Source organism: Ixodes scapularis, unplaced genomic scaffold (genome assembly GCF_016920785.2).
Source record: "Ixodes scapularis isolate PalLabHiFi unplaced genomic scaffold, ASM1692078v2 PGA_scaffold4__175_contigs__length_147842914, whole genome shotgun sequence".
NCBI lineage: Eukaryota > Metazoa > Arthropoda > Arachnida > Ixodida > Ixodidae > Ixodes > Ixodes scapularis.
The window spans coordinates 86,661,565-86,733,653 of NW_024609879.1; the positions used below are offsets into that span (position 1 = coordinate 86,661,565).

The 72,089-nt window shown below is 45.9% G+C and overlaps 1 protein-coding gene and 1 long non-coding RNA gene across 2 annotated transcripts; both read right to left on the bottom strand.

Annotated features, from left to right (window-relative positions):
- Window positions 1-30,604: 30,604 nt before the first annotated feature.
- Window positions 30,605-36,827, bottom strand: LOC120837756. Its single transcript, XR_005714977.1, has 2 exons — window positions 36,741-36,827; window positions 30,605-30,966 (listed from the first exon to the last, which is right to left on the bottom strand). It is a non-coding gene; the product is annotated as an uncharacterized LOC120837756 (long non-coding RNA).
- Window positions 36,828-46,291: 9,464 nt separating this feature from the next.
- LOC120837751 lies at window positions 46,292-52,455 on the bottom strand. Its single transcript, XM_040207319.1, has 4 exons — window positions 52,342-52,455; window positions 46,535-46,701; window positions 46,358-46,452; window positions 46,292-46,308 (listed from the first exon to the last, which is right to left on the bottom strand). Exons 1-4 carry the CDS (start codon window positions 52,444-52,446, stop codon window positions 46,292-46,294), a joined length of 384 nt encoding a protein of 127 aa, XP_040063253.1. The 5' UTR covers window positions 52,447-52,455.
- Between the last annotated feature and the right edge of the window lie 19,634 nt (window positions 52,456-72,089).

Sequence of the window (72,089 nt, forward strand, 5' to 3'; positions counted from 1 at the left end):
GCAACGTCTAATTTCGGTATTTCAGCCTCGCCGAGTTTGGCATTTCTCTGGTCCGCCACAGTTGTGCCAAAGTAAGTGCCAGACTTGAGCCATAACTGCCGCAGTAAATGTTAATTTGTCGATTCGGGGCATGTTGAAGTTTGGCTCTTTTCTGGCTACCCACTGAAGTGCCAAATAAGTGCCAAAAGTGGCAAAGAAAGCCGAGAGGCCAGCCCAAGTTTCGAATATCTCTGGTGTGTCACAGAAGTGCTCTTTAACGCGTCCCAGGAGAGAAATAAAATAAATAAGCGTTGGAAGCACGATAGTAAGATGTCATCACCTCCGTTCCCAAGCAGCACGGCAATACTTAGCAGTATCGTGCCAGTGCCGGCCGACAGTCGGTTACAATATCGCTCAACTGTCCAGTTTTGCACCACCGTTTGATACCCGGCAGGTATTGCCGTACAGCTGTTTCGCCCCGGCCTAGCGTTCGCGTAATATTGTGCGAAAACTCTACGATGCGTCTGCTTCGTATTGGCCGAACGTCGTGCAAGTATGTGTACGTTACATGTCATTTGTTGCATATCCAATTACTTATACGGACAAACAATTTTTTCGATCGCTCCCAGAAGTTTATTAAACAACTATCATTACACACAGTGTATTCTCAACATATTTACAAAGGTCACACTTCTCTGTAAAACGAAAAGCAAATTATAAAATACAATTAACACTGTCCTCATGCCAGACTTGGACGTAGTTCAACTACTCTACTCAAACTACTGTAGTTTAACTACTTTTTCGAGTAACTTGGTAACTTTCAATTACAACTTGATTTGGGTAATTAGTAGTTTAATTTAACTACTTTTTCAGGTAACTTCTACTCAAATTACTAACTATTTTCGAAATTATATAGTGCTAATTTTGCCCATCCCGAAAGTTTGAGCGCAGAAATGAATAAGACGCCGGCAGATGAAGTGGCATTCCCTAACAAGGGGCCCCCTTGCTCAGGAAGGCGTCCTTGGGTCAAGGTGGCGACGAGCAGCCAAAACATAACACCGGCACGCACGAACGCAGGAAGAGATGCTCATCAAGCCTTGGGCGGGTATTGACCTAATCCGGTAATGCACGCAGGCGCCGCGTTTCCAGCTGCAACCGTGAAAGACGGGGACACTCCGAGAGTTGTTGTGTGTCTTTAGTGAGTTCTGACTCAAGCGGTAGGTTCCGCGGGAGGCGCCACTGAAATGACCTCGCAGCTGGGCGCCTGTTCCCATGGTAGCCTTGTCGTCAGCGCATACGCCTTTGCAAAGCCGGACTCCCCCGCGCACAAACCCTGGCACGGATAATCCGTTCATGGGAGCACGTTCCCGCTTCCAGCTACAACTGTATACGAGCGACGATGCTTGTTCACGTAATCCTTCGCGTCCTTCCGACCATCCATGCCTGGGAGACCTCCTCTTTGTTAAAAACGATTTACTTGTCAGGCGTGTCAGGCGCGTCAGAATATTGTAGTCGCCGGCGAGGATTGCGAGTTACTCTTGGGAGATCCCTTTGTTGGACCGGCGTCAGCGGCGAAGTATACTTCGGTTCATCTTCTGTTAAACCAAAACATTTTTTTTTTTCAGTAGCGTAGCACTAGCACTTCAACGAAACGGGCAGTCGTCCGGATGATCTCATCGTCGTGGCGCGAGACTTGAACCCTTGACGGTCTGGTGCACTCTCTCAGCGTACTCTCAGAACGACGTCGGAATAAAGAGGGGCCAGTCATAACAATCTCAACTTGACGAAGAAAAAAGAAAAGAGGAGGAAAGTTTGTTCTAAAAGACCCTCTACCCGAGGCAAACCTCACATGTTTCGTCATGGACACCTAAGGTGCCGACAGTCGCTTACCCGACCCTGCCCTGCACAGCCTGTTCCTCAAATTCAACGCTGCCTTTCCATTCAGTGCCACGGTGGAACGCCTATTTAGTTTGGCTGCGGACGTCTTTAGAAGGAAAAGGGGAATATTCTCCAATCAAGAACTTTGAAAGTCAATTGCTTCAGCGAGCGAATAAACTATTTTGGCGAAAACGCAAGCTATAAATAGACTGTATTTATTTTAGGCTCGCAGGGTTTTTCATTGATCGAAACTGCTGTTCATTTGCTTCCACAAAAATATAAAAAAGTAACTTCGAAAGTAACTTCAAAGTAACTCGCTACTTTTTAGAGTAGTTAGTAGTTTACTCAATTACTATTACAAATGCGTAATTTCTACTCTACTCCAATTACTTTTGGCGTCGATACTCAGTAATTTAACTTAACTACCTTTTTTGAGTAATTTGTACATGTCTGCCTCATGCCAAGCAAAACTCATCACACGTAAAACCGCGGAGAATGAAAGGAAAGCAGGGCGACTATCAGAATCATGCTTGCAGTGCGTTACTAATAAAAGAGCGATATCATGTAATCCTTGATAGATGCATAATCCAACTCAGGCACCCCACAAACACATTCGAGGAAGAAGGTTGCGCACATTCAACTGACGTCTCGTCGTCGGCGAAGAGCAGTTTTTGTCGAAGCGTGTCCAGCAAACACATCACAAGTATTCCACGAACTCCGGTGCAAAAAATGACTGTTACCGAAAAATTGGCATGGACGTATTCCGACCGTTTACGACGAAAAAACACGGCCGCGTCTGCAACGCACGAACGCAACAGAACACTGAAGAGCCCAGTTCGAAAACCGGACCTACGGGGCCTGCTTATTTCTATAACTAGGCAAACGGCGAAAACGACAGCCCCAGAGATCCCATCAGCGTGACAGAAAAAGTCACGTGACAAATTTTCGTCCAAACTTTTTTGTCCTACGCGTCCTATGTAGAGAGGTCACGCTGAGTAACGCGTTTCGCTTCATCCTTTTGATTTGCTTAAAGCGGCTGTCGCGCTCGCTGACAGCCACACGAAGACGCAAAAGCAGGTGGGGAGGATTTGCAAAAGGCGAGGTCGAAGGGGCATCAACAACGCATAAGGAAAGGCCGCTTCTGCCGGTGACCTTGTCGCCTTGCCTAGTCTGTCAGCGTGCGGCTTCCATTAAAGGGGTCATGAAACGCTTTTCCAACTTTTTCCTGTTTCGCTTTCCTCCTGAACTCATAAATCGCGCATTCCACCAAACAGTTGAAGAAGACGAAAAGGGGGAGTCCCCTCTTGCTCGCACTCCCGTTTGTGTAATCCCGGACACATCCATTCTCCCCCTAGAAGATTAGCCCGTCGCTCAAAATTCAGACAAAAGTCGCTTTCCCCACCCCGTTCATTCCGAAGCTGACAGTGCTGTTGAAGCTACGTGCTCGTTGGGCCAGCCACACTTGCCACGTGAGCGTGGCAAATGTGGCTGCAGAGAATGAAGTCAGGTGATGAAAGGGAGGCGGCTGATTGGTCCGGCAAGCGTGTAGCTTCCACCACATTGTCAGCTTAGGGGTGAAGGGAATAAGTGAGGTCCGGTTGCGTGTGACGTCAGTTTGGACCCGATAACGCGCTTTTGGGACCGCGGTTGTATCACAGTGAAAAGGCAGAGAGGTTGCGAAGGGGAGGAGGTACGAAATAGTCCGCTCTGTTTTCAAATTTTCGCACTGAAAGTCAGGCTTTTGACTTTCTACCTTTTTCTTTTGGTCCACTGAACGATGTGCTATTAGTAAAATCCCAATCTAAAATGATTTATCCCAACCCAAAAATCGTTTCATGGGCCCTTTAAGGGCCTAAGAAAGATAATCTCCTTTCTTGAGAGCGAAATGGACGGGGTGGTTATGTTTTCCGGGCTTGTCGCCATCCGATAGGCCTCAATTATTTCTCTCCCCATTTGCTCGCAGTGGCCTCCCATGGCTGTCGTGCCGGTGAAATTAGGAGAGCAAAAATACTCCACAAGCCGGGCGAAGACGTGATAAATGTAATAACAAAAACGGCTTGACATCACAAAAATAACAATTTAATTAAACGTTTCGCCTCCCATGCGGGAGGCATCTTCAGTAGAGCGCAGAGCGAGTGAGAGTCGCACAAAAAAGTTCGGTTATTTAGGCATAAAGTTTGTGTACGCGTCCGGCATGGGGCCACGGTTCTTGTTTACCAGCGATGAATCACTTCCGCGTTTGTCGTTCTGGATGAACCAAGATTCCACCAGCTTCCTCGGTTCCCACCTTTTATCCCCCTCCAAGGTGGATGCCTTGTCAATGTCAAATTGGTGTCCTGACGTCCATGCGTGGTCGACGAGTTCGGACATGAAGCGGGTGGCTGTCCCGTGTGTGTTCTTTTAGTCTTGTTTTTCTTTTTCGTCTCGTCGCTCCAATGTAGGAAGCGTCACATTCCTTGCACTGTACCTGGTAAATCACGACCCTTTCTGCCTCTGGCAGGGTCGGATCTTTGGGCTTGGAGATAACATTGGCGATTGTTCTGTAGGGTTTGTATACAGTTCGTACCCCCAACGGCCCAAGGCCGCGTCCCAATGCCTCCGAAACCCTTAACGTAACGTGTTCGTTCGGCTCGATCCAGGCGCCGATGGGACATTTGTTTGTTGGTCAACAAGAACGCATTGGTCTTAATGAGTTGAAGTCAGACAGCTCCATAATTATTTTAAAGGCCGACAAATGAAAAAGAACCGTTGTGCTTGATAGGGATGACTACATGAAGAAGATGTATGAAGTTATAAACGACAGTCACTATTTCGTTAGGCTATCAAGAGATCCCGCTGCTAAGTCCGAAAGAGAGTCAGTTGACCACCTTCGAGAGCTGAAAAAGAAAGGACGCATCAGTGACGACCTATACCGTCGTCTCTTCTCCTTTGACGCCGCGAAACCCAAGATGTATGAACTCCCCAAAATTCACAAACCGGGTTGCCCCCTACGCCCGATGGTATCTTTTATTAGTTCATCCACTTACAGCCTTTCCAAATATCTGGTTATGATACTGAGCCCTCTTACAAGAAAAAATGAGTTTAGCCTCCGGAATTCCCATGACTTTGTTGAACATATACGCGCTCAGACCCTGCTACCGCACGAGGCTATGGTATCCTTTGATGTGATTTCATTATTTACGAATGTCCCCAACGCCCTGGCGGTTGATGTCGCCCGTGACCGGTTGTTGGCAGACCAGTCGTTGTCCACTCGCACAACCCTCCTTGTTGAAGACGTTATACTCCTTTTGCGTTTTTGTCTCAACTAGTGTAATCTTAGTTTTAATGGGGACATATATCATCAGGTCAGCGGATGCCCTATGGGGAGTTCAGTTTCCGTCACCGTCTCGAATCTCGTCATGGAATATGTTGGGGAAAGGTAATGTCTGGCATTGATTTCCCCGTGAAGTTCTACCGTCGTTATGTCGATGACACTTTTGTAATGGTTAACAGAGATAACGTAACTGATTTTCACCGCAATTTGAATAGTGTCCACCCCTCAATTCAGTTCACCTGCGAACATGAAACCTATAGTACCTTGCCGTGTTTAGATGTACGTGTCCATAGAACTATACTCCGTTTCAAACATAGCGTGCAACGTAGTCAAAGCTAGCGCGCCGGTTTGCACAGCCGACCGCGACTACGTTCGCTCCACAAAATAGTGCGGCCCCTGAAAAAAAAAAAAAAAAGTCGAAAAGTGTACATCTTTGTAGCTAGTAACTAATAGTGGCGTTATGATTTCGAGGGAACACCGATTCTTTTTCAATAAAAAGGAAAAGATAATGTAAACCACTCCAAATTATTTTCCGTTTTCGTTCGTGCGGCACTCGCACTCGCTTCGGGTTTTCGGGTTGTGCGGCTGCCCCTGCCTCGCCGGTTTCGTGAAGATGGCGTCTTACGCGGGAAGCTTTCTTTTCCTGCTCTGATATTTTCGAAGATTCGTTGTGTGAAGATCTCGAAAAAGTGCAAGCAGGTGATCGCCAACGTGTACGCGAGTTCAAGAACGTGTTTCCCGGAGACGTCGGTCCGTGAGGTCCTGGAGACGGTCAGTAACGACACCGGAGTGTCTGGCAAGGTGGCGTCCCCGAAGCGAAGACCTCGCAACGTGAAAGTTCCGAGCACGCGGACAGTATTGTGAACTGCCACCTGTTGTTTCTGGTGTTGAAATCGGCCTTATGGCTTCAAAGTGAAACAAGCGTCAAGAAGGAACTGTGTCGGTGATGAATCGTGCCTACGGCTCCGTCTGCTTGGGGGACCTTACAGCAGGCGGTGCCCGTGATTGCATTCCGAAGCATCTGGGTTCTTCTGCCTGCGGGACCGTAACCATGGTCGGCTCCGTCTGCCTGAGGCACCTTAACCTTGGTCGGCTAAGTAAACGACGCTCATGCCCGTGTCTGTGTTCAGAGGCCCCTGCTTTCCTCGAAAAGGAAACAACACTCGATCCTCATCTCGAGTGCCGTGTGTTGTGTACGCGTCTATTGTGAATCGCTCCCGGTTCATGGGGGCGCCGGCACCAGAGCACCGAGATACTGCCGTCTGGATGACTTCTTCCATACACCGGCGAGTATTCTGACTCTGAAGGAAACTTCCATGAAGTCACATCACGTGAGGGAATGCCAAGCCGTCTGAACAATGGCAGTGCGGTCCCCTAATCACAATATTCGTTATATAAAGGACCGTCCACCACACTCTCAAGGTACTCTCTGATTTTCACGCTACCATGTAAATAAACGGCTTTAAATAGAGACGCCCTGGATCTCGACCGTTCTTCCGTTTTGACGAGGCCGGCGCAAGTTCGAGCGGAACACCAGCCCCTAGTCTACCTTCTTATAAATAAAATCAACAAGAAAAGAGGAATTGAAATATGCACTTCCGCAATACGCACAATCTTGCACAAAAAATCGGTCGAGAAAAAAAAAAAAAAATCTTTGCGCCCTAAGGGGATTCGAACCACCGCCACCGAGATGTCGGCATCGCAAGAGCAGCGCCTTGTACCACTCGTCCACGAAATCTCGCGGAGTAACACAATTTTTGTGTTTTTTCATGCGCACTACTTCAGTAGCTTTCCCAGCGTTGCACGCGATGTTTGAAACGGAGTATAGTGAACCTTTTTTAAGATGGAGACATCCGTATATCGTAAACCATGTGACAGACAAAACTTTCTTGACTACCACTCTCATCACCCTACTCAACACAAAAGCTCAGTTGTAAGATCGTTACTTCATCGTTCAGAAACTGTCCCATCTAAGTCAACACTTAGCATTCAAGAACTTAGCCATGTGCGGGAGGCTTTGAAAAAACGTAACTACCCCGACTGGTTTGTCAATCGCGTTAAGAAACAAATGTCCCATCGGCGCCCGGACCGAGCCGAACGAACACGTGACGTCGTGTGCATCCCGGAGGCATTGGGACGCGCCCTTAGGCCGTTGGGGGTACGAAAGAACAATTGTCAATGTTATCTCCATGCCAAAAGACCCGACCCCGCCAGAGGCAGAAAGGGGCGTGATCTACCAGGTGCACTGCAAGGAATGTGACGCTTCCTACATTGGAGAGACGGGACGAAAAAGAATAACAAGACTAAAAGAACACGCACGGGATGTCGCCAATTCCACGAACGCCACCCCCTTCAAGTCCGAACTCGTCGACCACGCATGGACGTGAGGACACCAATTTGACTTTGTCAAGGCATCGACCTTGGCGAGAGATATAAGGTGGGGACCGAGGAAGCTGCTGGAATCTTGGTTCATCCAGAATGACAAATGCGGAAGTGATTCATCGCTGGTAAACAAGAACCGTGGCCCCCTGCCGGACGTGTACACAAACTTTATGCCTAAATAGCCGAACTTTTTTCTGCGACTCTCACTCGCTCTGTGCTCTACTGAAGATGCCTCCCGCATTGGAGGCGCAACGTTTAATTAAATTGTTATTTTTGTTATGTCAAGCCGTTTTTGTTATTACATAAATTAGGAGCGCAACCGGGACATTTTCTCCCGTGAATGACTATCGGGTGCTTTGACTCCGAAGCAGCTCTTTCGGCGTCCATTTGATGTTCTCGGAGTCGGTCGTTGACGCATCGCCCCGTTTGCCCGATGTACCTGGTCCCGCAGGACAGGGGGATCGCGTACACTTCCTTCGGTTCCTCTCCTTCCGCCAAGATTTCTCTTTCCGGTACTCCCACGGAGCGGGCGGGTTTTGAGGTTGAAGCCGAAAATAAAGTTCGCTCTTTCCACTTTTTTTTGCGTTTCCTCCTCTCCTGCCCTCCTTTCCTCACTTCACCGCCCTCCCCCGAGGGGCCAACACGGAGAATGGATTAGGAGACGCCTCCGTTAATCCGGCATAACCCGCCGTACAGGGGGCGTGCTGCTTGACTAAAAATTATCTCGCTGCACAAAAAAGAAAAAAGAAAAAAAAAAGGAAAAAGAAAAAATGTCGCGGGCAGCGATTTAATGCGCTTTGCCGGATGCGTAATTCTTCGTCCGCCTTGAACAAGCTGGTATGCATTGGACTAACATTTTTCGAAGCGCGGCAGGTTTAGTGTAGGTGCTATCATAATGGTCCTGAAAGACTTCCCTGTCCGCCACAAGCTAGCCAATAATTCAAGGACATAACGACGGCAGCGTATTCAAACAGTGTAAAATAAAATGTATATAATATTTATAAGAACACCATCGTCTTCACTGCTTGGCTTTCAAATTTTTAGCGCCGCAAATAATCGTAATCAAAATATTTTTATAATTGAAGACCCCTCGTCGTGCATCGAACCCAAAATTACGCTTACGTGAAACATGATTCGGCGCGGGAGCAACTCGAGTCACCGTAATTTTTTTTTTCTTTTAACGTGGATTTTGTTTTTTAATCTTACTGAGGTACCACTGGCAGAACACGAATCGCATACTTGGAAGGATCTGAAAACTCATATAGCTGGTTGAGTGAATGCAATACTATCGCATTCGTTGAAGCTCGATTTGTTGATTCGAACTTCAACAAATCACACGCACCCATTCTCCCTATTTCTGTTTACCCAGTCATAGTCGTTCCCTCACGATGCAATACGAGTACAAGTAACGGCAGTTTACGCAATGTTGACGATACACAGCCGTGATCGCACGGTTTTTAGAAGCGCTATAGAACGAGCACAAGCATCGAATTTCGGTACTCTGATTGATTTCTGTCTTCCCGCCGTGACACCACACGAGAAAAGCGATTTCGTTCTGTCTGTGAAACTAGGAACAAAGAAATCAAGATATAATCCCGTAATAAAACAACGCGAAATGGATCTCTGCAGCCAATACCCAACCGTTCGCGAGGTGACTGGGCAAAAGCATATATTACCTCCGTGCCTTTACCCTCTGCGCACCGCCAGAGAGAGTCATACAAACTCCTTTGCGCTATTATCAACACGATTGCGTTTGCAAGCCGGTAGTTTGACTCGGCTGGGATTCGTCCCTTCTGACTTTCATAGCTCTCTATGAAACCAGAAAGGTAGATACTTTTCTCCATTGGGTTGGTTTGCCCGGGGCCTCCAGTTATTTACGGCCAAAATCACACTAGAGGCGCTTCAGCAATGTTTACTCTGGTCGACACACGTGCTCCTTAAAGATGCCTGTCGTCAACTCTTTCCCAAAAGATACTTGAAGAGCCAATCTTAGAGGCCGACGGATAACGAGGCCTTAGACCTCAAAGAAATTATAACAGAAATTTGGCGTCGTCATTCCCAAACTGGTTGCCGGACGAAATCCAGGGTTGGTAATAGTAACATAAGATACGTACGGCAGAATTCCCTGCCATAAATAAAATGATTTGGCTAACGCCAATGTAACGCGAAATAGGTGCAAAGAGTTTTGCTATAGGAAGCGTAAACCGAAAAAAAGGAAAAAAAAAAGAAAGAAAGAAAGAAAGAAAGAAAGAAAGAAAGACTGAAGAAAAGGAGAAATTAGAAAAAAAATCTCTGGTGACTTGGCCAAAAAAAATTCTGTTCATGTGATTTTTTTTGCCACGTGACCAAACAAACAAAAAAAAAAAACGAAAAAAAAATAACACGAGAAAAAAAACCATCCCCTGCCCGGTTTCGAAGCTATACTCCGTTTCACCTTCAGTCCGAGCGCAGTGGACGCCACGAGCCATCCCAGCCGATCCAGCGCCGGGAGAAAGTCGCGTGACCTCCCGGTGGGGCGGGGCGACACAGGGAGCTCAAGTTCGCATGACACTCCCTCAACCCCGCATTGGCTGGGATGGCTCCTAGCGTCCGCTGTGCTCGGACGGAAGGTGAAACGGAGTATAGGCCCTCTTGATCGTGAAACTAGCGCGCTATCCGTTGCGCCAACATAACTTTTTTTTTATTTCTTTATTGCAGCCAACATAACTTTTTTTTTCTTTCTTTATTGCAAGTTGCGCCAACATAACTTTGCCAGTAATGCTCACGCATTCCCACATCATAGGCGAAAGCTTAGGTGCCTTCGCAGTTTTTCATGCATGTGTTATTTTTATTTGTGGCAAGGGTTCACGTCCAGAATGCTTTTAGAGTTTTCGACCAAAACGAGTTTTCTTCATCCGAGTCACCTTCTAGAACCAGTAGACCGCACTGGGTCGTCCGGCTAATCAAGCAGCTATTTTCAAATTCTCTGACGTGCCCGTCCTCGGATCCGAGGTCGCCGTTTGACAAGCTTAACTTTCTTCCACCTGGTAGCCGGAACCACCACGGCCAGCTTTGTTCCGTCCCCACTCCCTCTCGAGAGGATGGCCTCGCCCCGAGGCTAATCCCATTCTCTAAACCTCCTTCCATCCAACGCTTGACCTTTCCCTCCCCGTCCCCCAGCTTCGGGAGAGAAGGTTCTTCTCTGCAGAACGTCCCGTTTGTACAGCGGCTTTAAAGTTCAGAGATTGCCCTGTCTTTAGCGTCCCTTTTGTGTCTCCACTTTTTAATGTTTAAAAAGTATCAACACGCTAAAATAGGACAATTTCCAGGATTTCATTTTCATCCCCCAAGTGTGATGCGGGAACCGCGCCATAGAGCCACGGTCGTTTCCGCACTTTGTTATCGCTAGGATTTGACAGTGCTCAATCACAATGCAAGACACGCACAGAGCCACGCTCGCTTTTGCAATGCGCCGCATAAAGGAATGTCCAAACAGGACACGACTCCGACAAATCGTGAAAATTGAAGCGGGCTTGAAGCGGGCGCGTCCGCTTCAATTTTCACGATTTGTAGGAGTCGTGCGTTTTGTAGTGTCCAGTTTGGACACCCCTTAATAATGATATATCTTGTTGAGACGTGCGCACATCCGTCTTGCGCAGTGTTAGCTCAATGGCAGCACTTTCTGTAAAGGCGGATTCACACCGGGGATAGCAGTCGCGCGATCCAGCTAAATCGCATCGCAAAAAAAAAAAAGAAAAAAAAAGTAATTAGTTGGTCAATTTGGCGTGCGCGATGAGCGAGTCCAATGCCTTCGTTGGCGAGTCGCGTCTCAAGAACTCTCGCTCCGAACGCCGTTGGTTGGCTCGGCCTCTCCGCGACTAGAGTGCATCGCAAAACGTCGGGTCAGCAAGCGACTGCTCAAAACCCGTCACTTTTTGCCCGCGATGGTCGCTTTTGCGATGAAAGTTATGGCGCGACTAGATCGCATCGCCGGTGTGAACGCGCCATAAAGTCGAACCAGTCTCACGGCGCGTCCCGATATTGGCTTGTGTACCTACGTGCGAGTAAAACATCTGGCACAATTTGCGTTTGCAAAGCCTGCTCCAGCCGCGTCAAAACATTCAGCCAACCTTTGGACTGCAGAAATCAAGAGACAAACAAAATAAGATAAAGTTGCCAGCCGAATAAAACTTGATTTCTATTTAATTAAGATGAAGACCACCCGCGTACATCAAATACCTCATCAGCCGAACTCCAAGGCAGTAAGCCTAGTTCTGGCACTTGTTTGGCACCTTTGGCCCGTCGCTGCCAGATCACAGCCAAACTATCGGGAAGCGAAGCCTAACTTGGGCACTCGCTTGGCGACTTGGGCCCAAAGATGCCAGATCTCCACCGAACTACAAGGTAGTAAGCCTAACTCTGGCACATTTGTGGCGATTTTGGCCCGACTGTGCTAGGTGACAGCCGAACTGTCAAAAAGTGAAGCCTAACTTTGGCATTAGTTTGGCGATTTTGGCCCGAAAATGCCAAAGCTCTGCCGAACTACAAGGTAGTAAGCCTAACTCTGGCACATCTGTGGCGATTTTGGCCCGAATGTGCCTGGTGACAGCCGAACTGTCAAAAAGTGAAGCCTAACTTTGGCATTAGTTTGGCGATTTTGGCCCATAAATGCCAAAGCTCTGCCGAACTACAAGGTAGTAAGCCTAACTCTGGCACATCTGTGGCGATTTTGGCCCGAATTTGCCAGGTGATAGCCGAACTATCAAAAAGTGAAGCCTAACTTTGGCATTAGTTTGGCGATTTTGGCCCAAAAATGCCAAAGATCTGCCGAACTAACGGGCAGTAACCCTAAATTTGGCATTTGTTAGGCGATTTAGGCCCGAAGATGCCAGATAATAACCGAACTACCCGGGAGCGAAGCCTAAGTTTGGCACTTGTTTGGCGAATTAGGGCCAAGATACCCAGACTGTTGCCAAGGGAGGTCAGGTTTGGCACTACTTTGGCTTCTTCGGGCTTTTTAATGCCCTAAACTGCCAGATGCAAGCCAAGTTTTGGCCCAGAACTCGGTGCTGCCTGGGTAGTTGGTCTAATGTTTCTAAGGATGTCTCTAAGTAATCTATAATACTTGTATCGTCTGCGCGAGTAAAGTCTTTAACAATTAGGGGCCTAGCAACCCTGCGATGACCCTGTCGGGGTAGTGGAATCGTAAACTAAATCATTTTATGGTCTGAAATTCCTTCTACAATTGAAATCTCGTAATCCGATATGTTTTCTGTAATAAAGACAAGGTCTAATGTTGACTGAGACTGTTCGGTGATTCTAGTGTATTCCTTGACTATTTGGGTAAGGTTGTGATTAAACGTTATGTCAATTATTTTTTCTCCGTTAAGGATATCAATGCCACCAGCTGTCAAAAGAGCCCAATTTACATGGGGCAAATTAAAATCTCCAGTCATGATTACCTTGGTTGTATCATTTACATATTTGCACAAAAACTCATTCAAGCCCTCCAAAAATTCTACTGGTGCGTTTGGCGTTCTATAAACCACTCCGAAAAGGAACGTTCGACTGTAATAAGAAATTCGGCAGCAAACAGTTTCATCACAGTCGCATTCAAGCACCACACAATCAATGTCATTCCTCAAACAAATAGCTACACCCCCGCCTCTGGTAGTTCTATCACACCTAACTAATTTATAATTGGGGGGAACAATTGCTGTTTGTTGCGAGCTACGTGTTCGAAAGACCGATGTTTTAAACGAGCATTGACATATCAAGGCGCTTTCTTAATGTTTGCATACAATGTAAACAGTTTGTGCCAATAGCGCTCCGCTTAGTAAAATCAGTGCTTTTTTAGGCATTTCGCATTTTATTGCAATTGTCTATGCGTTTAATAATGTCAGCTTTACGGTACTTATGCCGGCAACACAATGTAGCTGTCAAGTGACAATTTTTACGTTTAGAAATTAGAGGAATGGAATGGAACGATTCAGCCATGCCAGGAGTGGGAATGGGACCAGTGCCCCCATTCTTAGGAGTTGAAAATAATGGAATTATCGCAAACTCTAATTCCCCGGAATGGAATTGGAATGGAAGGGGGGTTTCCATTCCGCAACACTGCTTTGCACCTACTCCACTTCTTTTGAAGGACCCCCGCAACATCCCCTGGTTGACCTCCTCGGACCAGATTGTTTATACCAATGTTCAATATTTACATGCGGGGGACTCTTTGTGCTTGATGATTCGGTTATAGTGTGATTCGGTGGCGCTGGCACCCCGGAATGGAGCATCAGAGCCACCTGGCAAGTTCTTGTTATGTATTTAGACTTTATATACATCATGTACACGGCAAGCGTAGCGGTCCATAGCCGACCTGGCTGGGCTGGATCCACGGGAGTCTGTTCGAGAGCCCGAGCGCGTGCGCGTGTTCGTGTCCCGCTTCGTGGCAGTCTTCATAGTTGCCAGCACATAACATCCCTCCCCCCTAGATCACGTAGTCCTTAAGGTAGTTAGGGAGTTGGCGTTGTCGCTGGGGACGACTCGACCGTTCTTGCACGGGCGCTGAAGTTGGCAATACTGCTTGGTGCCTTGGTTCTGAAGCAGGCGGAAGTACTCGAGAAGGTGTTAATTGCCACTGCTGTTTCCTCCGGAGTGGTTGGCTGCGCGTAAAAGTCCGCCTTACTCGTTGAGAGCTGACGCACTTCCATTGGCTCATCCAAAAGTCGTGGCTCGCAAGCTGCTTTTGTGATTGCTCTGTCGCAGGCTGCTCTTCTAGATACCTGCTCCGCTTTCGACTCCGGATTCGGTCTACGTGTCGCTTCCAAAAACGCCCGTCTATGGTGCGAACCTTGTAGGACACCTAGCCAGTGATCTCTGTGACGACATCGGGTAGCCACTTGGGGCCGGCTAGATAATTGCGGATGAAGACGGTGTCTTGCAGTTCAAGTTAGCGTACAGCTTGTCTTCCCCGAAGCGCTTGTTTTTCTTGTTTTTTTTATTTATTTGTAAATACTGTGCGCCCTTCTGGGCGCTTTACAGGAGTGGAACGTTAGTTTTAATTCATGCAATGTTATATACATTTCTTAACACATCTTATATTTCATATGATTTGCAAAACCGCACTGGTACACATCACGCTGCACAAGCTATCAATGAATCTAACCAAGAAAAGAACACTTCTTTTACACATTCATAAACAGAAATGGAGAGCCTAATATAATTCAAGTAAACACTTCTCGAATAATGCTAATGAGTCACAATTCACAACACATTCGGGAAGCTTGTTCCACCTTTCAACTGTTCTAACAAAAAATGAATACTTGTATGTGTCATTATTAATTCGCGGAACTTGCATAGCCCTATTCTGTACCCCCCTTACTGGTCTAGTAATACGTGGTTGTAAAAAATCAGCTGTGTCCATATTTAGTAAGTCCTTTGAAAACATATAAATAACCTTTAGCCTTGCTATCTCTCGGCGGGTGTGAAGAGGTTGGAGACTGAGCTGTTCGAGCATGTTAGTAACGGAGTCCATTCAGCGGTATCTCGAGAGGATGAAGCGAGCAGCCTGTCTTTGTATTTTTTCCAATTTTTCGATTTGATTGTGTCGGTACGGATCCCACACCGCGCAGGCATATTCTAAGGTGGGCCGTATAAATGTTGTGTATGCAGTCAATTTCACCTGACTTGTGGTTTTGCCTAGGTTTCGCTTCAAAAATCCCAACTTCTTGCGAGCCGTACTGCACACATTGTCGATGTGGCGATTCCATGTGAGGTCGGTTGATATCGTAACTCCTAAGTACTTAAAGTGATCAACTAGAGCTATGGGATCGTTTCCAGCCCGATATGTGTAGGGTAGGATGTTCGCTTTTTTGCTAGTGATGCTGGCGGATACAGTTTTATCTGGATTAATTTTCATACCCCATTCTTCACATCATTTCTTAACAGGGTTGATAGTCGTGTTTAAGTTTTCTTGATCCATGGGGTTGCGTATTCTAGCATGAGCAAGAGGTCGTCTGCAAACATCCTAGCTGTAACGTTGGGGCTGAGATCATTCACGATGTCGTTTATGTAACATAAAAACAAGACTGGACCCAGCACCGATCCCTGTGGGACCCCCAATGTAACCCTGCGGGTGGTCGACACTGCTCCGCTGACAGTCACAAACTGTGTTCTGTTAGACAAGTAAGCCTGTATCCACGCAATTACCGACTTATTAACGCCGTATTTTAATAGTTTTTGTATCAGTCCATTATGTGAAACTCGGTCGAAAGCCTTCGATAAATCCAAACAAACCGCGTCGATTTGGCCTCTCTCGTTCGAAGAGCAGGAAAAGTCACCAAATGCACCTAGTAATTGTGTTACTGTTGACAGACCGCGCCGGAATCCATGTTGGCTCTTGTGAAAAATGTTATTTGATTCGAAAAAAGCATAAAGACTTTTAGAAATTATGTGTTCAAAAAGTTTGCAGCTCGTGCATGTCAATGAAATGGGACGATAATTGGCTACATTTTGTTTGTCACCGGATTTGTGGACTGGAACAACCTTTGCGCAAAGCCAATCCGAAGGAACGCTGTGTTGACTGAGTGACGCTTTGAATATAATTGTTAAGTATTTGGCGACCCATTCCGCATATCGCTTCAAAAATTCATTAGGAATCTTGTCTGGTCCAGCGGTTTTCTTTGTGTTAATATTTAACAAAAGTGAAAGGACACCGGCCTCTGAAATATCAATGTCTGGCATAGACCCAAGTACGCCTTCGTCGTCCTCCAGATCCACAGGACAATTGCATGAATCGATAAAAACAGAACTGAAGTATTCATTGTACCTCTGGGCCATTCCGATATGATCCGAGATGACAACGCCGTTCTCTACAATGCAATCTATGTTCTGTTTTGATGGCGCAAGATATTTCCAAAATTTTTGTGGCGCTGTCTTCATAAACTCCGGCAAGGTGACGCCGAAATATTTTTCCCGAGATTCCTTAATTTTTTTTTTTAATTCATTTGAGAGGCCGGCAACGTCACTTTTGCTGACAGGTTTTGTCTTCCGTCGCCGCTTTATTTTGCGTTTTAAATGAATAATGTCACGTGTTATCCATGGATTTTGTCTATTTATGCGCTTTATTTTCTGGGGAATGTACATCTGCAAGCAATGATTTACAGTCGTTTTAAAGTAAAAGTTGTTTGTCTACCATCTCTGTTTGTAGATCTGGGTGAAGCCGGTCTAGCGCTGTATGAAGTCTTCGACCCATTAATAATTCTGCAGGACTCTTTCCTGTCGTAGAGTGCGGCAGAGTATGTTGGCTCAAAAGGAGACGTGCCAGCTTGATGGCCATGTCACCTCTTTCCATGCACCTGATGACCTATTTAGTCTCTTGGACCATCTACTTGAACGTTAGATGATGGATGGTACTGCGCCACCTTGACGTGCCGGATTTGGTTCCTCAGCGTGAATTCTTCAAATTCTTGCGAGACGAACGCCGTTCTATTGTCGGAGACTATAGTGTCCGGAACACCGTGTGTTGCAAACAACGCTCGCAGCTTTTGACAAACTGTTGCTGAAGTCCTGGATGCCATCTGGATGACTTCCAGCCATTTCAAGTTTGCGTCCACCACCAAAAGCAAAACTGTATCTTGGAATGACCCTGCAAAATCTATATGGATACGGCAACAAGGGTTTCTGGCAAAGCCCCATGGATGCAGCCAGACATGTACAAATTACTCAAAAAAGGTAGTTAAGTTACTGAGTATCGACGCCAAAAGTAATTAGAGTAGACTAGAAATTACGCATTTGTAATAGTAATTGAGTAAACTACTAACTACTCTTAAAAGTAGCGAGTTACTTTCAAGTTACTTTCGAAGTTACTTTTTTATATTTTTGTGGTGGCGAAATGAACACTAGTTTTGATCAATGAAAAACCCTGCGAGCCTAGAATAAATGCACTCTATTTATAGCTTGCGTTTTCGCCAAAATATTTTATTCGCTCGCAGAACTTTCAAAGTTCTGCAGCGCAGTTTGAGAGGATACATAGACTCGGCAAAAAAATGGAAAACAAAACTAGGCCGGTCATTTTTAAGCTATTCGACTTCAGAGACAAGGCAAAAATACTCAAAAACTGCTACAAGTTGAAAGGGACGATCTATGCAATCAGCGAAGACTTTTCCCGCCCCGTACAGGAAATTAGAAAAAAGCTGTGGAATAGCGCCAAGGAAAATAAAGATAGAAGAGAAAAAGTGCAACTAGTCTTCGACAAAATCAAAATCAATGGCAGTCTATTTGTTTGGGACGATATTAAGAACGATAAGATTCCTCTTCAAAAAAACGACCAAGCCAGCGCAAGCAAAGTCTCCCACGGAACCAACCTGCGAAACTAAAACTGATCAATCTAAACGCAAGAAGCTTGTTGAATAAAACTGTCCCTTTTGAATGCGTACTTCTTGATCACGAGCCTGACATTGTCACTGTCACAGAAACTTGGCTATCACCGTTTGTGCTTGATCATGAAGTTGTACCACCGAACTATGTTATCATAAGGAAAGACAGGCAGTCACGTGGAGGTGGCGTAGCCATAATCATTAAAAAAGGAATCGTTTTTACACGTTTGCCTGACGTACCTGACGTTGAGGCCGTTTTTTGCAAAGTCATGTTCGAAAAGAATGCGATATTTGTTGGTGCAGTTTATAGGAAACCTGGCACTGAGCTTGACAGCTTGACCGCGTTGCATGATTACATGTCTAGTCATCTTAAAGATTGCAAACTTATTTTGTCTGGCGATTTTAACCTGCCTGATATCAATTGGTCCACTCTTCAGTATGACACAACCTGTTCTGACGCACTTTTTGACATTGTGTTAAGTTTCAACCTCACGCAAATGGTTCACCAGCCTACACGTGTCGACGGAACAACTAGTAACGTTCTTGATCTGGTATTTTTTAGCGACCATCTTCCAGAAAGTGAAGTACAAATTGATGTTATAGACGGCATATCTGACCATAAAATTGTTGTCTGTTCTTTCCCAATTCGCGACACCATCCGCTTTTCTTCTCCATCATCTGTGCTTAACTTCAATAACGCCGACGACGCGAGCATACTATCTCATCTTTCCCATGAATTTTCTTTTTTTACGGAGTATGCCTCTAGCGATAACATCAGCATTAACGATTTATGGAAAAAGTTCAGAGATATAGTTCATTACAGTGTTGCCAGATACATACCTACAAGAAAAAAGTTAACAAAAAAACACAATCCATGGATCAACCGCGATATCATCCATGCTAAGCGAAAGATTAAAAGAAAACGAAAGTCACTGAAAACAAAAGCATGCCCAGAGGGTAGACTTGCCCTTGCTGAATTGGTAAAAGTGCTAAAAAATAAAACAAAAGAAGCAAAAAAAAAGTATTACAACGTGACTCTTCATGAATTCTTAAAGAACTCTCCAACTAAATTCTGGAACCATGTTAATCCCAAAAAAACGAACACTACCAGTCTAAACCCTGAGGAGAGCCGAAATAAGGCAAATGAGTATAATAGTTACTTTCAGTCCGTTTTTACAGAAGATAATGGTACTATCCGTAATCTCGAACCTAACGCTATTGCTCTGGAGCCTCTGGTAATAACTGAACCCGGAATCTTAAACCTCTTACTTAACCTAGATACAAAAAAGGCAGCGGTCCTGATAATATTCCTAACGCCTTCTTAAAACGATACGCTGAATGGATGAGCAAATACTTGTACATAATCTTTAATAAGTCTCTTAGCACGTGTCAGCTACCCGTTGAATGGAAAAAATGTAAAGTCATACCTATACACAAGTCAGGTGACATCAACAACCCCTCGACCTTTAGACCGATTTCTCTCACCTGTACTTGTTGTAAACTACTTGAACACATCATTCTAAAGCACATTACAACATTTCTTGATGCACACCAAATTCTTTCTCCTGAACAACATGGATTTAGAAGTGGTCTTTCAACAGTCACCCAACTCCTTGAAACTTTGCATGACGTGAGCCTAAGCATTAACAACAGAAAGCAAGTAGACATACTACTGCTCGATTTCTCGAAAGCATTTGATAGAGTTTCACACCCCAAGTTAATCATCAAGCTAAAACATGCTATTGGCGAAGGACCTATAGTCAGTTGGATTGATAACTACTTATCAAACCGTTCCCAGTTTGTGCAATATGGACAAGAGGCTTCAGAAACTGTCAGAGTTACCTCCGGCGTTCCGCAAGGTTCTGTCCTTGCGCCAGTTCTCTTCCTACTTTTCATTAATGATATTACAACTAACATTGATGCTAAAATTAGATTATTTGCAGATGATTGTATCATATACCGGGAAATCAACACATCGGATGATCACCTTGTACTAAATAGCTCTCTCCAGTTAATCAATAAATGGTGCGCTGATTGGCAGATGTCCCTCAACGTGAGCAAAACTGTTTGCATGTCTGTAATAAGAAAGAAATCTATCTCTGAATTTCAGTACGGCTTTGATGATGTAACGATTTCACGGATGACTCAGTGTAAATATTTAGGCTTATTTATTACTTCAGATTTAAGGTGGGATCTACACGTAAATCACGTAACGTCAGAGGCATTAAAAAAACTTATGTACATAAAAAGAACACTCAAGCTAGCCGCTACACCCACGAAACTCTTAGCATACACTAGCCTTGTTAGACCAACACTAGAATATGCAAACATCGTTTGGTTTCCTTACACGAAGAATAATATAGCTAAGCTTGAAAATATACAGCGCAAAGCAGTAAGATTTATTTTTAACAAATACAGGCGCACCGACTCACCCACTGAACTCCTTAAAAAGTGTGGTCTTCTTACACTAGCTAACAGGGCAAAGCGACTTAGGCTTAAGTTCTTGTACTCTTTGCTGCATGATGCTTTCAAAATTGACAAATCCAAGTACGTCTCTTTTTCAAACACTAGACAGACCAGGCACAAACACGGTAAAACCTTGACTGAATACAGCTTTAAAAATGACTGCTTCCGCTACTCTTTTTTTCCTTTAGCTACCAGAGAATGGAATCAACTAGATCCTGTCATTACTAACAGCACCTCCATCACATCATTTCTATCTCAATTGGATGTTTTATTGCACAGTGATGTGTAATTATGAATAACTTTAATTGCATTTTTTTTTACGTGTGGTTGTTGAACAGTGGTTGTTTAATTTGGCTTTGGAAATGTATGTTAACCCATGTGTATTAATCTTAAAGGTATTTCTACTCCAATTTATATCCCAGTGTTTATTGTACAATTTACTTGCATTTTTTTGTTGTAGATTTCATGAAATATGAACGAGTGTGTACTTACTTTTGTGTGCTCCTTCCTGCGAAAATCCCTAAGGGATTGGCAGTATTTTCAAATAAATAAATAAATAAAGTTCTTGATAGGAGAGTTTTCCCCTTTTCCTTTTAAAGACGTCCCCAGCCAAGCTAAATGGACGTTCCACCGTGGCACTGAATGGAACGGCAGCGTTGAATTTGAGAAACAGGCTGTGCAGGGTCAAATAAGCGGGTGTCGGCATCTTAGGTGTCCATGACGAAACATGTGAGGTTCGCCTCGGGTAGAGGGTCTTTTATAACAAACTATCCTCCTTTTTTCTTTTTTCTTCGTCAAGTTGAAATTGTTATGACTGGCCCCTCCTAATTCCGACGTCGTTCTGAGAGTACGCTGAGCGAGTGCACCAGACCGTCAAGGGTACAAGTCTCGCGCCACGACGATGAGATCATCCGGACGACTGCGCGTCCCGTTGTAGTGCTAGTGCTACGCTACTGAAAAAAGAAATGTTTTGGTCTAACAGAAGATGAACCGAAGTATACTTCGCCGCTGACGCCGGGTCCAACAAGAGGATCTCCCAAGGGTAACTCGCAATCCTCGCCGGCGACTACAATATTCTGACGCGTCTGACACGCCTGACAAGTAAATCGTTTTTAACAAAGAGGAGGTCTCCCAGGCATGGATGCTCGGAAGGACACGAAGGATTACGTCAACAAGCATCGTCGCTCGTATACAGTTCCAGCTGGAAGCGCGAACGTGCTTCCATGAACGGATTATCCGTGCCAGGGTTTGTGCGCGGGGGAGTCCGGCTTTGCCAAGGCGTATGCGCTGACGAGAAGGCGACCATGGGAACAGGCGCCCAGCTGCGAGGTCACTCCAGTGGCGCCTCCCGTGGAACCTACCGCTTGAGTCAGAACTCATTCAAGACAGACAACAACTCTCGGAGTGTCCCCGTCTTTCACGGTTGCAGCTGGAAACGCGGCGCCTGCGTGCATTACCGGATTAGGTCAATACCAGACCAAGGCTTGTTAAGCATCTCTTCCTGCATTCGTGCCTGGGGTGTTATGTTTTGGCTGCTCGTCGCCACCTTGACCCAAGGACGCCTTCCCGAACAAGGGGGCCCCTTGTTGGGGAATGTCACTTCATCTGCCGGCGTCTCATTCATTTCTGCGCTCAAACTGTCGTGATGGGCAAAATTAGCACTATATAATTTCGAAAGTAGTTAGTAATTTGAGTAGAAGTTACCTGAAAAAAGTAGTTAAATGAAACTACTAATTACCTAAATGAAATTGTAATTGAAAGTTACCAAGTCACTCAAAAATGTAGTTAAACTACAGTAGTTTGAGTAGAGTAGTTGAACTACGTCCAAGTCTGGATGCAGCCTTGCGCGTGCAGGTTCCGGCCTAGTCTCTTGGCAGGGTAAGCAGGTTCGGACCTTCCTTTCGATATCTTGATCGATGCCTAGCCACCCAACTGTGCTTCTTACAAGCGCCTTCATGCGGACGATCCTGGGTTGCACGGTATGCAACAATTCCAAGAACTGGTCTCTGGCTTGCCCCGCAACGATAACTCTACTCCCCCAGAGTAGGCAACCCCGATACTCTAACAACTCATGCTGCCGTCGAACGAAGGGCTTGAACTGGTCCGGCAGTTTCTTTTGAGACAATCCGACCACAGCCCAATGTAGAACCCTGGCCAAGATTGGGTCGTTGCGGGTGCATCTTGCAATCTTTTCGGCAACCCAAATAATCTGTGGTGCAGTCTCCAGCATCCGGAGTTCAAAACGTTTCTGGTCAGGTGGGCTGTCCTTCTCAGTCAGAGGGAGTCGACTCAGTGCATCTACGTTCCTGAGCTGATGAGCAGGCCTGTACTCCAGCTCGTAGTCGTAAGCAGATAGCATTAACGACCAACGCAACATCCTTGGTGACAGGACCTGAGGCATTGGTTTTGTGTGATGTAAGAGTCCCAGTAGAGGTTTGTGATCAGTCACAATCCGAAAATGCCGGCCATAAACGAACTTATAGAATTTACGTATTCCGAAACCTATTGCTATGGCTTCACGGTCTGTCTGTGCGTAGTTCCGTTCGGCAGGTGTCATATTTCGAGATCCATACGCGACCGGAACCTCCCGGCCTTCACTGTCGACGTGGCTTAGCACCACCTCAAGTCCATATGGAGAGGCATCACAGTCCATAACCAGTGGCTTGTGGACACTGTAGTGGCCAAGGACGTCCAAAGACTGCAGTAACTTTCTGGCCCGCTGGAAAGCTTCTGCTTCCCGCATTATCCATTTTCACTTATGGCTGTCATCCAGCAGCCTGTGTAAAGGCTCCAAAGTGTGTGACACTTCCCGCAGGAACCTATTGTTAAAGTTAAGCGCACCTAGGAAAGTTTGCAACTCCTTCTTACACTTCGGCTCGGGTGCTTGGATAGCCTTGGCTTTGTCATCTGTCGTCTGTATTTCTGCCTTGCTGACTTTATAACCCCAGAATACGAATTCATCCGCTCCAAAAGTACACTTATCCCGTTTCAGCCGGACACCGTCGTCTTTTATTCGTTGAAGCACTGCTTGCAGACGGGTGTATGTGCTCGGCGTCATCTTTACCGCCTACAAGGATGTCATCTAGAAAAACTTGCACCCCTTCCAGTTCTTGCAGCAGCTGTTCCATGTATCTTTGCAAAATAGCAATGGACACAGCTACTCCGAACGGCAGGCGCGTGATCCGGAAACGTCCACGGTGTGTGGCGATGGTGAGAAGGTCAGCTGTCTCACTATCGACGGTTACTTGGCACAAATCAAGTTTAGAAAGCTTGGCACAGCCCGCCAGTTTCACAAAAAGTTCCTCCGTTGTGGGCAGAGGGTAGCTTTCCCAACGAACGACAGGGTTTACGGTACTCTTGCAGTCGCCACAAATTCGCACTCTGCCATCCTTCTTGATCACAGGTACTATAGGAGGTATTCACTGGACGCCATATTGTCACGCGTGGTGACCAAAAAACAATAAATAAACAGAAAGAAATAAACGTTTAATGTGGCGAACTTGTGCCAAAAATAAAAGGGGTACAAAGGATAATAACAGAGCGTCGCGGGCGTCGAAGTCGGCAAAACCGCAGGATCGAGCGCTGGGGCGAGACTGAATGCAGATCGCCACGCGGAGCCCCTTATGTACACGTGTGGGCTTCTGCAATGATCGGCGTAGAAGGTTCGGCATGTAGAACATTCTGACCTCGAACAAGCCTCAACATGGTTCTCTAATTTACCAGAACATTACTTTACAGAGTCAACAAAAATGCGCCTCCGCGGCCAGGAATCGAACGCTGGCTTTCAGCGTGGAAAGCACGCGCGATAACCGTTAGACCACGAGCGCGCTGCCTTCTTAGTCAGCTGCAATATTTGAGGGCGATGTGTATAGCGTATGAGCGAGTGAGAAAACGTATTTATTAAAGGAATGGGATACATCACGATTTCTTGGTATGCTCGGAACGAGCTCCCATTAATAGCCTGCTAAGACCGACAACCTTGATGGTGCTAAATGCACGCTCCAAAAGAACTGCGGAAGCTCGCCGTCAGCACGCGCTCAGCAGCAGCGCACACGGATATGGCCACCAGTTAATACTCCCTATAGGAGTCGCCCAACGGGAATGTCGTACGGGTTCCAAAATACCTTGATTGATGAGCGTTTCGAAGGCTTCATCCACTCTTGGTAGTAAAGCAAAGGGAACTTGGACGTGGTTTGAAGAATTTGGGCTGAGCGGTCGGCTCCACTTCGACTCGGACTAATGGTCTTTAGCTTTTACCCAGACCCGGTTGGAAGACCTCGGCGTAAATTTGCAGCACAGCTGCTGCGGACGGACTCTGGCTCTTCGATTCTCCTTGCAATTGATTGACTTTTAACTCAATCCCGAGAGCTATAAAAGAGTTTCGGCCCAGCAAGCCTACGCCTGCTCTCTTGATCATGATAAGACGCAGTCGTTCTTGCCACTCTTCGTAGGTGACCTGGACCATCACAAAGCCTAGCACCTTCAATTCCTGCTGATTGTACGTGCGAAGACGCAGTTCACATGGGCGTAGCTTGTGCTTGGACAACCGCAGCTGGCGCATAGTTCTCTCGTTGATCACGGAACGCACGGCTTCCGAGTCGACTTCCATCTCAAGAGGGTTTCCGTTAACCTCGACGACGACCCGGACAGCAGGCTCCTCGGAAGTCACTTGGAAAATGCCCAACATGTCGGCCGTATCACTGTCGCACCGTTGACCGCCTTTGCCTGGGCGTTTGTCACTGGTCGGCTAGGTGCCGGTGAAGACTGCTTCGCTTTCCGTCGACAAACCTTCACGACGTGTCCCCGCTGCTTGCAGAAATGACACTGAGCGTGTCGAAACCGACACTCGTCAGCGGTGTGTGTCCCTCCACAGCGAAAACACTTGCTGTCCTTTAGTTGTGACTTCGGCGCAGCTGCTTCTCTTGACGCTGAGGAGTTCACCTTAGTGCTCGAAGTCGTGTGCTTACCGACCCAGCACACATCGCTGCTCTCGGCGGGCACCGCTCCCCGAATCTTCTCCGTCTGACGGTGGGCGTACTCTGCTACAATCGCCTTCTCCTTGGCTACCGAGAAGGTTAATTCGGGCTAGGACAGAAGCCGTCACTGAAGGGACTCTTGCCGGAGGCCGCAGACAAACCTGTCTCGGAGCATGTCATCCAACGTCGGCCCGAAATCGCGGTGTTCCGACAACCGACGAAGCTCGGCAGTGTAGTCGGCGATACTCGCTCCTTGACGCTGGTCGCGCTTTTTAAACTTGAATCGCTGGACGATGACAGCAGACGGCCTCGGGTTGAGGTGGGCCACCAGTCCCGAGACGATGTCGTCGTAGCTCGTCTCAGAGGATGACAGTAAGCTGTGCCGGCTGACCGCGGCGCTAGGTTCTGGCCCTGGACATGAATGCATCGGGGGTGGCCGCCGTCTACCTCGACTTGTTACCGCGCCTGTTTTTGTTTCTGCGACTGTCGCCGCCTGCGGAACGCGCGCCGCTTTTGCGTCGAAAAGACCGTTTGCTAAAGGCGCCTGCTATCGGCGCCGTATGCTCGTTTGTTGGCGTATGTTGGCGTAAAGCCCCGTTGGCGGCGTTCGTTGCGCCATCTCTTGTCCCCGTGCGAAACGGTGCCGCGTGTTGTTTGAAGACCGGTGGCGTCGCTGCGTTTCCATATGAGCTAAGCCTTTTTCTTTCATTACTTTTTCCTCAGGTAAGTTCGCTCTTTGCAAATTTTGCACACAAAAAAAAATTCACCATCTGTGGGCAACCCTGCACAAAGTCGTAGCGCGATAGGTTAAGAAACCGAATTTTGCGGTCGATTTAAAGAGCCTGGCCTCTCCTTGAATCACCCTGTACATTATGTACACGGCAAGTATCAATCAATCAATCGTTTTATTTATGGCCTTTAAGCCAACGAAGACCCTAGACAAAAAGCTGCCAGTGGCAGCTTGACGAGGTCTGGGGCCCGTCTAAAATTTGTCAGCAGGACATCCATTCAGAACACAAAAGGATATTTTGTGTTCTGCTCTTTTTTTCCTAAAACAATACGGGATTGGAACGGTTTGCCAGCCTCGGTGGTCAACATTGTTCCTAACGATATCTTTTATTCAACACTAACCTCGTAGTGTCTAGTTAGTAGTTGAGTAACGTTCGTAGTGTTTAGTAGACCGCATTTTTATTTTTTATGTAGCCTGCACTTTGTTGTGATACTGAAATATTTATGGCTTGTGAATATTGCTCTTTTAATTTTTGTATAACTATTCGTGTTCTTCATTTCCAACTTCACCCCCCCCCCCCCCCCACCCCCCTTACTGCGGTGCCCCATGGCGCTGTAGGTATCTGAATAAATAAATAAATAAATAAATTACATGCAAAGATACGCTGAGTAATCACTTCATGCATTCAACTTCTAACAGCATTATACAAAAGAAAAAAAAATAAGTTATTCGCAGAACTTGTGACAGATTGAAAACATATACAGCTACATATAGAAGAAAATTACGCAAAACAACACAAGGCGCACAAACGCATAACTTCTAACAGCACTGTACAAAATGCAAACTTTATACGAAGGTATGGGTGTGCTCAAGAAATTTCACGGAACAATTCACAAGAAATGCATAAGTAATGATTTCCTTCCCATTTGACATATATCAGTATTATTATTAAGAAGATGATTAAGTAATAAAGGTAGAGGATATGTAATTGACTGGTAAGTATAGTTAGTACGAGCTCGTGGTACTATCCATTTTTCGAAAAGACGGGTGTTGAAACTACGAGGATGTTCGGAGAGCTCTGATATCTTGCATAAAAGCGAAGCATGCTCAGGGTATAGCGGTCCATAGCCGACCTGGTTGGGGCTAGATCCACGAGAGTCTGTTCGAGAGCCCGAGCGCGTGCGCGTGCTCGTGTCCCGCTCCGTGGCAATTTTCATAGTTGCCAGCACATAGCAGTTCTGCACGAACCGCCTCACGCCAATTGCTCACGCAGAGGCCGCCGCTTTTTCCACTACCCCTATCCGAGTTCACTGTACCACCGTTGACTGGTTCATGGCCTCCGAGATTTTTGGTGCGCAGGGAGAGCCGTTCCATTCGCCGAGAAAGACTAAAAAAATAGATGACAGGCCTAAATCGCTGGATATCCTGAGTTATCCAACTACCGCCATCGTTTGATCGTGCGCGGGCGCTCCTATTGGATGCCGTTGACGCGTTGCCATTCTTAACACCATGGCGCAGACCACATCCAGACGCGCACGCTCCTATTGGTCTGCAGCACGTGGCCAAAGTTTTTTTTATTACTTCAGCTGTAAAAAACCCGTGCGAGAGTCTAGCCCCCCTCACTCACTTCAGTTCACCTCCCGCTGAGCCGTTTATACTGTGAGAGTTTGGCCAATGTGTGGAGCTTGTTGCCTGTTAGACCCAGCGGATTTCGCGATAACACAAAATTGCGTTACTTCGTTGTCTTGCTTATTCCTGAGAAATCGCATCGATGTAGCATCGAGTTAATATTCGCGACTACAATTCACTATAAGTATCGCCACTCGTTCTCCAAAATCGCCGGTTTAGTGAGGGTCGGAGATGCGTGCCGCTGCTGAGCCTGTCTAGTTTGCGGGCTTCACTGAGCGACACAAATTATTTCTGGTAATACTAGGGTGTTATAAGCGCCAGACACCTCTTTATCCTGAAAACAAAAACGGTATTCAGTGTACTATTTCGGCCAGGAGGTACGTTTTAATTCCGGAGCAAAACCGAAACTTACCTTTATTTTGGATTTAATTTCAGATTCTTTCATAACTTCAGTCTTAATTTCAGATTTTTTCATATTTCAAAATGTGTCTCACACCGTAGTTGTTTAGTTAAAGAAGTTGTTCGCGGAAACCTTCGTCCCTTAATGACAGGGTCTTTCATACACCTTAGAGGTAACATAGAACGTTGTAGTTGTTGAAATATTCAGTGCTGATATTTGTTTGTTCTTGCTGCCTTTTCTCGCTCGCATAATTGTCATATGAAACAATGAAGTGCGGCCTTTGAATGGCTTTCTGGGTATTTAGAAGATTAATTGTTTTAATATCTTTCCCAGAACAAGAATAAGCGAATAAATCCAATTTATACGTTATATTCACAAAACGTATGAATCAAGAAACGCTGTTCTGACAACAAAAATTCCAAATTCAATCCGAGTGAGGCAGCTGAAGTGTGCGTGTTTTTAAAGCAACGCGTGACGCATATGAGTTTATATTGCATGCAGTGTTTAACTGTTTTTCTATTTTTATAACAAGGACAGAGCTTTTCCTATGATAAAAAGAAAACAAAATGATACCTTTCAGAAAAAAAACGATTATGGTTAAATTGCGTATTTCTCTGATCGTAGCATTAATTGGGGGCATACATTGCCGCGATTTGTATTAATAATAATATAAATATTAATATTAAAATATATTAATTTTCAATTTTCAAGCTCTAATATAATTAAATCTAATTTCAAACGGGCGAACAAGTCTGACAACCTAAAAACGAATTGACGTGATATTGAACGACGGTGTGCCGGTATTGGCGTAGCTTCCGTCTCGCAGTGCAGGACAGAACCACGGAATCTGTGACAAAGTCAAGGATGCTTTCTTGAACCCTCTCGTCGAGTTCTAAATATAGAACTATAGAACTAAAGAACGATATAGAACTAAAGAACGATATAGAACTAAAGAACGATATAGAACTAAAGAACGATATAGAACTACTATAGAGCACATGTGCATGAAGCGAGTCTTCAAACCTTTCAGGAATATTCAAACGTTCGCAGAGACTTCATAACGTCGCCGTCTTTATTGCTTTAGACTCTACCACTCCACGCGGGCGTAATTAATTTATCTTCGAAATAATTTCGGCTTCTACCACCCATATTCAAGAAAAGCCGGGTTCGTTACAACCGTGCGGTCGGGAGGAGGTCGTGTGGCTCGTCGATAGTTTCGGGCCGTGTTCCAAAATTTACTTAGCGTTTGTAAACCTACCCGCGTCCAGCGTTCCTCTATTTTTGTCGTCACGTGACATAATCCGCCATGGGGTAACTCGGATCCATTCGGGTATATTTGGAACGCAGCCTCGGTGTGTCACGCTCCTGTACGCCGTGCGTCATTTAGTTGCTGCGCTCGGAGTATGGAACTCGGAGCGTCGGAGTAGGAGTAAAGGAGCGCGGACTTAATGCGCCCATTAGAACCTGCGATGTGAGGAACCGAAAAACCATAGACTTCCGATCTAACGAGCCACGTTCTTTTGTTCTTAGACAACCATATTGAACCGTGCAATAGTCCGTGTCATATGAAGTCCGTTCGCAGTTGACGCTACAATCCGACGGGGGGTCAATCAAGTGGCGCCGAAAGTGCATCGTCATTGCGCTCGTTCCTTTTGTGGGTTGTCAATCACCGCCTAAACCAATCGCGCGCAGATAAAAAAGCGCAAGATGGCATCGCATTCACAGCGCATGATTGGTTTAGTTGGTGGCAGCTACGCAAAAAGACAATGGGCGCCGTGGCGATGCCCCTCTAGGCGCGGCTCGATTGGCTCAGTGCGAGGAGCAAGTCGTCTGCTTCTTGCTAAGGAGTTGCGGTGACGACAGAACGACTCCGAGCTCTGATTGGCTTTGATTGAAAGGATAGTGGGTAGACCTCAATACTAAATGCCTTGAGGTCTGCCCACCATTTTTGTCAATAAGCCAATAAGAGCTCGGCGTTCCGACCTCATCGCAAGCCATGTGCAAGGAGCAGACGAAAGGGCGCTCCACGTAGGATCATTGCGTTGGCTACAGTGAAGTCGGTATGGTAGTGGCAAGCATTAAAGAAAAGACAGATGTCGAAGCTTCAGCAGGACGAACGTTATATATATATATATATATATATATATATATATATATATATATATATATATATATATATATATATATATATATATATATATATATTAAATAAAAGCGTGGCTTTATCTGCTACTGCTTTTATCTGTCACGAAATGGTTAATTAGAGCTTCTCTAATCTGAAATTTTAATGCATTTTATTTTTAAATACCAGCTAAAACAAACGTCATAAATTCGTATGCAAATTCTAAGTTAAGCAGAAAATCCACTTTAGCAAATGTTATTCTGAAAAAAAGACAGACAAACAAACGAACAAACATTGTTTTGGATATTGTGTGAGAACAAACAATTGTAAATATTTGTTCTTGGAACAGCTTTCTAATTTTACTAAAGAATCACTACTCTGCTTTGACAATTTATTTGTACAAACAACCATCCCATAACCACTTAAAACTAAACAATGATTAATTGAGCGCATTCCAGAGTGCTCTAAACTAATTGCCGGCAATGTTGTGTCTCTTGATTAGTCATTTCTGATCACGCTCTAAACCCCTCAAGGGTGTCACTCTCATGGGGTCATTTCATTGCTGAACTGCATAGATCTCTGTCGTAGATTTGGTATTTCACTTTGCATAGATTGTCGTATTCTTCTTTGCATTTGGTTATGCTATTCTTGATATCATCACTGCCATTGTCCGTTGATTCGACTTTCATGTTGCCTTCAATGTGTTGTTGTTTGCCATCCTTGATCCATAGTTCACATCCTGGAAAAAATAAATTGGAATATCCTAAGTTTTTGTTGACTTCTTTTTTATTGCCCAATTTTTCTTATGCGACAAATTATAGCGCATTAATATTTCCGTGTATTTCCTCATTATTGTTATCCTCCACGCAAGACTTTTTATTCGAAGACAACTCCGCTACTTTCACAAGCAACAATTAAAAAATCGAAATTGATACTAAAATATAGTTTCGATAATAACATTTCACTTGCCCCACGTAAAAATTTGCAAGGAAATGAACATATGAGACGGCAACGTGCTAGGTTATACCGCCCGAGAAAGTGATGTTTTACATTCACGTTAGAATAATAGAAACATTACAATATAAATTGACGCACGCAATATCACTTGAATACCAAGAAATAATAACGGACCAACAAGTTACAACCTGGTATAAATAAATTCATCATAGTGTCTGCAACCTGTAGCAGCAATGAGGCTATCCTGGCTGTAATGTATTTCAATACCTGCGTCTTTTCTTAAATACGAACCTGATTGCAAGTGCGAAAAGAAAATATCCGAAGCACAAAATAAGAAACCTTTTTGGCCATTAAAATATGTCTTCCCGCGGAATGAATAGGCCCTATGAGTACTTAACATTTAAACTTTTTCTCACTAGCTTCATTTTTTTTTTTTATAAGAATAAAGTTAGAGCGTGATTTGTAAACGAGTTGGTCATCCCTAAAAGCATACATAACTAGTATGGAATTGTATTTTATGTAAACAGAACGAAAATTATATTAAACTATTCGTTCTCCTTTATACCGTAAAAACAGCTTGAAAAGCGCGCCTTAATCTGGTAACGAGTTTCACCACGGTGATGCAAAGGAGAGTTTGTGGATGATTGCTATTTTGCATGCACGTGCTATTCAAGTTAACTGAAGTCTAAATTCCTAACGTAAAACTGCGTGCGACGTACTTTGATATTGTCTTACATCAATTTATTTTTTTCTATTTTTTTATATTGCCTAGCCTGTATTCAAACGAATCTGAAGCATGTTGCGTCAGAAGCTGCGGAACAAAATGACTGGGTCACGTAAAGTTCCAGCCTCACCAGCTCATTCTGATCAATTCATTTCGTAATAGATTAAGTATTTAAATGTTAAGTTATTAATTAATTTATTCATTCATTCATTCATAATGTATTAATTCTAATAAAGAAATTATTTATTTATTTATTTATTATTTCAAACTCTTCGAAGCCTCTTCAATGGACCACTTAATGGAATAAGCATCAGAAATGTTCAGCATACATCGGAGCAGAGAAAAATATCTAATGACGTAATGAATTCAACGAAACAATATCAACAAAACTTCAAAATCTACGCACGTAATCGAGAATCCTGACAGTATGTAGTGTTCACACCCCAATATGTTCAATATCCTTCTTTGTTATACGCGTTTTTTGCTGCGCTGCATTATATAATTAATTTATTACAACTTATCGGTTCGAGTACAGATCGAAGAAAAAGAGCGGCCTGTTTTCTTATTTTCGGTTTTGTTTCGGTTTGATACCGTCGATAACCCATCCACAAGGCATCCTGTCTCGTCGGCGCAATTATGCAGAAATAAGACACCCTGCATGACGACCTTCTCCGCTTCACTTGAATTGCAGCCGACGGACGCTACGGTCCGAGGGAACCAATCAAGCAGAACCGAAAGTGCGCGGCCATGGAGATATATATTTTTTTTTTTGTGCGTTTGCTACCACTGTTGATACCAATCACGCACAGTGAAGGTGCCTTGTCTGTGCTTTATTTTATCGTGATTAATCTAGCCGGTGACAGCAAAGCTATAAAAAATTACACGCATGTTCATTCGACCAAACTCGATGAAATAGTAGCTCTAGTCTATAGGAACATCGTCGGTGAAAGCAATGAGGAAAGCAAATGGTACGGTGATGAAATAATAATAATAATGCCTTTATTGTTTTCATTACATAATGAAGGGTAGGTCGCGGAAAAAAGCTGTGAAAACAGCTTGACGGGTCCCCGACCTCCTACAGTGGCAGAAACATAACGGCTCAAACAAACAAACAAAATAAAAAATACAGCTGTTCCAAAAAACAGCCCTGGCAGGACAGATTGCCACAAAAACCATTACACTGTGCGGTTATTGTACATAGTAGTTTCGGAGCTCATTGATGGAGGGCGAGTCCAGTTGAAAGTCACGACTAATAAAGCTGTTAAGTGAATGTGGTAAAGTATATTTTAACATTTGCAGGTCATAGTTAGTTCCATGAGGTACCATCCTCCAGTATTCAGCGTGCCGTGTAGGATAGGTTACAACGTTTCTAGTTAACATCGCGAGAGTCGTCAGGAGTTGTGAGTTTCGTTTTTTATCTCTATGAAACGAGTGGTCAACCTGTAGCTGTACAAGTTATGTATGGTTATAACATCGTATTTTTTGAACAAACCAGCAGTATGAAAATCATGTGGGGCGTTGCAGATAATTCTAACAATTTTATTTTGGAGCAGGAATATCTTTTCTAAGTTTACAGCTGTGGTCGTGCCCCAGATAAGGTGGCAATAGCTGAGATAAAAGTAAAAAGGAGAGTTGTAAATAATCAGGATGGCGGAAGGTGGTAGGATAGAGCGGTTGCGGTTTGCTAATCCGACAACGCCAGATAATTTAGATATTACATATTGTACATGGTTATATCATGACATGCTCTCAGAAAAGATGACACCAAGTGTCTTAAAGCTGCAAAGGTTTTCAATGGGCGTTCTGTTTAAGATATGAGGCTATTAGTGCATAATATAGTCTTATTTTCCGGACGAAAAAGAATGACTTTCGTTTTTTTGTGTTTATTTTAATGAATTTGCCTGTACCCAAGACTATAGTTTTGATAACGTTATATTTGCATGGGCTATCACTAAATTTGGCTGGTCAGCGGGAAAAAATGTGCCAGTATATTCCGCATAAATGACTAGTTTAACCGTTTGATCTATGTTCACTATATCGTTTAAATATATATTAAATAGAAAGGGACCTAGTATGGCTTCCTTGAGGGACACCCGACGTGATAGTTCTAGTTACAGATGAATAGCCGTTTATGTATACGTACTGTTGTCGATGTTTAAGGTAAGAGTTCAGAAGCATCAACGAGCCGCCTCGGAAACCATAATGATCGAGTTTTTGTAAGAGTATGTTATGATTTAGGCTATCCAAAGCTTTAATGAAATCGACGAAAACACCAAGTACTAGTTTTTTTATTTTCAAAATGCTCTAGAATATAATCTTTTTGTGCTAGAAGGGCCGCTTCAGTTGAAAGATTTTTTCTAAAGCCAAATTGAGCCGAGTTTAATAAACCACACTTGTCAGAAAATTGGCTAAACCGGTGATGTAGCACTTTCTCGAGAACCTTTGAAAAGACTGGAAGTATCGAAATAGGGCGGTAGTCTCCTACGCCATCTTTCGCACCTTTCTTATGCTGCACTAACATTTTGGTCAATTCCATCCCTTTTGGAAAAACACTCGTAGCAATAGCAACATTAAAATATGCGTTAGCAAGGGAGCCAATAAGATCTATAACATACTTCACACGGCGAATCTGAATATTGTCGCCGTCAGTTGAACCACAATTGTTTAATAGCATTGTTATAGAGATTACTTCCATTGGAACAACTCGGTCTAAAAATATAGAGTTAGCATTGCTTTGATCGATGTGTCTGTATGCATTAAGATTGGTTGGAGTGTTGCCAAATTTAATAAAGAATTCATTAAACACATCTGCCAAGAGGCCTCCCGCTAACTTTTCTCCATTTAGAGTCAACTCGTCAACAGAACCTGAGGAGCGATTACGATGTAGCAACATGTTTAGGTTTTTCCCACAGGATATACGAACGCTGCTCAGATGACTTAGACAATGCATTGTAATAGCGCGTCCTCGCACGACGTAACTCTTTTGACAAATTGCTGCGGTACGCTTTAAATATCCGGAGCTTTTCCGGCTCTCTTGTTATTAAAAACCGCTTATATAATAAATCCTCATGGTTACTTTGACATTAAGGATCTTTTGTTACCCACGGTTTCCGCGCATTTTTTGATGCCTTCAAAAGTTTAGACGGGAAGTGAGAATTATATATATGTTCGAATTCATTCATGAACGAGTCATAAGCATCATCAGCATCATTTTAAGGTACTATACACCGCACTCCAATCGGCATTCGAAATGCACTGAAGGAAAGCATCTAGCTTGTCTAAAGTTATAGGCTGAAAATATACTTCGCAATTGTTTTTAGCATCTTTTGGTAAAGTTGTTTCTACACACAAAAATATAGGAAGATGGTCGCTCAAATCACAGCTTAATACACCAGATTTTAGTTGTTTATCAAAATTAGTTATAAACAGATCGATGAGGGCCTGATCGTCCCCGAGTTGGAGCAGATGCAGTGTTCACGCAGCAGTTTTCATTCGTAATAGTGATCATATCCCTTTTCGTAGCTCCGTCAACGAGCATGTTTATATAAAAGTCACCGCAGCAGATAATATTGTAATTGGACTCGTTTACAAAACTTAGAAAAGTATGAAAAAACTAAAAAAAATGTCGTGACGTTAACGTCGTGTGGTCGATAACAAACAGCAAACACATTCTGGTTATTACGCAAGCATAGTACCTCATAATTTTTGGCGACAACACTGTAGTCGCTAAGTATTTCACAACACATATTCTTTTTAGTTAGAAGGGAAACTCCACCTCAACGCCTGGAGTATGGTTTAAAAAGTTGGTGTTATAGGGTGTAAGCAAAGTACGCTATCTTCGTCCGAATACCAAGTCTCGGTAAGCATGATTATATCGAACACAAAACCGAACTGCTCCAATAGTAGCTCAATATCGGAACTTTTGTTTCTAGCCGATTGAGCATTTAGATGAAAGCATTTCAATGAGTTGTCATTACCAACGTTGCGTTTTAAATCCTGCGGAGCTATAAAACACCTTTCGGCCATTGCAGTGTACCAAGACTAACTGTGAAATCAAGAAATTCGGAAACTTATGCAATTTTTGGACAGGTCGTCTCGACACCGATCAATATGCGCTCGCTCCCGTCAGTTGAATAAGCAATAGTTGAACAAGCCGCGCAAACATCGATGATGACTTCAAGGACGACGTCTAAAACGACGTCGAGGACGACGTGCTAGAGGACGACATCAAGAACGACATCTAGGGTGACTTCTAGGACGACATCGAGGATGACGTGAAGTACGTTGTCTTGGACGACGTCGAGGACGACCTCTAGGACGGCGTCTAACACGGCGTCCTAGATGACGACGTCGAGAACGACGTCTAGGACAACCTCTAGGACGACCTCAAAGACAACCTCATGGACAACCTCATGGACGTCCTATAAGGACGACACGTTTACGCGACCGGCGCTTATACGAACGGAGCTTACGCTTCAGCCACGGGGATTAAGTTCCTTTGATTAAGTGAGCTTGCATTTCAGCCACGGGCGCTACACGACCTTGAGCGTAACTGGAAATATAAAGCTACCGCAAAAAAACAACAACAAAAAAACGGGTGTCGTGATGATGCATTTTTGGCGCTGCCTGATAGGCTCCATTGGATTGTATCATCGGCGGCGGTCGGACTCGCAGAGAAATGGAGTCTTTTAAGATACCACCGAACAAAACAAATATATTTATTTATTTGCGCATTGTAGTGCGATGTGCAACGACACAACTAGTCTAAATAAAAATTTTAAAAATGCGTAACGAGGCCCGAAAGCTGCCCCTGCGAAGGTCGCTCTACTCACTCGGTTCCAGTGTTCCAAAGACAACCATCACGTCGCAGCTTGAGTAGTCCGAATAAACGAGCCGATATTCAGCTGTCGCTCCATCAGTGGCTGTTGAACAAACGTAATACACCCAAGTTAGAAACGGCAACCGCTTTAGACCCCGACAGCTTCACAAACGCAGGGTGTGGCTAATCATGTCCACTCTCCTCGCTTCGTGATTGGTTCTTCGAGGCTCTCATCTGCTAATGCTGCAACTTCATTGGCTCGGCAGCGATAACGAGTTACTTAGGGCTCGCCACGCCTTGCGTTTCTTAAAGCCGTCAGTGACTATAGGAGGTTGCACGGCAGTCTTATGGTACGTTTACACTTGCGGATCAGCCAACGAATCCGCCCAGCATTTGCCGCTGGGTCGAAACGCTGGGCGGAAAACGCAGCGGCGGGCCGCCGAGGTCCAGGACATTTCCGCGCCGAACGAGGCGTTTCGCTGACCGGAAGTGACTTTCTTGCGCAGCGTTACGCTGCCTACGTCACCTTTACTAGATCAACTCAGTTATGGAACTTCCCATGGACGTTGTACATTGGAGGGGGTCCGAAACCGTGTCCGATTTTTTTGCAGCTAGGTGGCGCTGCTTTCGCATTAATCCACGCGTTTTCGTCTGCTACTGCTCCGCGGCTGCTTGCGAGTCCCGACTCCTCTCGAGGTTCAGCATGGTTTTTGGTTAATTTTCGCCCTTTCGCCAGTAAAAATTACAATTTGAGCATGAAAAGCGCTAAGACCGTTTTGGCATACGCTTTGCATTATTGTAAAATGCTGCTGCCTTAGCTGGTGCTGACAGCGCGAAGCGTTTCGAACAATCCAAATTCGTCGGCGCCACAATCCGGTGGCTACAGTCAGGGCAAGTTGGTACGTACTGTAATAGTAGATGTGCCGATGACTACCAACTGCAGCAGAAACAATTTGAAAGTCGTCTGCTACTGTCAGAAAAAGCGCCACGAACATTTGTAAGCTCAGTAGGCCAGATGCAACGGCCATGTACGATCTCTATGGCAACAGCCACAAGCGCGCCGTCAATGATGATGATAGCGAGTATTACTGCGGAGCGCGCGCCCTCTAACAGGCGCCACGCAAAGGAACCCCCCTCCGGAGCGGAGTTCCAGAACTGAGTTGTTCTAATAACGTCGGCCAACGTCACGAGTACGCGTTCTTCCGGGAGCAGCAACGCCCGGAAGAGACAGCCGCATAGAGTTATTATAACGTACGCTAGAGGTTCAACTGGCGCTAGTGTGGTGCTGCAAATTGAAGCAGACAGCAACCAGTCTGAAATTGACTTCCGGTAATGCATTTCTGTGGGAAAAAGCGAGTGCATTTTCTCTCTGCGCTCAATTATAAGAGCAAATATCACGAATAATTCGTACGTACTAAGTAGCTTGGAACATTTCTCAGTCAAGATGGTCAGTTACGGCGTTTTTATTTTAAATTCGTGGAATGAAAAACGGTGCTAAAACTGCTTCGTACGTGTATTTATGTGCATCGTCGGACACTGTTAGCGCGAACACGGCGTCGGCGCTTTCTAGCGTGGGGGATAGACGTGCCCAACGAACGAAGGACATGTGGAGAACTAAGAGAGACTGGAAGAACAACGCTGGATAAGCAACTCCTTGTGCAGGCAGATGATCAAAATAAATTGAGAGCCACGTAATATAGTCTGATTTCCCATAAGTATGTACTGTTTTATTATTTCTGCGCGTGAATATGTGCGAAGACGCTTGTTCTGGGTTCGAATCATCACTCGCACGCTCCAAATCTTTGAAAATAGGGAGAAGCCAGAGAACAGGTACCCGATAAAAACTGTCCGACATAGGAAATAATAAAAAGACGCACCATTTTGTAGCCCACGTACTTTATTTTTTATGTCCGAATGTTTTTTTAACCGATCGTAAAGATGAGCACGACGGGGTCAATTTCATATAATGACAGGCTTATATTAGCAATATATAAGCGCTGCCGGAATGCTAGCTAACCTTGAACACACTCTACATTCCTTTCCATCGTTATTTTGCTTAGAATCGTCGTCCATTTTTACATACCTGCCATGGTACAGAGATTCGGGCCTGAAATACAGCGACGTTTAACATCGTTCAGTGGAAAAGAAAAATGCTGTAACTAAAGCAATTACGCTTTCCTAATATTAATAGAGGTATATACTATCCGGTACAACCTAAATAACAAAAGTTATTCATGTTATTTCCCGGCGAAGAGACAAAATGCAAGCGCGATTTCCCATAGGAATGCACAGGAGCACCGCAAAATTAGACTGGTTGCTGTCTGCTTCAATTTGCCTCCCGGAAGAGGCGTAGACAGTAACGCCAGTTGAACCTCTAGCGTACATTATGATAAGTCTATGGACAGCCGACGAGGGAACTCTCGCGCTTTCTCGTCATATTTGACGGGACGTTACGAGAACAGCTGCCGCAGCCGGCTCCGCCACCGCCGCTCGAAGGAAATAGATGCAAACTTTACGCGCTTGTCGCCGCCGCCGCCGCCACTGGGAGCGAATTCGCTCCCGCGGCAGCGGATTTCTTCTCCACGTATCGGTTTGATCCGACAAGTCTAATAGATTATAAATAAAGTTGTGCCCTCCTCCTCCTCCTTAGGTGTAAACGTACCATTAGGCGGCATGTGGAACCACCACAGATACCGTGCTGTGTTAACGGGATTGTCCGGTCAAATTTCGTATTCGAGAAAACAATTGAATATCATTGTTATTGCCTCGAGACGCATCGTACGTGCAATATCTGAATTTTATATGCCCCTCTGCGTGAATAATTGAATTTATACTGCTCCAATCGCATTCTAGCGTAAACGCTGCTTTCGTTGGTAACATTGAAGCTCTGACGTCGCAAAACACAACGTGAGCATTTCGTTCAATCCCCACCCCTGCCCGTTTCGATCTGGATGAGCATCGTACTGGCGTGCGGTCGTGTATCGCTACTGCGTGGTGCACGTTAAAGACCCCAGGCTAGCGGTTGTACTGCACTGGCTAAATTGCTCATCTACAGCTGGGAGACTCGTCGCTCCTGTGAGGCAGACCAAGTTCTAGGCTGTATTAGCCCCGAGAGCGAACACAAGCGTCGCTGCGGTCGCCGCGCCCGGATTGGGTGAGGTGTACCGTGACGTCAGGGGGAGGACTCCGCTCCGCCATCTCGCATCGGCTCGCTTCCCAGCACCGGTTTCCTGGTTTGGCGTTGTGTGTCGCAAGCTCTTCGAGGAGCTGGACTTCGTTTACTCGGTGTACATGACGTTTAGTTAGGCCGATATTAACGTGCTTCTGTACATTTTATAAGCCTGCTTGTCCCTTTTAACTTTAAAATTGGGTTAAAAATCCCGAAAGCTATCGGTGGAGGCAATTCCGCCGATGAACCTCCCCGTCCGTCCACACGACACAAGGCAATCTTGCGAGGGGTCGGTGAAGCGGTGGCGCGAGTGTTTCAAAAGCTGGAATTCTGTTCCTTGCACGTTCACGATTTAAGACGATATCACATCCCGCTTTCAAGGCATTTGAAGTGGCATTTATATCATGGGCCTTTGGGGTGGTCGGAAAATTAGCTCGCGACTTTGAATCTGCGCTGCCACTCTGCATGCGCTGGTTCGCACATGTTTTAAAGGCCATGCGTCTGATGATCTTGAAAGTGCTCGTGGAACAGGGTTGTTTCAGATAAATGTAGCTTCTTCGTGAATTAATTATATAGTTTACACACGCATGCAGGCATATTTCTTAGAAGCTGCCCAATTACTGGAAATTAGCTTGTATGGTTGCAGGAAAAACGGCCGAATTGCCCCCAGTTGTCTGTAAATGTATCGGCCAAACTATGCACGGCAATAGTGCCGTAATATGGAATGTTTATACTTTTTCCTGTCATTCTTTATTCCAGCCTTGGGTATTCCGAAAATACACCGTTTAGTCTGAATTGTCATTTTCAATTAAAAGGGACACTGCAGAAGGTCTCCAAAAGATTCTTCAGCCTCCAAACTCCCTAGAGCTGGACTCTCTGACATCAGAGAAAAACAGGAGAAAAACAAGCATTCGAACGTCTGCCCAGTGGTAGATGCAGCACTATCAGCAGAAAATGTGGAACCTGTGAAGGGCGACAGTCTGCGGGAGAAAAGCTTCAGGTATTTTAGCTTCAGGACAATTCGATTTAAGTAAAATTTCAATTTTAGGGCTTAAGGGGCTAATAACGAGCTAGACACCTTCGCTAACGTTTGTTGTGCATTACTTGGGGGTTGATATAAACAAGTCCACAGATACCACCCGTGTAGTCTATTGAAATACTATCCGAATCCAGCAAAGGTCAAATGCGAGCAATGTATATAATAAATGTTCCTTGTTTTTTTTGTTTTTTTTTTTACTTTGCCCCTGCACTTGGGCTGTCTTACTTGTAATTCTCTCTTCATGGCCCAGGCTGTATTTAACATGTTGCTCGAACAGCATGCAGCTTTTCTGCTTCGGCGATCTTGTTTAAAAACAGAGATACAAAAAAAAAATAATATACATAACCTGCCAATTCATTCAGACCATCAGCATCATTTATTGTGCGAGATGTAAATCTATAGTGATGCTCCTGCAATCGTGGCCATATTTCTTTATTTTCATATACCAGCTGCGATTCATGCGTTGCCTGCCCTGTCAACCATGCTTAAAATGTTGGTTGAAGTTTCGCCTGTAGCTACAGACCATACCTCAATAAAGGCACATAAAAAAAAATTTTCACTTCAACGAAAAACACGCCAAAAAAATTAAATAGAAACGAGAGCGCCGTCAGCTACCGTCGTCACAGCCTCCACAGGGCGAGCGGGCCGAGTCGGGGAAAAATTCTCTCCTCGCCGTGACGTCACCCCGGTTCGCCGTAAGGGGGCGCCACGCGAACTTCTCGGGGCTAATAAACATATAGCATCTTCGATCAACTCGCACCGGAATCGCCCTGAAACCAGCACAGTGCACAGCGCTCCTCGGTCGTGCAGCGCGATGTCGGTGCAACATCGAGGACAAACTGCGCCGCGCCGGCGGCGCCGGTGCACCGCGGCGAGCTCCACCTTGCGTCACTTCACGTTTTGTTCGTTTTTTCTTGCGCAGGTCAGTGCACGGTGCCCGTCTGCTGTCAATTTCTTCTATTCTTTTACTCGCGGATTTGACGGTCCCACAGAAATAAACATCGTGGACGTGATTGCCGATGGGGTAAAGAAGCGGGTGACAATTCCACATGTATATGTTGGCCATCATTATTGGTTCAAGAAAACGAAACACCAGATAATAGCCGTACCTCGCTGTCATCGAAACTCCTCGCGCCGCTTTCCACGAAGTTCGTGCTTTCCGGGCGCTCCTTGCCACCGCAGCAATCGCCAGTAATCGCGGCGATGGCGAGAAGCTCGTCGTCTCGCCGTCAGAAGACCCGAGGAAATCATCTATAGTGCAGCTGCGAGGCGTGTTCGTTTTTGCAAGATCGCCATCTCGATAGTCTGCGCGTCTGCTACTCCCGCCATCTTCTCGATTCCCGCTCCTGGCCGCAATGCCTGATGGGACTGCCCCCCGGCGCACCACCGATTTTCTTGGTGCGCGTTGGGGCAACGAAAAGCCGCACCGGGAGGGTGCGCTTCGTTGATCGAGGACGTACGGTGCGCACCGGTGCACTTGATCGAAGATGAAGGGGCGCACCTCAGTGCCCCGGTGCGCACCGGTGCGGATGATCGAGGATGCTATTAGACACAACCCAACTTTTTTTTTTTTGTCTTGTCGTTTGCCTACGAGTAAACGCCTCAGCGTGCTTCGTTTTTGCTGTTGTGCTCAACTTGTTTCGTGGTTGGGTGAGATTTTTGTTGGGCGGTTGGGTGCCACCATAGAGTTATTATAATGTACGCTAGAGGTTCAACTGGCGCTAGTGTCTATGCGACTTCCGGGAGGCAAATTGAAGCAGACGGCAACCAGTCAACTTTTGCGGTGCTCCTGTGCATTCCTATGGGAAAACGCGTGTGAAATTTGTCTCTTCGCCGGAAAATAACATAAATAACTTTTATTATTTCGGTTGTACCGGATAGTGTGTACATTTATTAACATTGTAAAAGTGTAATTGCTTTAATTACAGCATTTTTCTTTACCACTGAACGATGTTAAGCTTCGCTATATTTCAGGCCCAAACCTATGTTTCATGGCAGGTATGTAAAAACGAGCTACGATTCTAAGCAAACTAACGATCGAAAATAATGTAGAGTGTGTTCAAGGTTCGCTAGCATTGCAGTGGCGCAATTATATATTGCTAATATGCCCGTCCTGTCACTCTATGAAAATGACTCCTTCGTGCTTCTTTACGACGGTTAAAAAACATTTGAATATAAGAAATAAAGTACGTGGACTACGAAAGGTGTGCCTTTTTATTATTTCCTATGCCTGGCAGTATTTATCGGGCACCTATTCTCTGACTTCTCCCTATTTGCAAAGATTTGGAGCGTGCGCAGGCGTGCGGTTGATGATTGGAACCCAGAACATGCATCTTTGCACATATTCATGAGCAGAAAGAATAAAGCAGTACTTAATTATTGCAAAATTTATTTTGATCACCTGCATGCACAAGGAGTTACTTATCCAGTGTTACTGCATAGTTCTTGCCGCCTCTCTTGGTTTCCCACGTGTCTTTCGTTCGTTTGACGCGTATATCCCCCATGGTGGAAAGCGCCGGCCCCGTGTTCGCGCTAACAGTGTCCGACAGTGCACATAAATACATGTACGAAGCGGTTTTAGCACCGCTTTTCATGCCACGAATTTCAAATAAAAACGCCGTAACCGACCAATTATTTTGTCTGCGTGACTGAGAAATGTTCCAATGTGCCAGTACGTACGAAATATTCGTGATATTTGCTCTTATAACCGAGCGCAGAGAGAAAATGCGCTGCTTTTTCCCATAGAAATGCATTACCGGAAGTCATTTTCGGACTGGTTGCTGTCTGCTTCAATTTGCAGCAGCACACTAGCGCCAGTTGAACCTCTAGCGTGCATTATAATAACTCTATGGGTGCCACAACCACCGGGCAGCACATGCGAGCAGAGACATGACGTTCCACACTTTTCCGCGAGACGTGCAGTGACGAGCAAAGTGGATCGTCGCGGTGCGTAGGGACTGGGTGCCCGTCAAGATCGAGGTCCCGCTCATCTCACAGAAGAGTGCTACGAGCTGAGCTCTAAGCGGACAAAAGGCTTGTAAGCTGAGGTGTGATGCTGTGCCAACGATATTAAACTACGTCCACCCACTCGTCGCCCTAGTCGGATCAGTCAATTGAGGTCTGTTCGATTCGCCTGAACTGGCTGAACTAGTTCGGTGGTGCAGGAACTGGTGGATTCGATTAAACCGGAAGTTGCACGACCGCTGCACTGGCGCGTTCGATTCATCCCAGTTCTGAACGAGTTCAGACCCAGTTCCTCGAAATCTTGCACCGGCTCCGAACTCGGTTCCGCGTTCGTGCAGAAGCAGACGACCAGAGCAGACGGCGATAGCAGAACTCCTCGTTCGTCTCTGCTCGCGGTGCATTTTTAGCAGCGCTTGCTCAAATGTCGTCGATGTTTAACAATAACGCCGATACGGAGGTTGCATTTCCTCTTATTTATGATAATAACGTACCCGCGGAGGACGCGGAATTGAGATCATAACCGCGGGGTAGGAATTTGCTTGATTATGATATTCTAAAGAGTAAAGCGTTTTAGGCACCTGCTCGCGTAGGTTTGGCTCCCTGTGGTGAGTGTTGAAATATTGGCTCACGTAAATTGTTTCTTTTTGATGCTATGTAAGGATCCACAGGGTTGATATTCTTACTTACAGACACGGGAAGGTATTGCCCTCTTGATAGTCCCCGCCTTCAGTTGCTCTTGGATACATATTGACGACTCCGATACATTGCAGAGGTCTGGGATTTAGTGCGTTGGCACTCGCATGTCCCTGTAGCTGAGCATAATACTGCATGCTTTGTCTGCTGGTATCTGTGGACGCCCACTAACGGGCCTGGGAAAACGCCGAGAATCGGCATTTTTTCCGATTCTCGCTTTAACTTGACGTCAAAGTTACGGCCGATAACTGTCTTGGCCAAGACGCTATCGTCAGGCCTTCGTCTTCGAGGTGACCGGTATACCGACCGCGCGCTGCCGCCAGTGACTCCCGACGCAAAATCATCCTGATGCCGCAAACCTATCGTCGAAATGCAAAGATTCCCTTTGAGGGGCATTTGCGCTACCTTCTTGATTTGTTACCGACTATAGTTCAAAAGTTCCTGGCTGAATCGAACAAACCTTGATTATGCAGCGAAACCGAAACCAAGAGCTTGGCCATCTCGAAGTTGTATTTAGCACGCGTGCAGCCCGATATCTGTTTGACCCGCGTGTGAAAATGGAGCGTAGCTACGATTCACCAAGCTCGTGCAAGTCAAGTGACGACATGCATTTGAATGGTTCGCCGTTTGCCTTCGACCCGCGGACGTCGCCTCTGAGGGAATGACCCGCAGCCTCATCACCGATCCAGTGGATCCGCCGAAATGCGTACCCAGATGCCGCTTCGTGTACCTAAGTGCCGCTTCAGCGGCGAAATCTGCATCCTTTGCTTTGCAAGCGCCCCTAGTTCGATCGGCGTCCGTCGTGGTTGTGTTTGCGCGAAACGGCATACGTTTGCTCGAAGCTTGTGGCTGTCTGCGAGTAATATCCTGCTAAAAGGCGCGATTTCTTTTGCACGTGCTTGGGAACAGCATTAAAAGAACCGTATTTCAGTAGGGTACTGCCTAGGAGACTATATCATTCGAAACAAAATACAAGACATCCATCGACCAACGCTTGTTATTCCGACCCTCCGACAAACCTTTGCATTTTGTGACGTCACGCAGTACCTACGGATGTCAGCCATTAACACTGGCGAAATTCAGGGCGCAGTTTCGTGCATAGGATCATGAAAGGTTTAATTAATAACGGGAGGTCATTTATCAAAATAAAAATGACGTTTGTGTATATGATGGCTCCCCCGACGTAACAAACGCAAGAACTTAAGTACTTTCGGTTTCGACCGCACAATGCCTTTAAATATAAAGCGAAGTCCCGAAGCCGCGTGATGACTTTAAAGTGACCGCATAAATCGGCTTGGTGACGTATCGCGCTATGATTTATCAGAAAGGTGACCGAAGGTTCTGGAAGATCCGGAAAAAATTTAAAAAAAAAACAACAATTATTGAAGTAAAAAAAGAAAGGAAGGTAATTGGTTTTCTTTTGGGACTGCATCTATCCGCTCGCTGCGCAACCTCTCACCGGCGCAAGCATCGATAGATGGCGGCAGCGGCCCCGGTGGTTGCTGAGCTGCCGGGTTCGCTGTTAACAAACAAACAAAACAGATTAAAAACGTTTCTCTTAATTTTTTTTTTTTTTGTGTTGCTTAGTTTGTATTTTGAAATTTTAACGCGATCCATGCTTCCACTATTTTGGTCACCCCTGTGGTGGACCGTAGTGCGAAACGTTACCAAACCAATTTTAGCGGTAATTTCAAGACCTTCAACAGGCTTTGGTACCTCTCCGTACAATAAGTTAAAGATATCAGGAAATTAAATTCCGGCTTACATGCTTCGCAGTTATCTGCATTGCCAAGTCGGATGATGTCATCGACTGTGCTGTTCCACGAACGAGCCATCGTGACACGCGCAGTAAATCCTATCCTGGAATATGAATTGTTCGAAAGTTAATTTCATGCAGTCGTGAAAAACAGAGATGGTTAGCCAATGACGATCGCACACTTACAATTGGGTCGTCTGAGCATCCCTGTACATAAGTCTGCTCGTAGCAGTCCTGGTTGTGTCATCTTTGTCGCATAATTTCACGCTGACACATTTCGCGGTGCCTCCGGTGCCACCATCATACTCGTAGGAGCGGTAAATCAGATAAAAGGTTTCATTCTGACTCACTGTCTGCAAAAAAGATATTGAAAAGAATCGCTGTCTTCATTCCACTGCGTGGCAGTGTTACGTTAAAAATATTTCGCTTTTTATTGCAGCTATTGACATCAAAGAAAGTTCTAAAAAAAATTAATAAATCGACTTCTGCGAGCCATACACTTTGTACCTCAACACTTTATCTCAATATGATCTAAACTCTGAGACCACCATGTCATATTTGTTGTAGGTATTCCCCTGCCATATGCAGAGGTAACCCTCAGGCAAACACCAGTTTCTACACCTTCATCATACAAAAGCCTGTCCCAGGGTAGTCACTCCCTCAAGCATGCAAGCATATGACAGGATGTTTTGGCTGGGTTCTTTTCTGCGTCGACACACTGGGGCTCGACAATACTAAGTCTTGTCGTCTGAGCTTGGCCTTCGTGCCATCTGATACCGTAGAAGGAGTTACACTGATCTTGGGTTACGATTCAGCTCCCATTCTTCGAAAAAAGTTACGGAAGAGAAGCAGTAACGCACAAGACGACACAAAATCTCGAACGCAGCCGGATTTATTTGCAAGGGAACAACAAATACTGTAAACGACTTCATTTTCGCGGCCTCAAAATTTCGCGAATGGGTCCAAAGCTGAAAATTTCAAATTATTCGCGGGTTCTAATTTTCGCGAATCGAGTGTAGCTTCCGTAGCGCTCACATATTTCCCGAATTGTTCGCGGGACGTATTTTTCGCGAATTGTAGGCGATTCGCGAAATTAGCGAAAATTAGGTCCTCGCAAAAATTTAGTCGTTTACTGTATATAACCATCCACACGGAGAGGAGAGAAGGAAGGTAAAAGACATGCCGCCAGAAAGATTTCATTGAATTCAGCTAGACAGACTGACCAGCAACCTAGACACCGCACCAAGAGCAGACACCCTCCGCCAAGCAATTCGACATAATAATTCCCGGTAAGGCTATGTGAACCGAGCAAAATACAGCAATATCCCAATCCAGCCTCCGCGGACCATTTGCCCTCTACATCACCAAAACAAAAGAAAAAAGAGGATCGGTGGCCGAGTGGGCTAGCGCACACCAAATCGGAGAACTTGAAGTGAAAGCTCGCGCTGGGGGCAGGGCCCCGGGATTCTGGGTTCAATCAACAACTCTGCACACTTTGATTTGGATGAGCAATGTACCGTCGTGCGGTCGTGTTGGATCAGCACTCTAAAAAAAAGAATAGCAGATTCTTACACGCCTTGTCCTATATAAGACACCCCAAAACTTTAGTAACACGGTCAGCGCGCTGACGTCGATCCGACGGTACCTACTTTGACGAGCTGCTTGATAGCTGAGTGGTACAAGTTATTGAAATAGCCAATGTACGTGTTGCTGACTAAAAAAAAAGTAATCGGGGTTTTCTCGGCACCAGTGCAAAGCCTCGGTACTTTTTTTTTTTTTTTCTTCTGTAGTCTTTGATGCGTACTTACCTGTTTTATGAGGTAAATCTCACCGTTATCAAGCCCCTACTAAACGTTTGGGCCGCTTGTTCGACGTTGGTGCGTTATACGTCGCACCGAAGCTTTGGGGTGCTTTATATGGGAAAAAACAATGTAAGATGACAACCTTTTTTTAGTTAGTGGTGCACGAAACTCCAGGCTAGCGGTTGTACCGCACTGGCTTAATTGCTCGTCTACAGCTGAGACACCCGACGTCCACTGAGGCAGACTAACTTCCGGCTATATCAGCACACGCACGCACGCACGCACGCACACTCACACAAAACAAAACAAAGCAAGAACTCAAAACAACAAAAAAATGCAGTCGTTCCTTCAAAACTATAGATGGCGGGCTTACAAAGTTTCTGTGGTTCCTTTTAAGACTAGTTTAAACGACAAACTTCCTTTACACAAAATTGAAGCTTCTTCCCATAATGGCGGGCACACAGATTCAGCAATATATTTTGCTAGTTCAGATGATGAAAATACATTTTTCACACCTCTGTTGTTTCTGAAGAGGTTGTCATTTACGCACCGACCCACGATCGAATTTAAGTTGGTACAACTTGGTACTTTGCTCGACGTGTTGTTACAAATGCTGACCTGTAACTTAAGGTCAACAGTGGTAGAGTTTAACGGAGTATTTTATTCGAGGGAGAATGTGTATGTCGGCCCTGCGGTAGCTCGGCTGTTGTCGGAGGTGTATCTCAATGCGCTGGACCAGGGAGGTAATATCTTTAGTAGAAGCTTTGGGGGTAGAAAACGTGATTGTTCATTCATTTGTTGACGACATATTTATATGTGCCCCAAATGAGTACTACGCAATTAAGGTTCGGAATTTTATTATCGAAGAGGAACCGGAGTTATTGTTCACGGCTTTTTCCGCGGTCGTGGGGGAGTTGCAGTTTCTAGGATCTCTGGTTGTTAAACCGTAAAGGATTGTGTTGGTCGCATGGAAAAGAGGCGGCGTTATCTAGGCCCAGTGCCCCTTAGAAACTCGTAAATGTTGGTGTTGTAAATTCTCTTATAGGGTATGCTCTAAAGAAAGTCGCGCATTCATTGTGTCGGCAGTGCGCTAGTGAGCCAGTTGAAGCGGTTGAGGTTAAGTGGCTATAGTTCGGATTTATCTGAAGAACTTTTGCGTAGAAAAATTGTATAAAGGCAGAAAGCTGCGGGTGCTTCAAACAGAAATGTTACTGCTGTAATTCCGTACTTTCACAGGTTTCCAAATATTCTCAAAGCTTTGGCTCAAAAGTTCGAAGTAATTGTAATTCTTAAGGCGGATTTCAGGTTAGGTAGTTTTACACCGTTTCTGTTTGAGCGAGAGCAGGGCTGTGTGAAGAGGCAATTGGATCCTCCAGTTGGTTGCGTCCAGGAAGTTGTGTACAAAATTCCGTTTCATTGTCGGCTCTGCTACGTGGGGACGTAACATTGTCCACAGGAGAAGTGTGCAAAAATGTCTTTCCGGTATCAGAACTATCCAAAGGAACAGCTGAATGTATTGCGTGCTCGCCATTATGGGAAAAGGATATTCAATATTGTTTATATAGAGTGATTCGTTTAAATGATTTTAAAATATATCTTAAGGGGTACTCCAATGACATTCGAGCTTCCGACCTATCCATGTTTTTACGTCATTAAAGTTTCGGGACCAAGTATTAGCCACGAACTATTATCCATTACATTTCATTCGATTAGGCAAAAACAACCCAACGTCAGGGGGCGGCACAGTGTGTTGAACGGTGTGCGTCGCATGCTTTGCAAATAGCACCAGAAAGGTCATAAGGCTCCTCCGTCTTCTGATTAAGAGAGTGTAGAGTGACAGACGAAAAGCGGCTACGTCTGATGAATTCCGAGATCGAACCCAGCCGGACTTTTTAATCCCACATGACCTTCTTTTCCCAGCAACGGCTCGGCAACGGTTCTGCCGGCTGACGACGTACGACGTGGGGTAGCACAGCACGCAATCACTCATCATTTAACCACAGTGCTGTGGTGCGCATTGGCCCTGCTAACTAAGTGTAGTTACGCCCAGGTGTTTGCGACACATTTAGCGCTAGACGAAACGCTTCGTTTGCACGGGGCGAGCAACGTAAATTATTCTTTTTTTACGGTTTAAAGAAGCAGATACTCCAACGATTCATAAAGTACTAGAGTGTTTGAAATAGAGACCGCTGCTCAGTAAAGCTAGACGCGGCGTGGACAACGCGCTAAACGTCTCGCAAACACCTGGACGTAACTACACCCAGCAGGGTCTATGCCCACTACACACCAGTGCGCATCACAGTGCTGTGGCTAAATGGTGACTGATTGCGCAGGCCGCAATCAGTCACCATTTAGCCACTGAGAGCGCAGGCCGTATGGAACATCTCAAATGTAACTAAACTCCGTTATCAAGAAAACGTAGTACACTAAGAGGTACTTTACGCGAACACACACTGTATGTCAGTTATCTTTTTCGGTCTCTTTTTTTCCCATCGGTATCAATTTTAATTATAGTTGTGTGTAGTTCAATTTATTATTTGTTTACGAACCATGATGGCCATAGAAGGAGAGATAACCAATTGACCTTAGTGAGCGCTTCAAGCCACTTTTATTGAGGCAACAGCGATTAGTCGGTAATTACCGTTACGGTGGCATCTGATTCCTGGTCGAACGTAGAAGCCCAGCCCCTCTTCCCAAACCCAGCTCTTTTGTTTCTAGGTCAAGCGTCCAAAGATAAGCGGAGTAAACGAAAGGGATCTTTTCTTCATTTTTTTTTTCTTTTTTTATAAAAAGGAGGAACTCTTTTGCGACTAGCGTAGTTCGAGTGGGCTAGAAGGCAGCATCCAAGTGCCACCTGGAATCGTAAAAAAAAAAAGAAAAAATTTAGTTCCTATTCAGCTGAAATATCCTCTTAATCAAAAGACGGAAGAGCCATTCGCAAAGCAAAGTGACGCACACCGTTTAATATAGCGGTTTCATCGAGAAAGAAAACTCAGCAAACGCCGGTGGGTACGTGTTTCCGTGGCACCAGAGGCTGGCTCAAGAGTACTCATACTGCAACATAGACATTTTAAATTTAAAAAAAAAATGAAAGCCGTTTACAACTCCCTGTAACGCTGAATCAGAGCGCAGCTCTTGAGGAGGAGGGGGGTAGGTACGGAGAGGGGGCTATGCCCCTCCTCCTCTCTTGCTCGCCGCCATTTAGGGGAACATTTTACGCTAAATTTAGCGCGAAACGTTTCCGCTAGATTTACCGAGGAAAATTTTCCACTAGATTAAGCAGGGGAGGTTTTCCAGTACATTTAGCGGAGAAAATTTTCCACTAGATTTAGTGGGGAATTTTTTTCCGCTAAATTTAGCGAGGAATTTCTTCCGCTAAATTTAGCGGGAAATTTTTTCCGCTAACTTAAGCGGCGAGAAATTTGCGCTTGATTTAGCCGGAAAAATTTTCCGCTAAATTTAGCGGGGAAATTCACCCATCCTGCACCGCGCGGTAACGCCGACGCTAGAGTTCCTGTATAGGCTCCCTACGGGAGCCAGAGTTGCGCATTTGTTTTCCCCGCGCCGCCACGCCGCTATTCGCCGAAATCCGTCACGTGAGGAGCAAAGCATCCGGTGGCGTGCAAGAAAGCCACCTTTACGGTCGCTCCGCCGACGTTTCTCGCGCCCCGGCGTATGTTTCCCTGCTTTCCGCCTCCTTTTCCTCCTCTCCTGTTTTCCATGCGCGGCGGCACGCGCGGCGCCGCTATTCGCCAAATTTAGTCACGTGAGGAGCAAAGCATCCATCTCGTGTGGGAAAGCCCGCTCTACGGCCACGCGCCGAGGCTGAATGCGCAACTCTGCTACCGTAGGTAGCATATACAGGAACTCTAGCCGACGCCAACGCCGCTCAAGCCGGAAACGGGCGTCTAAGGGCTGCGCTCCAAAAACAAAACAAAAACAGAGCGGAATCAAGTACGTTGCAATTCCAAAACCCTGCACGTTTCTTAGAGATGCGGCAGTAGATTAAAAACAGCGTTTCACGGTGATTTCTGTATAGGAAGGAGATATACTGAATGCCGATTGCGCTAGGTAATGAAAATAACGGATGGAAGTGACTTTCTAAAAATAAACTTGAAGTCGAATTAATACCAGATCAATTATGAGAATGTCGCGCATTGTTACTCAATTAATCAGGTTTTTCGTTCTCACCTTCCATGCGTCCGTATGGGTTTCACTTTCCGAGGTTGCGCAAATGACCTCCTCGGCGATTGCAGCCGCAACAAGGCTAGCAAGCACGACGTGCGTGAGATGCATTTTGAGCTCTTCAGTGGGACCAGAATGTGAAATCTGTGTTAGATATGAAGCCGTTGATTGGTTTATTATACAGACAACTGCAGTTTAAAAAAACGTAAAAATAATCTTTTTTCAAATTGTACGCTCCGCTTCGTTGATCTCAGCGATCAATTCCACAGGTGGCGCAAGAGTTTAACAGCTGCAGTAGAAACATTTCGCCATAAATCAACAATGGATATTGTAGTATTACGTAATAGCAAAACGGTCAGGCTATTTCTAATTGTGAGGCCTCCACAGCAGATATTGTGTAAACGGGAATTATGTAAGTTTTAGCCGCATTTTGATAAATGAAAGAGCAATACATTTCTTTCTTTTTTTTAATTTCTTGTGGTAGTGCGACTCGCGATATTTTTTTTTTTTTTTTTGAGCAAGACCTGCGACATGCGTAGATGAAGCACAATGCTTATTTACATTGTGAAATGTTAATTTAAAAAGAAACACGTTTTTATCATATTTTTTTATTACTCTCGTTTTGTAGACTGACAACTAATATTCGCATCAGTGTTGGTCAGGCCATTTTTTTTTTTATCAAACTGAAGTAATTTTTGCGGGAAGAAATTTTCTGACTTAAGGCCGAACTCCATGGAGCGAATTATGCGACGAATAACTGACGAACGACGCTGGACGGCACGCTTGCTTTGCCCGCGACGTAGCAGCCACTGTGCTGATTCTACGCGCAGAGCAAAAGCCGCCGGGCGCAATTCATCGATTTTTCGCAGCCTATTCGTCCCATGGAGTTCTGCCTTTACTAGCATGGTTTCTATGACCGCCGAACATCAGATCATCAGGAGGTAAATCACGAGTGATGTTTTCCAGACGACCGTATTAATTCGGAATACAGCAAAGTGCGTCTTCATTCTACATCTCTTTACGCTACAAAAACTTTTGCACAACACCGGAGATCTTTAATGGAAAGTTTACTCAAATGTGCGAGAGCTTGAATAGCCCTTCTTGAAATTAAAGATCAAAATGAACTGTTATTTAAGGGAACTGGCAATTTGAATAAATATAAAGGAAACCAATTAAATGTTCACACCGGCTGATTGGGAACACAAAAATAATTCTTATATTAGTGCAGACGCCATCCTTCTGCTGGCTTTTGGGGCATATTCGAAGGCGCTCATAAACGTCGAAAAACGACCCTTCACCGGGTGGTTTGGCGAACACTTTAAGACATCCCTACAAGTAGGGTGGATGAGGAAAAAAAATATTCTCGGTAACAGACTGCAAGCAACGGCTCACGTCCATGAATGGCAAAACAGAATAATTAACAAAATAATTAACTCAAATTGAATAATTAACTTTATAATAAACGAAATTAAACGCGCGACTCCAACTAGAAACTTGCTGCGCGTCATAAGACACCTAAGTAAGTCAATGCTCCGAAGAACTGAGGGAGAGGAGGAGAGGGTAACCCAAAAGGACTTCAGAACGCCGAGCTCTCCTTGGAATGATTAGTGGGTAGACCTAAAGCTAGCAGCCTTTGTTTCCACTTCACACGTTGTGCGCGTTGGAATCCGAGAATCAAACACCGAACGCGGGCGTTCCGCGTTTCACGCATTCGACAAGTGCAGAGGAGACAAAGGCTGCTAGCTTTAGGCCTACCCACTAATCATTCCAACCAGAGCTCGGTGTTCTGGTGTCCCCTTGCGCTCTTTTCTCCTCCTCTCCCTCAGTTTCTCGACGCATATCAGGAACACTCGAAGCACGAGGGAACCACGAGGGTGTGCGGAACAAGGTGCAGCAGTCGGAAGGGTGGCGATGCGAACATGTGGATGATACGAGATAATAATCTATGCTTTCGCGTAACGCCAGTTTCCTAACCTGTGGCAAAGCAGCAAAACCTTTGCGGTGTGAAGGGGGCCGGGAACCTCCAAAACAAACATCAAAACTGAGAACGTTGCTCTTCCGGAGCTTGACCGGCACCCTGTGCGACTTACTCGTTTAAACGAGTAAGCCGTTCAGGGTGACGGGGAAAAGCGGCTGGGGAAATTGCCGACCATAGGTTACGGACATGTTGACGTGTGTTCAGAAAGCAAACATGTCGGTATTTCTTTTTTTTTTTCTTTTTTCAAGTTTTAGGTTAAACTGGTACTTTGCGAAATTTTGTTAAGACGAGCTCGTGTTGGGCGCCCGCCACGTCATTGTGTAGGGGAAAATAAATTGGCCGGTAATAAACGTATTGTGGTGTTTAGGCTGTGCCGGCCACCAATGCATAGAGCACTGGTGGCCGACACAGCCTAAACATGTTTGCGTTCTGAACACACGTCAACATGCCCGTAGCCTGCGGTCGACACTATCCCCAGCCGCTTCGTTTTTCACGTGGGTTTTGATTCGCGTTTGCAATACGGCCTGCGACGTGTCACACGCGTTCATGTTCTGCAAACGTCTATGCCTTTCCGCCTGCTTGACTAATTGCCACGTGACAACGCAGCGCATGCGCACTTGCGACAAATCGGCGCGAGAGGTGTCCGCCATAAAATTGCAAACGCTCCCCATGATTTCAGGTGGATTTTTTCTCGAATCCAGGTTCTCTATCCCCGACGCATCCACCATTTTAGAACTACCGCCCCGCCGTCTATAGGGCGTGTGACCTAGCGAATGCTCCCCACAATAACATTCCTCACCTCAGTGCTGCCCAGACTCAGCTACCCTGCGAGCTACCGAAAACCAGAAAATATATAGTTTGAGTGATATCTATCTAAAGTGCCCTCAGCGCCGGTATCGGCTTCGAGATCAACCTAGAGCTGGCGCTACTTTCGCGATATCATCATCATCAAAGCGGGGATAGAAGCATGGCCGTAGTCTCTCCAGGTTTGCCCGTGAGTTGGTGTAGATTCTTGCGTTTAATTTGTCGCATAGTATCGCTAGGAAAACAATTTTAGAGGAAAATGGTGCGGCACTGCTCGGTGCTTCAGTGAAGATCGAATCGCGTTAACAGCGTACGGCCTAAACTTAAAGAATCGCTTGTGTGGATGCGTCGTGTGGTTCTCCCGGGGGCCACTGCCTTTGGGAGTGCCACGTTCGCGGCGAGACGCTCTACCGCGAAACGGGTTCGTACTCGCGTGGCATGCTGCTCGTTGAGCGCAAACAGACACCAGTCACGCTGGTCACGGTGATGAACTCTGTTCATTTACAATGAAACAAATAACAAGAACACAGCGGCTATAAGCTGGGGAACGCCGTCGGTGTGGAGATCGCCCACGGCTGAACGGTCGTTCACAAAGGTACAAAGGACGGGGTAAACGCTCACCGGTGCGCCGGACGGTTCCCCGTTGTCGCCGCCGCCGAATCCCAGGAAGAAGAGCGAGATACTGCTGCGGCAAAGGCGGGTTTTAAGATAACGGCGGGACGAAGTGGCCAATCAAGGACCGACACGTCGATCTCCTTTCTGCGAGGGTTCGTTACGAAAATCGCCCCTAGGGGGGAAAGGGGGAAGCCACTCACAGTAGAGTTCCTGTATATAGCTACCTACGGTAGCAGTTTTGCGTATTCAGCCTCGGCGGGTGGCCGTAGCGCCGGCTTTACTGCAGGCCCTGGATGCTTTGCTTCTCACGTGACTAAATTTGGCGAATAGCGGCGCCGCGCGCGCCGCCGCGCATTGAAGACAGAAAAAGAGGAGAAGGAAGCGAAAGCAGGGGAACAAACGTCGGGGCGTGAGCAACATCGGCGGGGCGACCGTAGAGTGGCTTTCTTGCACGGCGCCGGATGCTTTGCTCCTCCCGTGATGGATCTCGGCGAATAGCGGCGTGGCTGCGCGGGGAAAACAAATGCGCAACTCTGCTTTCCCTTGGGGGGAGCATATCGAGGGGTTCTACGTGTATGCTAGGCGCGCGCAGCTGGCGCAGGGATTTCCGTGCGGGAAAGGCGGGTAGCAACGAGTTCACGCCCGCTTTCATCTGTTCTTCAGCGCTCGTGTGAATTTATTTCAACCGTTCCAGCATGCCCGTCCGTCAGGTGACACGCGGAGACTATGGACGTTGCCCCGTCAACCTCCGGCGTAAAGAAAAAGCAGCGAGCGAAGCACTGCTTCGTTCCAGGATGCACGACATGGCTACAGGTCTGCAAAAGAAAAACACGTTGTTTGCCGTCCCGAAGGACCCAGTTCTCTTCTCTCCCTCACTGGGACAGGAATATTCCGAGGGGAGACACGCATCTTCAGGAAAACTCCGGGGTGTGCGCACTTCACTTCAACGAGCGGTACATCGAGCGATACTTCTCTCAAATATCGCTCGATCCGTAGAGATATCGCTGTATGAGTGGTGTTTTGGGGTTAAGAATAATAATAATAATAGGTTTGTTCACAAAGAAAGCATACATACAATTTACTCAGTCTCACAAAAGCACTTCCGGGCTTGTGCGTGAGTACTTACTCACGCACAAGCACGTAGCGTTCGTATTCTGCTGAACACGTCTGCGGCCAGTGTTCGGAAGTACTTTAAGTACATTGTACTTAAAGTACTACTTAAATTAGGTTTAGAAAACTTGTACTTTAGTTGAGGTACATTCTCTGAGTTTGAACTTGTACTTAAAGTATTCTTTTCTGCTGCTTTTCGAGGAAAGTACAATTCCCGACTTCAAAGTAGATTCCCCAAATTTGGTTTTGTTAAATTTGTATCACAAAGTGATGCCTTGTCAACTCCGAAGAAATACTGGGAGGGATATTCTACTCTCACCAGAAAACGCGAGCAGACGACGCATCGCCCCGTTCGTACTAAGAGCGGCTTTCCCGTAGGTTTTTGAACTCTTGCTACTTCTCGGTCGGTCAGCGCAAGCGAGGAGGTTTAAAATATTAGGAGAGGAAAATTAATCATAATGTAGCACCTAAGTCTGTGGTGTGAAAAAATTAAATTTTCAAGTCGAAGTGTAGACCTTTGTCCGGAAGTGCTTTTTCTAGCCTCGACCGCAAAGAGCAAAAGCGAACAATAATCTCGAACCCAGACGCTCACGGCGAGGAGGGGCTGCGTCGGCCTGCAGTGCGCCGCTGCTTCCCGCCGCTGGCTGCTTCGCTGGTGTGTCACTGCCGTTTCGCCGGCATCGGTCCTGTCTACCGCGGTATGTGAGTATAGTGCCAGGGACCCCGGAAACCGGGGGGCAACGGGGGCTTGAGCACCCGCTGTCATTTTCCAGGGGGTGCTGGGCACTATGCTGAGCCCCCGTATGCTTGGCTCGAGGCCTACTGAACAATGCCTGCACCCTCCCCTCTGTGTTCCCATTGGTACGTGGCTGGTTTTTAGCCAACAACGTGGCTCTGTTTTTGTTACCGCTGGTTACACAGGGACACAACCTTGACACACGAAATTCCAGAAAAAAAATGAAGTAAAACAAAGTGTCAGTAAACCGCGGATGACGCCGTTTTTTCATACGGCACTCGCGGGTTCGCCATGGGGCGGAAAGCGCAGCGCACTGTTTTTGTCCACCCAGTCAGTCCGCTTCTTCGTTTTGCTTGTATTTTGAGCCGTGACGTTTCCCAAAGGAATCGAGGATTTCTTCTAGCCTTTTTTTTTTTTCTTCTTACGGCTGTGCTTTTTGTAGTTGTTGTTTTGGCGGTCTCAGCAACCACGAGGGTCGTGTAATTGCTTCCGTGGGGAGAGCCAAAGCACGAGGCGGGGAGGTGGTCTGTGCGAGTCGAAAGCCCTTCTTGCCTACACATGTAGCAAGCTGAGCATCCCAACGACCAAGGCTACGGTGCCTCATTAGGTTGATGCCAACCTTAATTGGGGAGGAGATCGAATAGTCACTCCTCTAGCGGCATGCTTCCACTGTGTGGCGAACAAACTGAAATTTGTTTGTTGTTGATCAGAGGATGACGATACGAAGGCCGCTCCTCGTGCGTCAAAAGCACTGGTCAAAGCGAAGCGCTCGTGCCAAGACCGCACTAGGCGAGGTTCAAGTTCTTTGTTTTGCTGTGTTAGTAAACACCGGGCTGTGTGGACAACAAGCTCGATAAAGCGCCCCCTTTAGTTTGATCTCCTGCCCAATAGTACCCGATGCCGACAGCACGCGCTCACGGGTAAAATAGAGAGAAATCGACGAAAACAAAATGTCGCCATAGCACTGTCAGTGCCACAAACGCGTGCAGGAACACCCTCTTTCGCGCGCTTCTGAACAAAAAAGAAAAATAAAAGTGTGGAACAAAATGGCCAGATGTCTCCACCCCACGGTGCTCCACCCTAAGCAAAGCGCACATAAAGGCACCCTAACAAAGCCAAGAGGAGGCCTTAGCAGGCGACATACTTTGTTAAGGAAGAGATCGCACTGCGGTCTGTGTTGAAGGGCCACTATAGGCCCGTAGTGCTCAAGCTTTGAGCAGCGCTCCAGGCGAGCAAAACAGAATATTTGGCTCGGGTTTCGAACATGCGCCAATACGCTCCCCCACTATAGTTTCTTTCTACTCCGTTCCATTCTAAGTGCCAGCGTAGCAGGGGCTACAAGAGCAAGCTGCGAGCTTTCAGCGTCACTGTCAAGCACGCGCGCTCGTGCAGTGCGAGCATCTTTCAGGAGGACGTGCTTTTGCGAGTAGCTTCGGCTTCGCTATCAGGTAAAGTGAAACATACGTGCTCGCGGAATCTATGAAAGAAGGCAAAGATGAAAGGAACGTTTAATAGGACGCTGCGGCCGCGAGCTGCATAATTATTTTTTAATTTTTAGAGCGCAGCTCTTAGGGGCCCGTTCCCGGCTTGAGCGGCGTCGCCGTCGCCGTCGCCGTCGGCGTCGCCGTCGGCGTAATCAAGGTCATCCCAAGGTCGCGTGACCCCCAAGGTCACGTGACCCCCAAGGTCACGTGACCCCTCCAGGTCACGTGACCCCTCCCAAGGTCATCTCAAGGTCACGTGACCCCACGTGACTCCCAAGGTCACGTGACCCCTCCCAAGGTCATCTCAAGGTCACGTGACCCCAAGACCCCACGTGACCCTTTGAAGGTCACGTGACCCCCAAGTCACGTGACCCCTCTGAGGTCACGTGACCCCCGAGGTCACGTGGTCTCCTCCCCAAGGTCACGTGACCCCCAAGGTCACGTGACCCCTCCCAAGGTCATCTCAAGGTCACGTGACCCCAAGGTGACCCCCACGTGACCCCCGGGTCACGTGACCCCTCTGAGGTCACGTGACCCCCCTCGCCGAAGTCACGTGACACCCCCCCCCCCCCCCGAGGTCACGTGACCGCCCCCCGGAGCATATTAAAGAATGAGGGGAGGAGGAGGGGTCTACCCTCCCCTCAGTACCCTTCACTCCTCCTCCTCAAGAGCTGCGCTCCAATTCGGCGTTACACGGATTTGTAAACGGCTTTCACTTTTTTTTTAGAGGTTCTGTTATCGCGCATCTTCAGACGCTTGCATTCAAGCGTGGCACGTGCAAAATCAAACGTTACAGAGCCACCTGGATGGTTCAGCCATCATAACATGGTCCCGTCTTGCGGATGCGCTCGCGCCCCCTGCCCCAGAGCAACGGGTCTATCATGGTGGTCGTAAGAAACATCCAAGAATCGCGGCATTCTCGCCTGTATTTCTGTGTTTGATTTCCGAAACACCATTTGGATCTTGGCGAGCCAGCCTGCTATATTCATGCGGGCACCCTAATATACACCCGGTCGGTTTTTATAGTCTTGGGCACTAACTTGTTACTAGTAACCCGTCACCGGTAACGATCAAGCTACTTTCTTCAGTAACTTGTAGCTGTAACTCTTTACTGCTTATTGAAAAAAAAACTTGTAACTGTAACCGGGTACTATTTTTCGAGAGTAAGTGTAAAGAGTAACGTCGTTACAGGTACTTCTCAGATTTATGTGCAAAAGTTTTGCAAACACGACCGCCAAATCGTCTCGCAACTTATGAGAGAGTCCGAAGTCCTGATGCGGGAAGGGGTACAGCAAAAACTGCTGCAGAAACCGGCTGGAGCTCGATAGAAAAATAAATTAAAAAGAAAGAAAATTCGGAGTGACCCTGCTTTGCCAAGCTGGTCCCGCCACCTGGGATGATGGGCACGTTTGTGTCCGCACCCGCCGTGTAGAATACACCGCCACAGCGCAGGCAGATGTAGCAAAGCGCGGCTTCTCTAAAACGTTTCTCATTTCTTCGTCCGGCGGAGGAAGCAAATGCTTTTTGCGGGGACTGTTTTTGGTGATGGTCGCCCCAAACGCCCACAGGCTTACGGGACAACCGATTTTCGGAAACTCGTCTTTTGCCGCCAAGCACACGGTTTCTTCCAGTCATGGGCACGTTACTGCTAAAATGTAACAGTGTTACAGTTACAGTTACTCATGTAAAAAAAGTAACCCTGTTACAGTTACAGTTACAAAATTGAAAGAGTAACTTGTTACAGTTACTTCTCTAAAGTAACGCCGTTACTTCGTCGTTACTTTAGAAAGAAACATGAAAAAACATTCAAAATGGACGTTATTTTATATGCCTTTAAATTAGCATAGATTTCTTATAAGACATTGTGTTGTTCACGTGGTGAATGTGATGATTTTGAGAAACTAAGATTTTCTTAATAATATATATTAATATATTTGGTTCTTCTTGTTTCAATTTCTACTATGAATAGCTCAGATCATAATTTAAGCCAGTATCCGAGTAAATTCACTATATGACAAAGAATTGGAGTCTCTTGGTTGTAAAAATTACAGGGGACTTTAGTCTTTCAAAATTTTAGCGTTGTAGATACCTGGTCTATAAAGAACTTCAAAATAAGAGCGACCACCATAAGGTATACACGAACACAACGGCACGCGTCCAGATCTCGTGTATATCCAATCATGGTACCAGTTTAATATCGGTCAATTCTAATTTCGGATTTTTTTTATGAGGCGAAATTGGACTAAAGTAATATAAATCGTGCAAATGTGAAGTCAATAATAATATGTTCTAGCTTGCAATCAGCTTCGTAGATGTCTTCTTATGCCACTCTAATCCACTCCTCGGTCAAATCGTTTTCTACTGCGTGCCCACAATCTTTCATGAAAAACGAAGCTTTTCCTGAAAACTTGGAGAACAATGTTGCGGCTACATTCCTCCGTCAAAATAAGCACTGATCGAGGTACAAACGACCACTGCGCGTGGAATTCCAAACGGCTGTTGCCTTTCCTCCGTCACTTCCTAACCAGATCGAACTTGCTCGTCTATCTCACCACCCGAAATACAAGGGATCACCCGGAAAGCCCACGACTTGAATATCTATAAGTCAACTGATGCCAAGTGCCCCTGGTCCCAGCTAAGCGCGGTCTTTGAATTACAAAAACACACAGACAAACAAACAGAACGACACAGACGTTTCGAGCAGATACTCTTTCTCAAGTGAGAGGACCCGAGAAGGGAAGAGTGGGTGACGGGAGACAAGACCGGTAATTGGGTTGTAAAAAAAAGGAAGGGAGAGAAAACGGGCCTGACGTCGAGACCCCGCAAGAGTGCATCTGGGAGGTGGACGATTCAAATTAGAGGGGAAGGAAACGTATGCTTGGCGGCAAGAAGACGCCCGTGCGCCTGCGGGCGTTTGGAGCGACCATCACCAAGAACTGTCCTCTGCAAAAAGCACTCGCTCCCTCCGGGGGGCGAAGAAAAGAGAAATGCTTCAAAGATATGCCGCCCTTTGTTACATCTCCGTGCGCTGTGGGCACGCATGGCTGGTACGGACACAAACGTCCCCATCCTCCCAGTTGGCGGGACTAGCTTGGCCGCGCATTGTCAAACGAAACTTAGTTTCTTTACATTTTATTTTTTTCCCTTCTGCTCCAGACGTTTCCTGCAGCAGTTTTTGCTGTGCCCTTCCCGCATCAGGGCTTGGGACTCTCTCACGAGTTGCAAGGCGATTTGGTGGTCGTGTTCCCATAAATGTGAGAAGTACCCTACTGAAAAAAACCATTTGGCGCCCATATGAAAATAAACGGGTCCATACCGGTAACCGTTTAACCATACTGGTCACCAGTTTGTCAAAGGGGTCGCCCGTATGGCTCAAAGGGGTCCCCCGTATGAGCCATAACGGTCACCTATTTGGCAAACGGGTCGCTCGTCTGGGCAAATGGGCGACTCGTTTGGGCAAAGTTGTCGCACGTTTGCTCAAACCGGCGACCATGTTGCAAACTGCACCGGTTTAATTAAACGGCTCTCCGGAGCCCGTTTGATATTGAACGTACAGATCGGCGGCGTGGGCACGCCTAGCGTTTCAGCCGTGGCAGCCAATGTTTTCCGGAAGGCTGGGAGCGCCGGTTCATCGATTTCAGATCGTCCGCGTAATGCAAGTAATTATATTTATATCTCAATTGCGCTGATTTTCGATTATACTGCAACCAAAACTAACACCTTTTTTTCTTTTTTTTTTTTTTTTTTTTTTTTTACGTAAACGCGCGACGTTGGTGAGCCGATATTTTTGACAGACCTTTAATACTTTGTCCATCTTTGTTGCCTCAATTTACTTATTCAGCTCGAATCTCTCTCGCAGAAGACGCGACCGCGTGAAAGAATGTACGTCTAGACTCCGTTTCACCTTAATTTAAGACGCAGCGAAGGTAGCACGCGTACACGCGGCTGCAAGAACATCGAGCATTGCGAGAGCTCGCCCGCCGTTGCAGCACTCAAACTACGAGCTTGCGCTGAGTTCTTTCTTCGCTCGGGCGCAAGCCGAGCTTCTGTCAGCCCGCCGCCATTTCCAAAGTTCGAGCGCGCGCGGGCGCGCGCATTTGTTCTTCGGGACTACAAAAACGCATCTCCCTGGAATGCCTGGGGAGAGGGAGAGGGGCTGTCCCGGTGGTCCCAGCGCCTTGACCTCGCCCCCTCCCTCCTCTCTTGTCACCCCTGTCACGTGACCCACAGCAGCGCGCGAGCTACACGCTGATAAGCATCGAGATCCGGAAGGGCGCGCCTTGCAGCCGCTTTTTTCTTTGTCTGCTTGTTGTCAGTTGCTGCTCGAAGTTCGCTCGTCCTACCTGCTTCAATCTGTCGCCTAACCCTGCGGTCTTATTGGGATGTCTCTCGACAATGTATTGGATGTGCACCAAAGCTATCAGTGTTCGAAAAGACCCACGTGTATGTCGGCAACGAGCGATTCTTCAAAGAAGTCGCAAATTCTCGCGGTTTGGTTGGGTTCGGCAAATGACAGCTTGTGCGCCGCATCGTGTTGAAACTTCCAAGGAGCCGTTCCCTCTCGTTTGTGTTTGTGTGGTTGTCCTGCTTTGACCGTGTCGACAAATATCACGGATTACCTCTTTCAAGTCCGCTATTGTTATGGTAAGTGCACTGCAACCTACGTGTTGGCAACGATTGACCGTTCTTCTACGCGTACTCTTCTAAATTATCTAAAGAATTATGCAGCGCCTATTCGCGCGGCAGCCAGGAGAATAATTTCCCCGAAAGTCTACCTGTATAGTGTTCACAGATCGCTTGCACGTTTGTACTTGTCTACAGAAGAGGTAATAAACTTCGAGGAGAATTGAAAACAGTCTTTTGTGTCGGTTTTCCTGTCCACTTACAAGCACCTACGCGAGTGCATTTGTTCTACGTGTTTTCTCCATGTTATAAATACGTTTATGAGTTTCGGGACGTCTTAAATATGTTTAGATAACCAACCTCCCAGACGATACCCATTTAGGGCTAGCGCATAATTTGCAATTTCGAAGGGCACGTTCAAACGTGTGGTCACGTGCCATGTCGAACGGGTACTCGTACCATACGGCACCCGTATCAAACGGGCACCTGTATCGAACGGGTACCGTTTCGAACGGGTACCGTTTCCAAACGGGTACCCGTATCCCATAATCACGTTTGATCCAAACGGATCGACAGGTTTGATTCAAACGGGCGACCAGTTTGCCACCCGTTTGAATTTCAAATGGTTTTTTTCAGTAGGGTAACTGTAACGACGTTACTTTTTACAGTCACTTTTGAAGAATAGTAACTCTGTTACAGTTACAAGTTATTTCCACTAAGCAGTAACGCGTTACAGTTACAAGTTACTGAAAAAGTAACTAGTTACCGGTAACGCGTTACTAGTAACTAGTAACTGCCCCCTAAGACTGGTTTCTTCCCTTCTAATTTGAATCGTCCAACTCCCAAATGCACTCTTGCCGGGTTTCGACTTGAGGCCCATTTGCTCTCCCCTCCCCTTTTTTCGCAACCCAATTACCGGCCTTGTCTCCCATTGCCCACTTGAAGTTGTTGTACCCCATTGCTCTGCTTCTCGGGTCCCGTCACTTGAGAAAGAGTATTCGCTCGAACCGTCTGTCCCGCTCTGCTAGTTTGTGTGTTCAAGTTTCTTGAAATTGACTGAGACCAGAGACATTTGTCATCAATTGATTTGTGGATAATTAACGTCGCGGGCTTTCCGGGTGGTCTCTTCTACTTGGGGTGGTGAAATGGAGGAGTGCAAACGTGTGCCATCTGGTTAGGAAGCGGCGGAGAAAAGATCGCAAAAGCCGTTTGAAATTCTACGCGCAGTGGCCGTTGTTACCTCGATCAGGGCTTCTTTTACACTGCTGCCATGTTCCGCGGGTTGGACAAAGGGATGTTGCCGCTTCATTGCTCTCCAAGTTTTCAAGAGAAGCGTCGTGTTTCATGAAAGATTGTGCGCACGCAGTATAAAACGATTTGATTGACGAGTGGATTGGAGTAACACATCTACAAAGCTGATTGCTAGGTATGACATATTATTATTGTCTTGACGTATGCACGATGTTTGTTGCTTCCGTCCCATTTCGCCTCACAAAAGAAATTCAAAGTTGGAATTCACCGATTGTATAAACACGCCACCATGATTGGATATACCCGAGATCTAGACGCGTGATGTTTTATTCGTGTGCACTTTATGGTTGTCGAGCTTAATCTTGAAGTTCCTTAAAGGTCTTTAAATAACTAAAGTCGCCTGTTATTTTTGTCAAATAACCATAAAGGCTTTATCATATAGTAAATTTACCCGTTTAGGGAGCAATTCATGGTAAAAATTGAATTAGGAAGTATCAAACATCTCAACATTTGTTATTAGGAAAATCTTAGTTTCTCAAGAACTCAGAACAACACATCTTACGAAAATTTTATATTAAATTAGATGCATATTAAAAAAGTTCCTTTTGAATTTCTTTTAAACATTTTATGTAATATAACGACAAAAGTAACGACGTTACTTTAGCGAAGTAAATGTAACTAAGAATTTACTCTTTAAATTCTGTAACTGTAACTGTGGCAGGGTTACTTTTTCCCCTGAGAAACTGTAACGGTAACACTTTTAGATTTTAGCAGTAGCATTCGTATGACTGGTTTTACCCTTTTTGCAAAAACGACCACAAAAACAGGAAACATACTGCAATAAAAAGGGGCATCGTCAGTGAAGGTTTACCATCGATGGACGATCGCGTCCACCGGTGGTAAACGGTTTTTTCTTTTTTTTTTTTTTTTTAAGATTGATTTGTTATAACTTTCTACAGGAACGTAGCTGCGCCGAGAAATTTTACATGAATGCATCAACGATTAAAATAAACCTTCGTTGAAAACGTCAGCTTTTTACGCGCAGGCGCTCGACTTTCCAGTGCATTCTACATCGACACCGTAGATCGATGCCGCCGTATACCTACTAGTATTGAATCAGCTTGTGGCTACATCTCTTTGCTTCATGTTAGGAATTTTGGATGAATGCATGGACACATAGTGATAATAAACCTCCTATAAACAGCAAAATCTTAAGAATATTTTTTTTTTCAATTTCAATATTTTTTTATTCTCCCCCCCCCCCCTTTTATATCGACCGCTAGCACCAACCCCTCCCCCCCCCCCCCCCCCCCTTCCCGTAAAATACTCTTCCAGGGTTGCTGTGCTTTTTCCATCGTGTACAAAAAAACTGATTCATCCGGTGGTTGCCGTCCATGTTGGAATACCCTATCCCAGCCCTGCCCTTTCATTTTGGCAGCTGATCCTATTTCGAGCTGCGCAACAGCTTTCTACATTAATATTAATAAAGGTATTGACTGCGAAACTCCTGACATATATATTAATCGCACGCTCTGAAATATGCAATATATGGGGGAAACTAAAAATTCCATGACGGAGCGATTTTATGTCCACAAGTCTGACATTGCAAACAACGGAAATACACCAGTCGCTAAGCACTTCAAATCTGACGTATTTTATAACATATTACCACCATGGAAAGTAATTTTAAAAATGATTTAACACGTAAAAATAAAAACTCGTATTACATATCGAAATTTAGTTCGTTGGCCGCACAAAGGGCCTCCCAATGTCCGGCCGGGTGTGCTAACCTCTACACTACTTCACTTTTTTTTTAATTGTAAAAACCTTTACACCACTCCCACCTTGACTTTCTGGCCTTTCCTATCCTTCTTATTAATGCACAAGAAACGAAATGTATCCAATCGGAGGTGCTCTGGAAACACACGCCGCCGCGTAGAACGCGGTACGACGCTTGGTGTCACGTGGTACGTGCTCGCTTGTGCTCCAGAAATCCTCCCACTGTTCTGTCTCGTCATGTCTACATGTAGTATTCTTTGTTTATGAGATTTAGAGACGCGGTATCATCATCATCTGTGAGAATCAAGAGCCACGTTATTGAATATACAACACGGGCACTTCCCACCGTCGCACGTGGTCTCCGAGGAGGATATAAACGAACAAATACAGATGAATGAACCGTACTTAGTTCAATAAATCAAAAAATTAGTTTTTTTAAAGAACCCGCCGAAAGCCAAAATAGCGGCGGAGCCAAGATTTGAACTCTGGGCCTCCCAATGTCCGGCCGGGTGTGCTAACCTCTACACCACTCCACCTTGGCTTTCCGGCCTTTCCTGTCTGTCTTATTAATGCGCAAGAAACGAAGTATATCCAATTATAGCGTCACGTGATTTCGATTTTCCCGCTAACTGCTTCGGGAAATAACCAAACAAGCAAACAGACAGACTTTTTTTTCGGAGGCAGGGGCTAGCGTTAAAGACCATTTCATGCTTTAAAAGTCCGCCATTAATACGAAACAGAAAGGAACGTTGCCAGCAATTTCTCTTTTGTTGAATCAGGAATGTTTTTTTTTATAATCATCTTTATCACCATATTAAAAAGTTATATTTCTTGCGTATGAAATTATGTTTAGATGTTGCTTACAATTCAGTTTTCGGTTAGGGTATGTATTTACTTAATAATAGGCAAATTAATTATTCTCAACCGGGGTTGATTTAAAAATTATTTTTCACCGCAGGTTAAAGCAAAAAAAAAAAAACGAACGTTCGTCGTAGGCTATACCGTTACAGGACGCGGAACGTCCCGCTCGAGGAACCCTTTTTTTATTGTTAGATTTAAGAAAACTTTCCAAATTCGCGAGGTTTCACAACTGAGCAGGGAAAGGTTAATTTTGGCGCGAATGTGATCGCAGTTTGTTCTGACCTTTCCTATCAATTTCTGTTGTTGAGTAAGTAGAGTTTATTGCTTGCGTCCTCTACTTGTCCTTGAGTTCTATTATTCTACTGAAGTTCAAGCAAGCGTCACTTCCATACGGAAATGTTTTATTTCAAGACTGTAAAATAAACTATCGTCATTGTATGCCTAGCTGAGACAGTATGTATCGCGGAGCCATTGTTCGTATTCCTACGGTAAAGCAAGCGAAGATTGCATTTCATGGAAATTCTAGCAAACTTCTTCGAAAACAGTTGTCCACAATGTTGAGTCATTTTTACGTAATCCCCAGCATGGGATTGTCTTCGTCACTCTAAAAAAGGGTGTAGTTTTACACTTTTTGTAACATATACTACACCCAAAAGTTCAGTTCGACGTTCTGTACCCTTACTTCAAACTGACGGCCCCAACGTTTGCAAGCGGCTTGATAACGGTGCTATGTACCTTATTAAACAGATAAAGTATATAGCAAAGACTATAAGAAAAAGAATAGTGATGTTTCGCAGTAGGGCCAAGAAAACCCCGATTTTTATTATTTTTTTATTTTTTTATTTAGTACATATTGCGGACTTTTCGAGGTCCAAACATGTATTGTAGTCAGTAACACGTACAGTAGCTATTTTAATAAATTGTCCCACGCGGTCATCAAGCCGTTCGTAAAAGCTGGTACCACATGTTAGACATTAGTGGACTGTACGACGGACTCAAGTTTTGGGATGGTATATGTTGCAAAGGGTGTAAGACTACACCCTTTTTTTTTTGGAGTGATAGTTGTCGACATTTCCTGACACACTCTTTAGTTGAAACCAAAATTACTTGATCACTTAGCTGGGTGTAGACCAAAACCAATTGCCCCCTACATTTTATTTGTGTACCATTATACCTCCAGTGTAATCGCTGCAATAACAAGCTTAAACAAATATTCGCTCAAAGCTGCCAAAGGGGAGCGCGCCTCTCCTTAAGGGGTATCCACAGAAAGGAGAAATCCGCCCCTTTCCTCCGCGGAGAGTGCATCACGTGAGACATACGTCATCCCTTTTTGACACCTCGCGGCGCCGTTCACCACCGTGGCGGGGGCGCGGAGGCTTCGTACTCTTAGCATGAGAGCTCCGCAGGTGCACGCGGCGGAGCCGGGGACGGAGTTTCCCTGGTTGTTGACGTCACGACATCCGTCCGCGGAGTTCTCCTTCGTGTAGATACCCCTTTACGCACAGTTGTTACAGTTGTCACTGTAATAAACCATTTTTTGGACGTTGATTTTTTTGTTTATCCCCCACAATCATGTTGTTGCTTCAAGAACTTTTTTAATTTCTAAAACATCTCCGACTCCACCAAAAAAAAAATATTCCATTATATTCGAACTTCTGAGCAGAAACGAATTTCAGGGTCAATCGTTTCTTTACTCATAAAGTGGTTTCTAAATAGTGATTATTGCGCAATTTGCTCTTTATAATGTGTTATTTTATTTTCTACTAGGGTGCGTATACGTTATGTTATTTGCAGCAGTTTGTTTCATTAGGCTCTATAATCTATTTCATTGTTTTTATATGTAATTCCGCCAAAAAGGGGCACTTGAAGATCACTAAATGGAATCAAATAAAATTACATATTCGGACCATCAGAAAAACAAAGCAAAATAATGGCAAACTACGGAGGCTTGTAAAACACAGTCCTATCGAGCGCAGTACAAGAAAAAAATGAAAGCCGCTTCCAACTCCCTGTAACACCGAATTAGAGCGCTGCTCTTGAGGAGGAGGGGGAGGGAAGTGTACTGAGGTGAGCGTATGCCTCTCCTCATTCCTCCTCACCTTCTTACCTTGCCTGCTACTCCTCCCTCCGAGCGGCGTCGGCGTCGTCATCGGCGCAACCATGAGGTCACGGGACCCTCGTGATATCACAGGAGTCACTTGACCTCACGGGGGTCATGTGACGTCACCGGGGTCACGTGACGTCACCGGTGCCACGTGATGACACGTGACGTCACGAGGGTCACGTGAAATCACCGGGGTCACGTGAGCTCACGGCTAAGCCGACCGTGACGGCGACGGTGACGGCGACGCCGACGCCGCTCAAGCCGGAAGCGGGCGCCTAAGAGCTGCCCTCTAATTATACAAAGTTCACAGTCCTATCGATCGTAGAACGGTTTGAGGCACACGACATGGACGACTTCCGGTCTTGGAGGGCGGGGCGATGAAGTCCGTGTTCCGTCGGGCATCACCTCGTAGTTCAGATTTCCAAGTCGACGAAGCAATCTGTAGGGTCCGAAGCAGGGCTGCAGGAGTTATTCGCTTGGACCGCCTCGTCGTTTAGTGGACCCACACACAGTCTCCGGGTTTGAAGCGGACGTCGATCCGTCGAAGGTTGTACCGCGTTGCGTCGGTACGTTGTTGATCTTGAATCCGGAGTCGGGCGAGCTGGCGAACTTGTTCAGCTCGTCGAGCAACAACCTGGGCGTCTTGGCTCCCATCGCCAGTTGGTTCGTGGGGCAGCATATCGTCGAGCATGGTCGTTACTTTTTGGCCATGCACCAGCTGAAACGGTGTTACTCCTGTGGTTTCTTGCACCATCGTGTTAAAGCAAACATCACGTAAGGTAACACCTCGTCCCACGTCTTGTGCTCTACGTCGACATACATGAAGATCATGTGGCGATAATTTTGTTTAGCATTTCCGTTAGTTTATTTGTCTACGGATGGAACGCAGTGGTTCGACGGCGGTTGGTGCCACTGAGACGAATACTATCTTGCGTCAGCTGAGCCATGAACAATGTTCCGCGGTCTGTAATCAGAAATTCGGGAGCCCCGTGTCGGAGGACGATGGACTCGATAAAAAAAAAAAGCTTGGCGACTTCCACAGCAGCCCCTGAAAGAAAGGTTTTTGTTTCGGCGTACCGCGTGAGATAATCTTTGGCGACGACTATCCATCGGTTTTCTGACGTTGACGGCGGAAAAGGGCCAAGTAGATCCATTCCGATCTGCTGGAAGGGTGCAGTTGGCGGAGGAATTGGCTGCAGGAGACCGGCCGGCCTCGATGGAGGTTTCTTGCGTCGCTGGCACTCGTGGCATGATCGAGTGTACAGGTGGACGGTTTTAAAGGGCTTGGGCCAGTAATACTTTTTTTGCGAATACGGACACCTTGGTTACAGAGCACAACTGTAACCAAGGTGTCCGGACGTCGGGTCGCCTTGGCAGGCTTGAAAGATCTCCTCTCGAAGGTCGGTCGGGATTACCAACAGCCATGGCGAGTTGTTGTCTCCGAAGTTTTCTTTATAAAGTACATTTTGTCAAATGGCGAAGGTCGGCAGGGCTCGTGAGAAAACATGTGGCATGGTACTCCCGCGCTCTTCCAGGTGTTCTATTAGGGCGAGCAGCTCTGTATCGTCTCGCGGACGTAATGCCATGTCGTCGGTGTTCAGTGCGCCTAGGAAACACTCATCGTCATCGCCGTCGCGGCTGCCGGGGGGTGTCTTGACTGGGGCTCTAGACAGGCAGTCGGCGTGGGTGTGCTTGCGGCATGACTTGTAGACCACGGTCGTTTTGAACTCCTGTAGTCCGAGACTTCATAGAGCTAGGCGTCCTGAAGGGTCCTTGATGTTCGCAAGCCAGCAGGTCGAGTGGCGGTCCCTGACTACGCGGAACGGGCTCCCGTACAAGTACGGGCGAAGCAATGTGATTGCCCAGACTACCGCAAGACCTTCTTTTTCAGCCGTGGAAAAATTTCTCTCCGCCTTGGACAGTGCCCGACTTGCGTAGGCGATGACTCGCTGGGTGCCTTCTTGCGCTTGAACCAGTACTGCTCCAAGTCCTTCGTTAGTTGCGTCCGTGTGAATCTCAGTTTCCGCGTCCTGATCAAAGTGTCCAGGAACCGGAGGAGTCTGGAGTCGTCGCTTCAGCTCATCGAATGCCTGCTGCTGCTCCTCGGCCTTTTCGAACATCTCGCCGTTCTTCGCGAGGTTTGTGAGTGGTGCGGAAATCCTGGCGAAATCCCAAACGAAACGCCTATAGTAGGCACATAGTCCAAGGAATCTTCGCATGGCCTTCTTGTCTTTCAGCGATGGGAACACTGCGACGGCGCGAGTCTTCTTTATAACAAACGTGCTTTTAAACCATATCAACCCTATTTCAGAAACAGGTATTATACCCGACGAAATGAAACAAGCCTTAGTGGTTCCTCTTTTCAAAGGTGGCGTACCAGGCAAAGTTTCGTCGTACAGACCTATTTCG

Bases quoted from the DNA above. Each gene is read 5' to 3' on its own strand.
- LOC120837751 (XM_040207319.1), bottom strand. From the start codon at position 52,446: ATGCATCTCACGCACGTCGTGCTTGCTAGCCTTGTTGCGGCTGCAATC. The intron at 46,702-52,341 runs GTGAGAACGAAA...TCTTTTTTGCAG, and splicing joins CCCATACGGACGCATGGAAG to ACAGTGAGTCAGAATGAAAC. The intron at 46,453-46,534 runs GTAAGTGTGCGA...TTCATATTCCAG, and splicing joins GATGCTCAGACGACCCAATT to GATAGGATTTACTGCGCGTG.